This window comes from Lolium rigidum, chromosome 1 (genome assembly GCF_022539505.1).
Source record: "Lolium rigidum isolate FL_2022 chromosome 1, APGP_CSIRO_Lrig_0.1, whole genome shotgun sequence".
In the NCBI taxonomy this organism is placed as follows: domain Eukaryota; kingdom Viridiplantae; phylum Streptophyta; class Magnoliopsida; order Poales; family Poaceae; genus Lolium; species Lolium rigidum.
Window position 1 is genome coordinate 227,231,947 of NC_061508.1, and position 72,089 is coordinate 227,304,035.

The following is a 72,089-nucleotide window of genomic DNA, read 5'->3' on the forward strand; positions in this document are numbered from 1 at the left end:
TCCTCGTGATGGAGAGAGTATTTCTCAAGCATGGGGGAGATTGAAGTCACTAATGCTCAAATGTCCCATTCATGAGCTCCCCCGTAATGTTATTGTTAACAATTTTTATGCGAGGCTTTCGGGACAACACAAGGACTATCCGGATGCCCGTTCAGAGGGATCTTTCACAAGCAAGGAGGTTGAAGCTAGGTGGGATCTTCTTGATCGGATTGAGGAGAATGCTGAAGGATGGGAGAACAACAAAGGTGAAGAGTCAGGTATAAATTATGATTATGAATGCATTGAAGCTTTTATGGATACCGATAAATTTCGAGATATGAGTGCTACTTATGGTCTTGACTCTCAAGTTGCTGCAAATCTTTATAAAACCTTTTCTTCTCATTTTGAATTGCCTAAAAAGAATTTTGATAAGTATCATGAACCTTTTAAAGCGGCTTGCATGAAGGATGAAATTGTTGTTAATGATTGGAATAAGCATGCTCAAACTCCTAAGAATGCTATTTCCTATAAGCATGTTAATTTTTGTGGAATGCATAGACCTTGTGGAATTAATCAAATCAAAGATGAATATTGTATCCATCATATTAATGAAAAAACTAGAAAGTGGGCTAGGGCTCTAGATGATCTTGGTAAAAAGGTTTGTGCCCTCTATCCTTTTATTTGTGAAGTTTGCCATGAAGTGGGTCATTTTAATTTTCAATGCTCCACCAATGATAATTTGAACCCAATGAGTGCTGCAAATTTGTATTGTAATGATGAAATTACTCCTAATCAGCATGATGAACTCACTTTATTTTTGTGGTGTGAAGAGTTATCAAGGAAAATTTCTTTGTTAGATATTAATGATCTTGATATTGATGATGTCCTGCATGGGTGTTTTTCTTATTGCATTGATAATAGCCATACAAATACTTACATACAAAATATTTTAGAAGATGACACCTTGCCAAAATATGATAGGACCGCTGTGTGTTTTGAACTAATTAATGAAAAGGAGGAATCCTCCCAAGTTTTTTCTATTGTTTCTGAAAGTAAATCAGGTTATGCGGACAAGCCACCCTTCAAGCCTCTTCCTCCTAAAGAAGGGAACGAGGAGAAGGAGGAGGAGAAGAAGAAGAAGAAGAAGAAGAAGAAGAAGAAGAAGAAGAAGAAGAAGAAGAAGAAGAAGAAGAAGAAGAAGAAGAAGAAGAAGAAGAAGAAGGGAACGAAGAAGAAGAAGAAGAAGAAAAGAAGAAGAAGAAGAAGAAGGAGAATAAAGAGAAGGAGGTAACGGCATATCCCCGCGTGAATGAGATAACGCTAGGTAACCGTAAGTATGTTGCTCATAATGATTATTATGATAATGAATCTGAATACAATGATCTTCCTATGCCCTTTACATGCATTAGTGATCATGATTTGAATGAGCACACTACTTTTGATATTGCAAATCTCTGGGAAACTAATTCTGAAAATGATGATGATAATAATTGCCATAGTATCAGTGCTATCCATGCTTCCTCCCATAATGATATAGAAAGCTCTAAGCTTGGGGAAGAGGTGTTTGAAAATCCTTTTGCTACTGATCATTATGTGTTTGATACATCTCCTTCTAATAACAATGATGGTATGGCCACAGATAAACCGACTGTGAAAGATAAATATTCTATTTCTTATGATGACACTGTGCCTCCGACCTTTAATGATTATTATAAAGAATGCTATGATATAGGTTATAACTATCCTTATGAAACTTGTCATAGTTATGATTGGATTGCTAAAAACAATTCCCTTAATATGCAACTTGTTTACCATGTTCAAATTCTTGATAATAATCTTGCTCCAACTGCTATTAATGAGAAGAACTCTTCTTACGCCGATATTAATGATACCTTTATGCATATGAACCATGATAAGAATGTTTTAAGTGATGGTTATATTGTGGATTTCATCAATGATGCTACTGAAAGTTATTACGAGAGAGGGAAACATGGTTATAGGCATCTTAATAATATTAAGTTTCCCCTCTTTATGTTGAGAATCCTGAAGCTACTCGTGTTTTATCCACTTATGCTTGTCACTTTGTTCTTTATGAATTCATTTGTGTACAAGATTCCTCTTCATAGGAAGAATGTTAGGCTTAAATTTGTTTTGAATTTGCCTCTTGATGCTCTCTTTTGCTTCAAATACTATTTCTTGCGATTGAATCATTAAAACTCCTGAGCCCATCTTAATGGCTATAAAGAAAGAACTTCTTGGGAGATAACCCATGTGTTTATTTTGCTACAGTACTATTATTTTGTATTTGAGTCTTGTAAGTTGTTACTACTGTAGCAACCTCTCCTTATCTTAATTTTGTTGCATTGTTGTGCCAAGTAAAGTCTTTGATAGTAAGGTTCATACTAGATTTGGATTACTGCGCAGAAACATATTTCTTGCTGTCACTAATCTGGGTCTAATTCTCTGTAGGTAACTCAGAAAATTATGCCAATTTACGTGAGTGATCCTCAGATACGTACGCAACTTTCATTCAATTTGAGCATTTTCATTTTAGCAAGTCTGGTGTCTCTTTAAAATTCGTCTTTACGGACTGTTCTGTTTTGACAGATTCTGCCTTTTATTTCGCATTGCTTCTTTCGCTGTGTTGGGTGGATTTCTTTGTTCCATTACCTTCCAGTAGCTTTGAGCAATGTCCAGAAGTGTTAAGAATGATTGTGTCACCTCTGAACATGTGAGTTTTTGATTATGCACTAACCCTCTAATGAGTTTGTTTTGAGTTTGGTGTGGAGGAAGTTTTCAAGGGTCAAGAGAGGAGGATGATATACTATGATCAAGAAGAGTGAAGAGTCTAAACTTGGGGATGCCCCCATGGTTAATTCCCTGCATATTTCAAGAAGACTCAAGCATCTAAGCTTGGGGATGCCCAAGGCATCCCCTTCTTCATCGACAAATTATCAGGTTCCTTCTCTTGAAACTATATTTTTATTCGGTCACATCTTATGTACTTTACTTGGAGCGTCTGTGTGCTTTTGTTTGTGTTTTTGTTTGAATAAATGCTTGTGTGGGAGAGAGACACGCTCCACTGGTTCGTATGAACACATGTGTTCTTAGCTTTTAATGTTCATGGCGAAGGTTGAAACTGCTTCGTTAATTGTTATATGGTTGGAAACGGAAAATGCTACATGTAGTAATTGGTAAAATGTCTTGAATAATGTGATACTTGGCAATTGTTGTGCTCATGTTTAAGCTCTTGCATCATATACTTTGCACCCATTAATGAAGAAATACATAGAGCTTGCTAAAATTTGGTTTGCATAATTGGTCTCTCTAAAGTCTAGATAATTTCTAGTATTGAGTTTTGAACAACAAGGAAGGCGGTGTAGAGTCTTATAATGTTTACAATATGTCTTTTATGTGAGTTTTGCTGCACCGGTTCATCCTTGTGTTTGTTTCAAATAACCTTGCTAGCCTAAACCGTGTATCGAGAGGGAATACTTCTCATGCATCCAAAATCCTTGAGCCAACCACTATGCCATTTGTGTCCACCATACCTACCTACTACATGGTATTTCTCCGCCATTCCAAAGTAAATTGCTTGAGTGCTACCTTTAAAATTTCTATCCTTTACCTTTGCAATATATAGCTCATGGGACAAATAGCTTAAAAACTATTGTGGTATTGAATATGTACTTATGCACTTTATCTCTTACTAGGAAAATGCCCGCGCGTTGCAGCGGAACCTCCAATCCAATCTAAATAGTCGCCGGCAGGGGCGCCGACATTGCCGTATGGGGGGCGCCAGCAGACCATCCTCTATTTGGGGATGTTGTTCCCATACGGACGCCCCCATACGGCAGTCCCAATAGAAATTTAAATTTGAAATGACATTAAAAATCAAATTTCATACGATATTTATACAAAAGTTACTCAGAATTTAAACCTAAATAAAACTTAAACTTGACCCTAATCTACTGGCCATCGATTAGGGCGCGCGATGGCTTTGCCTCATCGTCGTTCTTCCCGCATTTACGGTAGCGTAGGCGTGTGGGGGAGGCGGGTAGACACCGCCCTCGTCGCCGCCTCGGTTTTCATGCGGGATACCATTAAACGCCAACGACCAACATTCCCGCGTCGCTTCCGATGCGAACCGTCGCGACCTCTCGCTGACAAGGCACCCCCACCCACAAAAACCGTCGTGCCGCGAGGCGCCGGCACGCCCAATTCGCGTCCTTCGCGAAGGGGTCGGCACGGGATTGTTGGCGCTTCTATTGGGCTCAAAAAAGCATCGGTGCTTTTTGGGGCGCGCCGGTGCGAGCCCATTTTCGATGCCGGCTCTAAAACTCTATCGCGACCGCTATTGGCACCGCCGGTGGAGATGCTCTAATATCTCTCGTGATTTGATCGAATTTCTAAGTAAACATGCCAGTGCCTTACAATACAGGATAAATAAAACTACGCTATAGAGACATAAAAAAAAGTAAGCTCTTATTGGTACAGTTGAGTTATGTCGCAAAACCATCTCAATCATTCTATGATCCTCTCTAACACATGCAACACCAAGGCGAATTTCCAACTATGTACACATGCATAAACATCGACACTTCACCTCTTATTAATGAATACACTAAATACACAAGCATGCATCTTTTTTTTGTGAATACATAAGCATGCATCTTAACTACTATAATGTCCTAAATTAGTTATCTTAATTTCGGAAATTCAATTCGGCTCCCGGGTGCGTATGCTCCCTCCACAAAAAAATATATTTTGAAATGTCAAAAAATTTGGATAAAAAATTCTACATGTACATCTCCATAATGTATGTGCATTCGCTAAGTTTCACGAAAAACCAATATTTTGTGTGGTCTATGTAAAAAGGAGAAACTTTATCTTGTGAAAAGCATTATTTTTAGCACTGAATTTTATCTTTTTTACACACGTCACATGATAAGTCGATTTTTTATGAAACGACTTTGTGTACGTACAAATTTTTTGTTTCAATTTTTTTTAAAATTTAAAATATACATAAGATGCATTTCAAAATATAGGGATCATATGCACCCATGTTCCAAAACACCACTCCCAACTCTTAATTTTGTTTATATTGCATATGTGTAGATACATTTTAGTGTGTAAATACTTGCGAATCTAGACAGTGGTACAGCTAGAGAACTAAAAGACAAAAAAGCGTCAACTTCTCATTAGAACAAAACCAAGCATCAACCACCAGGACGTAGCAGCACGAGTATTTGCGATGATTCCGGGGAGAAGGACCAAATAAAGCCAACATTGTGAGGAGCAGTCCGTCCAACACTTGGGCATCACGATTGAAGAGCCCCACCGATCCAGTTCACCAAGAAGCGCGAACAAAACCAGGCAGTAGGTGGCAGCAGATCTACGTGCAAACAAAAAGGCCATTGTTTGCCTTCTTTCTTAATTCATGTGAATCCAAGGGTCTTCGTGCAAAACGGCCAAACAGATACTGTAAGATAATTCAGGTCCATTGACCTTCTCCCGTGCGGTTCCTGGTTGGAGGATTTCCCATATCGAGCGTTGCCGTGAGCGCTGCCCAAGGGACCGCAACCAGCACAGCCGCGAGGGGCCGTGCAAGTGGGCGCTTGCCAGCACAGTCAACCCGCATTGGATTCTGCCGGGCGAGGCCACACATGTCGTCGGGCACTGCCGCGGGAGCTCCAGGTCGCGCGCCGTGGAGGCCACTCTCGCAGGGTACCCGCGCTGTTGGTTGCGAGCCAAGGGCCGCGCGCGTGCCGGGCTCTTGCTAGCCTGGGACCTGGGTAGTTGTGAGCTCCGTCAGGGACGGCAGAGCAAAGAGATGCGAAGGAGAAGAGGAAAAAGGTGAGCGAACCGGTACATGACTTGGCGGTGGCAGTCCCTGTAATTTAAACGAAAATTAGGGATAAATAAAACGGACGAACAAGAAACCTTATTTTCTTTATCATTAGGTATAGACTAGGAAAAGTACCCGTGCGTTGCATCGGAGTGGAACAACAAACTTTTCGTCGAAAAACATCAACATTATCAAAATTTCTCCCCAAAGTCCAAATTCACATCGAACATAACTACAACATAAAACAATACTTCTACTTTTTTTCTTCACTACACAACATAACTACTACCTCCGATCAAATTTAATCGACGCGGAGTGTAGCGATTGGAGTACTGGTTTGGATATCCACATAGAATTAGTCTAAAGAGACAAATGCAGTTTCATTTAGTATTTTTTTTAAATATGAATATAATTTTGATAGATAAGTGCGTAAATCAGAAAAAGATGTTCAACACTAAATTAAATCATTTTGTGAATAATAAAATACATAAAAACAATTAAGTGCATGTGTACTGAAATCATGCATGCTCCAGCAAAAAATCGGCTAGAGTTTCGAATTACATAATGAACACCGTTGTAGGCCACCATGTTGGGTTCTTCTTGCCCATTAATTCACATTCTCTCATTTGGTTTTCCTCCACCCCTGTATAGAGGAACCAAAACTCAAGTGACGGGACATCCGATAAAACTCAAGTGACGGTTGATGTAATACACCAAATGAGCTCTAGGCAGATCCATAAGTAAAAGAAAATCTCAAAAAAAAAAAATCACAAGAAAAAGTAAATGAGAGATCAGAAGAAGCGCGTGTATGACACAGAAGCGTGCATCTTGCACGCTGATTTTGATGCTTGTTTAAGTAGGTGTTAGCTTGGCTGAACGAATCAGAATTTTAGAACCTGACAATGCTAGCCCTTGAGATCTGGTATGAATCCTCACGAACACCGGCTTGACATCGTGCGCCTAGCAGCGCCAGTCCAAGAACCAGCAGCAAGTCAGCAACAGACCTTCCAGAATGAAAAGCACGGGGAGCATCGAAGAGGAAAAGCAACGGGAGCGTTGGTGACACCGAAGAGTTCCTCCGTACTGGCCATGAAACGGAGGAGAAAGCAGCCCAGCACTCTGCCGCGGATGTTTGCTCAACGGCGAAGTTGACAGTCGGGCTTCTCTCCAGTGCAGCGAAGGTGTAGGTCCGGCAGAGAAACTGCTTCGCGGGCAGCAGATCCGTGGTCGTGGAAAACCTCATCCGTATGCTTATCTTGGGTCAGCTCGAAGGGCTTTCCAAAGGGATAAGGTTTTCCTGTGTCTCATCCGTACGGTTCAGATCGAGAACTTCGTCCAGTCCATGCCGTAGCTGGGGTGAGGGAATGCGCAAGCCAAGGTGCGTTGGCGCTCGAGGTCTGCTTGCTTTCGAGCAAGAGTATGGCCGCGCGGTGCGCTGTTGGCGCTGGATCTATGCTCGTGCGCGCGCCGGTCGATGAAGCCGCGCAGTGCGCTGATGGTGCTGGAGCTCTGCCCGCGTGCACTCTGTGGCGGAGGTGCTCGGCAGCAGAAGTATTTGACGGGTAGGCTCAGCCGGCGTGGAGGCTTCATCGCGGGGAGGGGTGCCGGAGTGAAAGGGGATTGGTGGGCGCTAGGCGGCATAGGGATTGATAGGGTGGCAGGCGGCCTATATTTTTTTCTCGATCGGAACTAAAACGAATAGTTATTTTGGTTTTCACTTGCCGGTGGCAATGATGTAATTTTAAGTGAAAGCTAGGGGTAACAAAAAACGGACCAACAAGAAGCTCTTTTGCCTTTATTATTAGGTATAGATTAAGTTGCTTGTTGAGCGGTAACCATGTTTCCTGGGGACGCCATCAACTACTCTTTGTTGAATATCATGTGAGTTGCTATGCATGTCCGTCTTGTCTGAAGTAAGGGAGATTTACCACTCATTTAATGGTTAGAGCATGCATAATGTTAGAGAAGAACATTGGGCCGCTAACTAAAGCCATGATCCATGGTGGAAGTTTCAGTTTTGGACATATATCCTCAATCTCATATGAGAAAATTAATTGTTGCTACATGCTTATGCATTCAAGAGGAGTCCATTATCTCGTTGTCTATGTTGTCCCGGTATGGATGTCTAAGTTGAGAATAATCAAAAGCGAGAAATCCAATGCGAACTTTCTCCTTAGACCTTTGTACAGGCGGCATAGAGGTACCCCTTTGTGACACTTGGTTAAAACATGTGTATTGCGATGATAATCCGTGTAATCCAAGTTAATTAGGACAAGGTGCGGGCACTATTAGTATACTATGCATGAGGCTTGCAACTTGTAAGATATAATTTACATGATACATATGCTTTATTACTACCGTTGACAAAATTGTTTCATGTTTTCAAAACCAAAGCTCTAGCACAAATATAGCAATCGATGCTTTCCTCTTTGAAGGACCATTCTTTTACTTTTATGTTGAGTCAGTTCACCTATTTCTCTCCACCTCAAGAAGCAAACACTTGTGTGAACTGTGCATTGATTCCTACATACTTGCATATTGCACTTGTTATATTACTTTACATTGACAATATCCATGAGATATACATGTTATAAGTTGAAAGCAACCGCTGAAACTTAATCTTCCTTTCTGTTGCTTCAATACCTTTACTTTGATTTATTGCTTTATGAGTTAACTCTTATGTAAGACTTATTGATGCTTGTCTTGAAGTACTATTCATGAAAAGTCTTTGCTTTATGATTCAGCTTGTTTACTCATGTCATTACCATTGTTTTGATCGCTGCATTCATTACATATGCTTACAATAGTATGATCAAGGTTATGATGGCATGTCACTCCAGAAATTATCTTTGTTTTCGTTTACTGCTCGGGACGAGCGGAACTAAGCTTGGGGATGCTGATACGTCTCCGACGTATCGATAATTTCTTATGTTCCATGCCACATTATTGATGATACTTATATGTTTTATACACACTTTACATCGTTTTGATGCGTTTTCTGGAACTAACCTATTGACGAGATGCCGAAAGGCCAGTTGCTGTTTTCTGCTGTTTTTGTTTTCAGAAATCCTAGTAAGGAAATATTCTCGGAATCGGACGAAATCAACGCCCAACATCCTATTTTTTCCGGAAGCTTCCAAAGCACCGAAGAAGGGCCAGAGGGGAGCCAGGGGGCCCCACCCCACAGGGCGGCGCGGCCAAGGGGGGGCGCCCCCTAGTGTGTGGGCCCCCCGTGGCCCCTCCGACTCCGCCTCTTCGCCTATTTAGTCGTCCCTGACCTAAATCCTCGAGCCAGTTCGACGAAACCAGAGAAAACCATCCAGAGCCGCCGCCATCGCGAAACTCCAATTCGGGGACAGAAGTCTCGTTCCGGCACCCTGCCGGGACGGGGAATTGCCCCGGAGTCATCTCCACCGCCGTCTCCACCGCCATCTTCACCGCCATCGCTGTCTCCATGATGAGGAGGGAGTAATTCACCCCCGGGCTGAGGGCTCCGTTGTAGCTATGTGGTTCATCTCTCTCTTTATGTGATCTAGTTGAATATCATCTATGTGCTACTCTAGTGATGTTATTAAAGTAGTTTATTCCTCCTGCACGGTGTAATGGTGACAGTGTGTGCATCGTGTAGTACTTGGCGTGGGCTATGATTGTGATCTCTTGTAGATTATGAAGTTAACTATTGCTATGATAGTTTTGATGTGATCTATGCCTCCTTCATAGTGTGATGGTGATAGTGTGCATGCTATGTTAGTTCTTGGTGTAATTGTGTTGATCTATCTTGCACTCTAAGGTTATTTAAACATGAATATCGAATACTGTGGAGCTTGTTAACTCCGGCATTGAGGGTTCGTGTAATCCTACACAATTAGTGGTGTTCATCATCCAACAAGAGGGTGTAGAGTGGTTCTATTATGTGATCATTGTTGAGAGTGTCCACTAGTGAAAGCAGGATCCCTGGGCCTTGCTTCCAAGCATCGAATCTCCGTTTGTTTACTTGTTTTGTTGCATGTTTACTCGCTGCCATATTTTATTCAGATTGCTATTACCACTCATACTCATCCATATTACTTGCATCTCACTATCTCTTCGCCGAACTAGTGCACCTATTAGGTGTGTTGGGGACACAAGAGACTTCTTGCATTGTGATCGCGAGGGTTGCTTGAGAGGGATATCTTTGACCTCTTCCTCCCGAGTTCGATAAACCTTGGGTGATCCACTTAAGGGAAACTTGCTGCTGTTCTACAAACCTCTGCTCTTGGAGGCCCAACACTGTCTACAAGAATAGAAGCTCCCGTAGACATCAATTACTATCTCTACCATGTATGTAGACATATTTTATTCCTATTTCTCTTCCTTACCTCCCATGATTGACTCATCATGGTCTATACTACCTCATATAACTCATAGTTATCACTTACTATCAATTGTTTCACATGTCTAGATAATTTTACTTACTCATTACTTATCTTGGTCTACATCTTCTATTAGGATATCTTAATTACCTTCATCTTTTGATATTACTCCAATTACAGGTCTGGATATATCTTACTTGACCATAACATGTGTTGGTACACATCTTCCAATAGGATATCTTCCTTATGGTTGTATCCTCTCTTTGGACTACCATGTATTGTATACCAACTTGTGTATACTCCTCTATTGTTTAAGGACTTCATGGTGTACTACATGTTTGGGATTAGCTAACTAACTTTATTTTATCTTGGTAAGCTAGATAAGAAATGTTGACTCAAATGTGTCAGGATTATTCTCAAATGAATATCCATCTCAAGTCATAAAAAGTATTTGGTTTACCTAGGACACTTCCTATAGACACTACCAATCCTATAGGTCTCCTTTAAAGGGTTTTAATCCTAGGGTCAAAGCATTGGCTCTGATACCAACGGTGGTGACCCGGCATACCACTGCATGGTGTAGTATGCAAGTCTGATATAACACCAATGAAACACCGTTCCACTAGTATTATATCGCTCAGAGTGGTACAACAGAAACATATGCGGGTCCAAGGTATGTCTATAGAATTACAACATTGACTCTATTACATAAGATCATCACAGACCTCCTACTTTACAATGAGGTAAAACTGCAGATAACTCCGGAAGAACGACTCGTAGTCTAGTCTTATCACGAACTCTATTTGTAGAGTATTTCACTAACTACGAGAGGCTAAGAATAGACTCTAGCTAAATAGGAGCTAGGTTTAGGAAGCTAGTTCCCTTCTATGGCTAAACTAGGTTTTCTCCTTGTTGGATGTGGTATACGGCTCCTCCGACGGGGTCCTGTCTCGTGAAGTAGTTGTTGACTCCTCGGCCTTCGAGTTGCACTTGTAGATCCTCCTTCGATGCCTCCATATCTAAGCGAGGGATTTAAGAGTGGGATGAGTACGAGCGTACTCAACAAGTTCATTATAGGAAAGAGGTGTTTAATGCACTAGCTACAACATTAGACCAGAAAGTCTAATACCAATGCAAGTTTTCATAACCATTTCTTCAAAAGGTTGCTTTTATTCGGAAGAACTATGTCCGTCGGCCTTCACCGGTTTACTAGAACTTCATGGAGCTCCTTTCCGGCCGCGTTCGCGAGTTCCATATCCCGGAACAGGGAGTGACGGAGTCACGGTTCTTTACACTCTGTAGAGGTGTGTTGCTTTACCCATAAGAGATCTTAACCTTGGTGCCAACCGGGCATATTCCCGTCCACACTTCCTTTGGTGTGAGGCCCGGTATAAGGTCTAGCCAATCATGTTCCTCCGCTACCTCGAACACCCACCCTTTGTTGCATGCCCCGACCACTGGGTCCTCGCCGGTCCCATTATTCCCATAGATTTCGGGGTGGACCCCGACCACGACGACGATGCTGGGATCAAACCAAACTCCTTCGCCGGTAGGCTGCAACCCATCATAGACCGCAATACCGTGGGGACTTAAGGCTTCCCCAGCCTACCGCTTGTTCTTCGGGCGACAAGTGTACTACGGACATTGCCGTGGGGACTTAAGGCTTCCCCAGCCAACCGCTCGCCCCCGACAGATACAAGTGTCTACGGTAAAGCGCATTCGTTGATGAACGAGAGGTGGAAACACTTTTGGCTACTCCGTCCCACTCCGGATCTTATGGTTAACACGGGTATTACGGCACAAGAATCATCTGGACGACATTTGTTGTTTAATCCTAGATGGATATAAACCCTTGCAATGGAACCTCCACCATATCAACACAATCCATGGTTCCATTGCCAACCACATAGTCATATTCATAGTTATGAAAATAGTGGTTTTGGTTTTTTATGCAATAGTGGTAATCATAGTACTTTGCAAGTAATTTGATAAAGATACTCAAATGACATGAGCAAGTGATGAACTTGCCTTTCTTGACTGCAAGATTATGCAGGCAAGGTCTTCGATACGCAATAACTCCAAATTCTGAAATAGCATCATCGTCCGGTAAGGACGATGTTTAAAAGATTGGCAAGGATGCAATAATGCATAAGTATGATATGCAATCGCTCTAAGCGTGACCTAACCCCGATGATTTAGGATCAGTGAGTTGTAATGATTGGTTTAGGGTGTGTTGCACTTATAGAGAGATTCACAAACAAGGTTCTTATTCAGGTTTGTGTTGTTTTAGAATCATAAGCAAGTGGTAAAATGAATAGTAGCAATCATACACACCAAGGAATAGTAGTTGTATAATAAGTAAAGAACAATTATCAATTTTAAGTCCTATAGTGCATGGTTGATGATTACTTATTATATAAATCAAAAGAATAACTTTTGAAGAACATGTTCTATAATAAAGAACAAGTATGATATCTAGGTGTGTGGGGTTCTATGGTTTTCTATGGTTCTAATTGGTTTCTGGAGTAAGTAGTAGATGGATCACAACAATGTTGGATTCATCAATACCTAGGGCTGGTAAGGCTGAGTTAAGCCTAGGTATCCTAAGCAAGTATTTATACATGGTTGCTATCAAGGTTGATTTATCTGGCTTGTGATTGCTAGCTAGGGTTTGTAGGTTCTTATAAGCAGGGTTGATGATGATTCTTTATTTACTTCAAAAGAATAACTTTTGAAGAACATACTTCTTAAGTAATAAGAAGTATCTCAATTAGAGTTGAGGTTGACTAGGTTTTGCTATTGGATCCACTAATTAAAGAATGGTTGGTTCTTAAATGGGATGGTTACTAAGTGTCTCACACTAGTAGGGTTTAGTGAAGTATGGTATGTAATGCTCAATTTATGGGCATGGTTGCTATTATGGTTCATCACAGGGGTTTGATGCTAAATATGGATAATTATGGTTATTGCCTCTAAGGATAGGAACTATGGTTGGTTCTATTTGATCATCTAGGTTTGATTAAGATGAATACATGGGATACTAATTTAGTAATGATGGTTACTACATTTTATGTGATCAAGGTAAACATTTAGAAGCTACTATGGTTCTATGAATGAAATCAAAATATCATGATCACATGTTCTAACTTAGGTTTAGGTTTGGAAGCAATTTAGGGTTCACATGTAATAATGGAGCTAGGTGTCCCAATTGAATTAGGGTTTTAGGTTTCACATGAAATGATGGGTTGTAATACCATTCACTATGGAATTAGGGTTTGCTATTTACCATATAGTCTTATGGTTAATAACTTCAATTTAAAGTTGAAGTTATTAGTAACTTGTAAATAAAATAATATTGAATTTAGCATTTTATTCTTTTTAAACAATTAATAATTAGAGTAATTATTAATCAGGGTTTAATTCTCTTTAATAATGATTTACCAAATTAACAAAATAAAGAAAATTAGTTTTAATGTTTTCTTTATTTATTTACTGGTTATTATTTAATTTGGAAAGTTTTCCTAATTATGGAATTTTAATTGAATTTAGAATTAATAAATAAGGCTTAAATAACAAGTATTAAATAATTGAATTTTTATTAAAAATAAAAATTTCATTTTATATTTTTATTGGATAGAGTTTTCTTTTCTAAGAATTTTAGTATCTTATTTTAATTTTTCTGAGTTAATATGAATTTTGTATAAATTTGCAAAGTTGCAGTAATTATTGAATTGAATTTTTAAAACAGAAACATGACTAAGTGTACCCGGGTTGTAACTACCCCTAGCCACTATTTTCCCAGGTGGCTTGGAGGCCTACTGCCGGCGGGATGTCGGCGATGGCGCCGCCGCTCCCGGGCTCGCGCGGGCTAACTAGCTACCCTACTCGAATCAGCACAGCACCGTGAGCATTTTGGTACCAGCGCCGCCCGCTAATGACCACCGGAGCATGGCCGGCGATGAACTTGCTGCAGCGGCGGAGACGGTCACACGATGCGAAGACGATGCAGGGCACAATTAAGGGAGATAGGGGTATCGGGAGGACCACGAGCTCACCGGGAGCGCGTTGGTGTGGTCGGCGAGGCTCGGGAAGGTCTCGTCGGCGACGGCGAACGGCGTCGACAGGTGGTTACCGGCGGGGAATTGAGGTCGCAATTCGAGGACCTCGAGGCTTCCCGGCAAGCGTGCGTCGATGAGGAGGTTGCTGGAGACGAGGCAGAGCTCCAGGGCTTCACGGCGGTGCTCGGGAGGACTCCAAACGGCGGCGACAAGGATGACTGGTGCGTCCAGGGTTTTGGTGTGGGGAAAAAAACTGGAAAGGAGGAAGAAACTCGGGGACTAGGGTTCGTCCAGGGCTTTATACGGCTCAAGGAAGAGCCTCGTCACGCCGTCGATGAAGGAGGAGGCGCCAGCGCTGAGGAGAAAGGAGGCACGGCGTCGTGCTCGGCCTCCGACACTCGGAGAGGATGAGGACGAGCTCGTCCTCGGTTTTTAGACGAAGGGGTATGGGTTGGTACGTTGGGCTGGTGCTTGGGCTGCTACTGGGCCAGTGGTTGGCTAGAATGGTGGGCTGCTCGGCCAGGTAATGTCTTTCTCCTCATTTTCTTTTCTGTTTTTATTTTCTGTTTTATATTTTTAATTTGAATTCATAATTGAATCCAATACTGTTTGTAATTATTCCAATTATGTTGTCTTAATCAAGATTTAGTTTCCTGGCTACTATTTTCCCCAATTTCTGTTTGGACAAAACATTTTAGATGAGATATATTACATATTTATGAATTTACTCAAGATAACATTTAATCATGAATTTTATATGTTCCCTTTAATTCTCTTTTTACTATGCAATCAATTCTGTTTAGAATTATGAGAATGGATACTTTCATCTCAAAGTTTTTCGGAGATTGTTATTAGTTCTTGGTTTCTATTTGAGGAATTAATCACTTGCATAACATTTCATGTGAGCAACATTTTATTAAGGTTTTGTAGGTTTGATGATAACCCATATTAAAACTAACATTAGTGTTATGGTCTCATAATCCTTTGAAATACCTAGAGTAAATATTACTCTCCTCAAGGTTGGTCTTAATTATATGGATAAGTGGTTGATCATCACACCTGGATTTAATTGTGAGATTAAGCACTAGATGTTTCTTAGGTTTAATTAGTGAAACATATAATTTAGCTAATGAGCAATTCTAGGGTTCTAATTATATTCACCTAATGACATTTGGTTTGATTCTTATTTATAGTACGGGTTTATATTATGATCACCATAGTGATACACATTCTAGGTTTGAGATATGATTACAGGTTGTAGAGTTGAGATGACACCATTTTGCATGTGCTAGGGTTAATCTTCCCTAACCATGATAAGATGGTTACTTAATTAATATTTCATGTGCTTCTCTAATTACTAAGGATTTTAGAATTGGTTTTATCTTCCACCAATTAACTTCTATTATTAACCTCAATTTATCATTGAAGTAACTATATTGATTATAGTTCTTTTTATAGTTAACTTTGGTCATATGAATGGATGATTTCTCTCCATTTAAGTATGGAGTTTTACTCTAAGGTTTTGCTTATGTTTCTTAGATGAAGAATGAGTGGAATGTATATGTGGTAGAATTCTACTTGTGATCACCAAGTGGTTCACAAGATAAGGTTAGGATATAAGCCTATGGTTGCATACTAGTGATCTCCCCATGATTTCATGTGGTGAATGATATCTACTTATCCTATTAGGATTTATCTTATCCTCACATATCTCAAGAGCATGATCATGGTTAAACATGATCAACTTGTTTTTAATATCTCTACCTCAAATTCTTAGGGTTTATGATCATCACTTAATTTATAATGATCAAGGTTTGGCTTCCTAAGGATCTCTCATTAAATAGGTTTCTCACTTCCATGATCAAGCATTGTCTTGATCAACTAGGGTGTATTACTTCTAATTTACCTTCTTGAATGGGACTACTATGGTTGCCTCTAAAGTTTATATCCCAGGAGAATGCCTGAGATATTATGTTAGGGTACTACTTAATCAATGATGATTTAATCATCTGGGTATATAAATGGTTCTCTTCCCCAAGTCCAAGTGTTGCCTCATTAACTTGAGTGTAACACCATAGCTTGAGCTCTCTCTCTCATAGGAATAGTTATTCTAGGGTTTAGGGTGTATTCACAATATCTCAATAAGTATCTAGTCTAAAACTCCCCTTGGCTATCTTGGGTTGAATGAATCCCCTCCTTACTTTATCAATTCATGGATATGGTATTATTCCATGTGATATTAGGTTATCCCACCACTCTATATGGAAATGGTTTACAACCTAATACTTTGGTTCAATGGTTGTCCTTTATTCTTGAATATGTAAAGATCCAAATTGGTATCTATAGTTTCTCTCATTTGGAAGGACTTGAATAATACTCTAGGATTCCTCTTGAAAATGATGTTGTGATCATATGGATATTTATATCCAAGGTTTGTCATTGCTTCCCTCAATAAAACAGGACTCTTACCTCTTTAGGTTTGATGTATCATAACTTGGAATAGAGAAGAATTATATTACTTAGTTGAATTTCCTTGTCTTGTTTCCAAGGTTAAAGTAGAATGGATATCATAGGTTTATGATAAGGGCATGGATTAGTTTAAGACATGGAAAAGATAAGTTAGGAATCCAATTATTGTTACTTGATTTCCAACTAAATGGATGTTCATATGTTATGGCAAGGAATACCATGTTGTGATCTTTAGTAAGATCAAGTAGTTGATCCTTGATTCATATGTTCTTGTGTTGGTTTTAATTCCATTTGATCTAACCCCTTAGACCAAATCATCTCTTCCTAAAACAAGGTTTTAACAAAGTCACATTGAGGTTTGTAGCGCTTGACTTGATGAGCTACTTCAATTCCACCAAGGTCAAGTGAAACTTCGATTCTTGTGACTGTTTTACTTTAAAGCGCGAAAATTCCCCAGATTTTCTATGCATGAATGCAATGCACACATCTGTTTCCTCTATTTTTGTAACCCCAATACCTGGGATATTACACGCTCGTCCGTCGCGTGGCGGTGCAGGCCGACGGCGGGGAGGCGGTTGCTAGCGCGGTGGCCGTAGCGTCGGGGAGGCGGCGACGCAGGTTGGGGTCGTGGTAGATGTGCAACACGATAGCAGTTCGGGAGGGGGGGGGATGAGGGCCGAGGGCGGTTGACCCTTGTTGGTCTTGGCCCACGACCGAGGCGCGCGGGGGATTTTCGGGCGAGGTCAGCCCTGCCCAACTGCGAAGCTCGATTTCGGCTTCTCTACCGAGCAGGGCTGAGGGGTCTTTTTCGCACGAGGTGGGCAATGCCCACTTGGCCCGAGCCAACCTACCAAACAACGAAAACAGAAAAAAGTTGGGTTGAGATAAGAATCTCTAAGGTCAGCCAGGCTACCAAACACACCCTTAGATTCGGAATCTATATGCTTTTTAGAGACCAAACTCAGGATACAAGTATTCAATAGGCAGAGGTTCACACAAGCTACAATGGAACTAAGAACTTAAGTGCAACCAAGTGTCAATTTTGGCATTGACGGGTAGATTATTCTGTAAAGGCGGGAGAAACAGGCAAACGCCTTGGACACCCTTAAAACTTCTCTTGGCACTCAGAATTTCAGAAGAAAACCCATAGGAGATAAACCTGTAGTCCCTAATTGACCCCAACCATTCTCAGAATTCCCCAAAAGCACTAAAACTGGTGGACATCGTCGGTAAGAGATGCTCCAAACTTTTCATATTCAGAAAATTTTGGATCAGGAAGAAGAGAGAAACTAAAGCACAGCTTGCTGAATAGAACACAGCTTGCTCTATTCACCACAAAACTGCAAGGACTTCACATTATTCAGTCCAACACATGAGCAAAACAAAGATTTAGAATTAAAACAGGGTTACAGAAACTTGAATAGGCATACAAACAAACAAATGCGAGAGAGGATGTCCAACACTTTGATTCACCAGCAACAAACAAATGCGATAGAGGATGTGCAAACAAGCAAACTGTAACAGGAACTGTACGCACAAAAAGCACAAGATACTCAAAGCAGAATGACATTGTCATGGGGGACTCGCATGATTCCGTCCGGAAGCTTAAGCCACTATTCAGAACTAAGAAACAGCTGCAGAAATTAGAAATATGAGGATCAGGAGGTTCCTGGTTTGCTTGTCAAGATAGAGCAAACTATCAGAAGCGACATATCTAAACATATAACGAAAAGTCGAAAACCTGGGCACAGGCAAGTCCAAAGATCACTTACATACATAGTATCCAACTGTAGTATCAGTTCAGGCAAGTTTCAGAAGAAAAGCTAAGATTATTCTGTGAATGGACAGGAAAAAAGGCAAACACCTGGGGCGCTCTTAAAACTTCTCTTGACATTCAGGCTTTCAAAAGAAAAAAACATAAGAGATGACTCTATAGTGCCTAAATGGTCCATAAGAAAAACCATGCTCAAACTTCACCAAAAACAATAAAATTGGCAACATCCATAAGAGACGGTCCATGCTTTTCTTATTCAAAAAAATCCAGACCAGGGAGAAAAGAAAAACTGCAGCATAATTCTATGTTCTCCCCCTTATTCACCGGAAAACTGCAAGAAATTCACAGTAATTATGTTCCAAGACATACACAAAACTACAATTCAGAATTAAAACTGGGCTACTGAAATTAGAAATATGCATACATCCTGATTGACCAGCACTTGAACCAAACTAATGTGAGAAAGGAACGCAAACAAGCAATTGAGCACAGCCAAGTCTAAATGACAATTATTCATACGAACTGCCGTAGCAGGAACAATTTGCACGAAACACACCCACACAAATAATTCAGTCCAGCAACCATGATTCAAGACTAAAAGAGCCATAGAAATAAGTAATTTGCTGATCAATGAGGTTCCCTGTTTGTTTTGTTTATCCAGACAGAGCAGCAAATTATCAGAACAACATATCTTGACAGATTAAAAATGCCAACAGGTGAAATGTGGACAGGTAAGTAATATCGCCAGGAGAAAAGCAGCTACACGATTTAATCAAATGCCATGAGGGAATGAAAATAAGCAAACCAAGCACAGACAAGTCTAAAAATCACTTATTTCATACATATAAAGCGAAACTGCTGTAGCAGCAAACGGTTTACAGGAAAGCAAAAGCATCATGAGGATGCTACAATGAGATACAGTTCTTTCTGATCGAGATCCACATCGAAATCCTGCAACTTTTCCACACAAAAAAAACCCTTGGCATGTAGATCGCCGTGGCATGAACTAAGCTTTTTGTTTCCTCGCTGTCTTATAGCCTGCTTTGGTGGGCTTCCCCCAAGGTGAAACCGATGGCCTACCACCTTTCGTGCGACCCTCACCTCCACCATGAGGATGATCCACTGGATTCATTGCAACACCACGAACAACCGGACGCCAGCCTAACCACCTGCTGTGCCCTGCTTTCCTAAGCTCTTGCGCACCATGGGAGGGGTTGGAAACTATACCAATGGTAGCTCGGCATCGGGAATCTATAAGTTTCTCAGCACCTGATGGCAGCCGTACAAGACACTGGGAGGCTGACTCCTTGACCACCTTAGCGTAAGTTCCAGCAGCTCGAACCAGCTGTGCCCCTTGGCCAGGCCGACACTCGATGCTGTGTACCCACGTTCCCATGCGAATATCAGCTAACGGCATGCAGTTCCCTACCTTGGAATTGAGATCCAATAGGTCGGCAGGTGGGAGTGGTGCAGCAGTAATCGCAGCCTCTGCTTTATCAGTCCCCTCTGCATCTGCATGGGCTTGGCGAAAGAGCTCTTGGAACCGCAAGAAAGAATCAGCATTCTGGGCAGGTCGCAGAGAGCCGGTTGTAGAAGGTTTGGAGCAATCGCTGTTTACCACCATGCTGCCCACTTCCATTTGATGACTGGCTAGTATATAATTGACAGGTGCACGATCAGCCTTATATGATGCATCCTTCTGCCCTACCCCTTCGATCCATCGGACAAGAGCAATCTTAGAAGAGCGGTTAGGGTCATACTCAATCCTTTCCACAATACCAACAGACGAAGTGTCTCTCTTGAAGTCAATTTCTCTAAGCGATCTCTTGTGTCCACCACCTCGGTGAAATGAAGTGATTCGGCCAGAAGAGTTCCTCCCTGCGGTGACGGTCTTGCCGGTCAAGGCCTTGACCAAGGTCTTGGCAACCTTCATCTGCAGAGATAAGAATCGACAAAGAGAAGGTAAGCTTCAAGGGCTAGAGATCAAAAGGCAGGTAGTAGCACGTAAATAAACTTCCACGCATCAAGACGCAGAGGATGAACAAGCTAAGCACATTGAAACAGATAGTAGCAACATCCATTTCTATCTATCTCAGATGACAACATGGTGACCCATTAACCTACAAATCTCACTTTACTGATTTGAAGAAAAAAAATCATGACCGTGTTATTATATTCTGATCCAGCGCAACTGGTCAAACAATTTGGGTTCGAATCCACATCGAATACAAGCTATTCAATTATGATCCAAACCACTCAGATTGACAGCAACAATCACAATAGTCGTTCTAAACTTTCAGCTCTCTTATTTAGAAACATTCAGACTGGCAAGAAGAGAAATGCTACAATATAATTGCCACAGTTCACTACTTAAAACACATTTAAAGCCCCACACCAGAGTCCAGAGAATAGTCATCAATCATCAGTCTGAACGCAGAAGCTAAGGCACAATAAAGAAGTAAACTGGAAATATGCACGCACATCATGAGGTTCCCCCGTTTGCTTATCCAGATACTAGTACATATACTGATTCATACATAAAACTACATGCTGCTGTAGCAGCAACTGTAATGGAATAATAGGTTTAGAACTAGAAGCGCACTGCGCACCATGACTTGAACCCAAGACAAACAAATCTGGACCTACCCCGTTATCGAGATGCAGGCCACAGAAAGAAACGTACTTGTACTCCCATCGCATGCATGAATGATGGCGGAGCGCATCTAAAGAGCACAGAGCCGAGCAGATCGAGACGGGAAGATGGCGGAGCGGAGGAATCGTACCTTGACGCGGCGTTTGTAGGAGAACCCGACGAGCCTGACGACGATCTGATCGGAGGCCGGGCCAGAGCGCCGCCTACATCGGCCGTTTCCCGGAGGAAGAGGAGAGCAGAGGAGTGCCGGCGTGGAATGGAAGTGAGCCTAGAGGAGGAGGGTAGGGTTTGGGTCATGCAGGAGTGGGCTTTACGGGGCCGCTTACTGGGCTGTTCGGAATTTCGGCCCAGGTTTCATTAGATGTGCTTACCCTTTCCTTATTATTATTGGTAGCCTGTTCGAGTTCGACCGACGCAGCTCTCCCAACCCCAAACCCCCGATCCGAAGCCGTCAGCGTGACCCTCTTGTTCATGTTCACAAGAGAAAAGGGCAAAATCTGAGCACAACATATGTGTTCTAAAATAATATGTTGAATGAAATGCCATGCAACATCTCCCACAACAAAAGAGCTAAAAAATTGTTTAGCCATTTTCTAACCTAACTCATTTTTCTCAATGCCCTCGCCTAACATGGAAATTCAACCTTCTGTTGCATCTAAATAACCATGATTTAAGTGATCGCAATGTATGATTGCGATCAAAAAAGAGGGTTGAAAGATAGAACATCCCATTGGCATTGTGGTTTACATCCTAAACCAACCAACAATTGGATTTCGCTTCACATATTTGTTGAGTTTGACCGAGTCTTACCATGGCTATATCTACTTTAGTTGCTCATTATCATTGTGGTTTGAGTTTCTATATGTAATATTTCCTATAAATTGTAAGGCTTTGTTTGGCACTAGAGTATTGTGGAGATTAGTGGGGATCAGGACCTAAACAAAATACAAACAGTAGTAAACACGGATCTTCAAACAGAAACAACGTATGAGCACGTGACTGAGATATAAGCTACATCTCAGCTAGTTGAAACTTAGCAAATAGAAAAAACCGGCGAAATCCGACGTAACAGAATATACTGCAATTACCAGCTAACCCCGATGCTTTTATTGTTCCGTAGTAGAGCAGCCTGCACCCGTGCTGCTCGTTCACCGTAACGTACCTGTGCTAGCACGCGTTAGCATCATTAAACCGAGATTGAGCCTACAAACCACGCGATGAGGTTAGGGTGTGTTCGGTTTGAGTCATGGGGTGGAATGGGATGGGTCGGACCTGCATCTGGACCTAATTCTCGTGTTCGGTAGAAACTGGAACCGGAATCCACTCGTTCCCCAGAATAGCATATTCCCCTCAGATTCGGAATTTGCTCATTCCACCGAATCGAAGGAATTACCTGGTTCTGCTTCTCTCTCCACAAACTCGGTTGTCCTCTCGTCCCTCTCTCTCTCGCAGAAACCTGCCCTCTGTCTCGATCTAGACCGGCGGCCGGCGGGGCCGCCTAGCAGCAGGGCAACGACAGATAATCCGCGGCGGCGTGGAGAAGGTCGCAGACAGCCGCGGCATCGGCGTCTCCCTCCGAGCTTCCTACCCCGCCCCGGCCCGACGACCTTGCCCGCCTCCCAAGATTCCCCATTCCGCTTCGGCCACCATGTCCGCCGCCCCGAGCTCCACAGTCGAGGTCCTCCACCCCGTGTTCAGGACATCAGCACCACCTCGTGGACGGTGGACCCGCTGCAGTGGAACGGCGGCGGGCGAGCAGCTGGGCGCATGGCAGCGGAACGACGCTGAGCAGTCAATTTGCATGTCGATTGAGACATTTATTGCTAATCGTAGAAGTTAATGACAGATTTGGAGGTTGATTTGCATGCATATTTGTTATTAATTGCGAAACTGTACCAGATGGGAATTAAATTAGATTTTTTTTCTTGATTACTTCTCATTCTGCATCTCCAACCGAACGTACGCCTACCGAACATTGGAATGAAACCAACCCATTCTTTAAGAACGAGATCATGACATTCCATTCCATTTGGTTCTCAAACCGAACACACCCAGCTACCGGCGCGTGCGGACAGCCGTTGACAGCGAGCAGCTCGGCCGGCGGCACGACAATGCGGACCGACTGCTGAGCCGTTATCGGCAGCGCTTTGAAGGCAGGTCGGCGGCCGTGATGGATATGAACATTTGTTCATGTGTTGTGCAAACAGTAAACAAAGCTTTGCCAGGCTCGTCGTCCAAACAAAAAACATGCTTTTTTCTGTGAGATCAAACAGAAAACAAATTTGCAAGCAGTGTTTGCCATAAGAATCCATCCAAGCAAAAACAGACATTTCACAAAAGAATGAACTGAGCTCCAACTAGATGCCTACTGATAATTGGTCCATCTGTTTACCATTATACAAATAGAAAAACATGATTGAAAAGGCGTCAGTTATGACCACTTCACCACATTTGTTCAGTCTCTGAACTTAATGTTCCACTGAAGCCATAAAATATTCATCTAAGAAAAATCAATCATTTCATAAACAACGAACTGAGCTCCAATAGATGTGTCTGCTAACAATCCGTCACTCTTGTTTAGTAGAAACGAAAGAGACGGCACTCAGTTTTCAAGTCACAACTCACACGCACTGCATGGTACATAAGTTATTGAAAAGGGTGGCGCCAGAGTACAAGTCTTAGCTGCAACAACAAGACACGCTCCTAACTCATTCATAAGCTAACAAATTCATCATCACCAAGCGCGAGGAAGGCAAAAACTAGTAGGGGCGATAGCGCCGGCTTCCTTCACCGCCTCGGCCACCGCCATCACGTCGGTCATCACGTCGGTCCCCACGTCGAGGAGGGGGTGGAGGAGGCATTCCACCTGGTTGTTGCCTATCAACATTGCCAACATTATTGTCAGTAACTAAAAAATACGGGTTCATGCAACAACTGAAACTAGGAAGACAGCCTTACAAGACATAGCCAAGGCGGCCATCAGGGAGCACCATTGGTACCATCCTCATCCCTGCTGGCGCTGGCCCTCTGCCATAGATCATAGGCTGCAAAAACACAATGTAAGTAAGTCCAGAAAGAATACATAGTAAGCATGGCGCTCTATAAGAAGTTATTGTGCATTTACCTGGTTGAATCCAGGACCACCACCATAGGCACCATATGGATCTCCCATGTAGCCACCATAAGGAGGAAGAGGATAGTTAGGAGCTCCTCCGGCCTTGTACGAATGGTCAGGTTTCTTATCACCCAATGGTTTGGCCATGGAAACTTCGAGCACTTGCCCTGTTTTCCAGGTAAACAGACATTAACTGCTGACATGTTTTTTTTTCAGATGTAACAGTTTTGGTACTTAGTTGACTAATCAAGTGACCAATGACATATTTTATTTTCACTACTATATATATATTTCTCAAGATTTAAAACAAACAATGTACTCCCTCCATACCATAAAACATGTCTCAACTGTTTCTAAATTTGGATGTATCTAGACGCGATTTATTGTATAGATGCATCAAAATTTAGATGAAGTTGAGACATCTTTTGTAGGACGGAGGGAGTACTAGTTTCTTGTAAAACTGCAATTCGATAACAATGTAGTAATGATTCCCAGAAACTCCCACCAATTACCAAACAAATTTTAACACTCCATTGGATGATGATTATGGGAAAAGATTACTAAGAATGTAGTAATGATAATAGAAACTACCACCAATTACCAAAGAAAATTTGAAAACTACATCAATAAACTCCATTTGATGATGATTGTTGGGAAAAGATTGCTAACAATGCACTAATTATTGACCAGAACCCCCCCCCCCCCGATTACCAAAGAAATTTTTAACACTACAACAATAAACTACTTTTGATGGTGATTATAGAGAAAAGATTACCATCAATTTCAAATTTGTCACTTCCTTTAGCTGCCTTCAGTGCACTTGATCTTTCAGCAAAGTGAACAAACCCAAAATCCCTCTTATGTCCAGCCTTAGCAGGCGGTAAAACAACTTTTGTGACCTCTCCAAATTCTTCAAAGAGATCCTTTACCTTCTCTTTTGAAACATTCTCTGGTAGGTTCTTCACATATATAGTCTTCACCTGTGAATGAAAACAAGTGTAAAAGATTTACACCTACTTGAATGAACCACAGACAGTCATTTATAATTAACTTACAACTATGAAAAATATAAGAGCCTTAAAAAGATACTCCCTCCAATTCATATTACTTGTCGCTAGTATGGATGTATCTAGAACTAAAATGTGTATAGATACATCCATATTAGAGACAATTAATATGGGTCAGAGGGACTACAAAAATTTCATCATAACAGAATAGAGCTCACATGGGATGGGAACATGCAAATGAATAAATACATTGAATTCAAAGTCAGTCTAATGGAGTTTGAATGTTTTAGTACGATTCACGATGTCTTGCTTCTTTGATTTCTGGCATGTCATATAGAAGTCAAAATGCAGCTTTGAGAATAATTTTTTGTGAAACATACATTATGAAAAATTCGGATTAATTCCAGAATCCTTGAATAGCTAGCCATGCAGCGTAATCATACACTTTTCTAAGTTGTAAGATTCATGAGTCTCTGCCATGTTTCATTTGAACTAGTAAGCAAGTTCAAATGAATCACCAAATAAAGCATTCTTCTTTATTTCCTTTGCAAGAACTTGTGTTTCTTTCTAGCAGATTGCGGCACAAAAGAGCAATATGGTGCTTCTTCTACCAGCAAAGTTGGCAATATAACTATCAATTTCAAAATTATAAACATGTTTGAGTAGGTCTGCTAGTTGTAAACTGTAGGGATACATTATGTAGACATCAAATACATATGATAAGCAGGAGAGCTCAGTTTTCCATGCAACATTGTTTACCTGAGCAGCAGAAGAAGAATCGGATGATGATGATGATGTTGATCCCTTGGGTTCAGCCCAGCTAACAGTCAACTGACTTCCATCAACCTTAAAGTCTGGTGATGACAATTTCTGCCTGGAATAGTCTGCGCAAGCATGGTTATAGTACTCAACAAAGAGGAACCCACGGTTCCGGCTTGGGTCATGCAAATCCTGCAGGGCATAATCTCAATATTAGCAAATCTGGTACCTCCATAGCACAAAAAAACAAGCTCGATTTACAACCGCACCTTGAACATCTCAATGTTGACTACCCCTGGCCCCTTGCCTTTGATAATGCTTGTCAGCTCCGCCTCACTCAACCCTTTGGGTACATTGCCCACGAATAACCTGTGCTTTGCCTGAGACAAGGAGCATCGCAGTGTTCTCCCCTGCACGAAACCATCCAACGTTATTATGCACCATCATAGATTACAAATGATGTCCTACAGCCCCCATGATATCCTGCAACGAGAACCCACACATTACCTTGTGGTCCTTGTCGTGCAGTTCCTCGATAGCACGCTGCGCCACATCCTTGGCAGTGAAGGTGACAAAGGCAACTCCCTTGTTCTCCTTGGTCTCCTTGTCTTTCATCAGCCTCACCTATTATTATTATCCATCACGCAGCATTCACATCACACTCCATGTTACAAGGAAGGTATCAACTACTATGAAAAAGCTGCAAGCTTTCAGGCACCTCATAGATTTCGCCCAATGGCTCGCATAGGTCACGGAGGTCCTCCTCGGTTGTGTCGCGAGGGAGGCCGCCGAGGAACACCTCGGAGCCCTGCGGGGGCAGCGCGAGCAGCTCCTCCCACTTGCTCTTCTCCTCCTCGTCCTCAGGCCCATCAGCCTCAGCCTTGTCCATATCATCACCGCTTCCGGCGGCAGGTTCCTCAGTCGCAACCGCCATCCCGGCGTCGTCCTCCTGGCCATCCCCATCGGCATCCACCTCTTGCGGCTCCTCCTCCGGCTCGTCGGAGTCCTCGCCGCCGTGGTGGCGGCGGCGGCGGTAGCCTTCCTCGTCGTCCATGACGTCGTCGTCCCCCTCCAGGTCCACCTGCTCCTCCGGCTCTTCCGACGGCTGCCGATCCGACATCCCAAAGCCCTAACCCTAGAAAAAAAGGAAAAATCGGCGGAAAAACCATGAGAAATCGCTCGCGAAAATCCGCAGGAATTCAGAGTGGAAGATAGGAATCGCAGACGCGCGGTACGGATCTGACGGCGGGGGATCGAAAATCGGTACCTTTGACCCGGAAAAAAGCTAGGGAAATCGAAAAGCGCGGCATGATGCGATTTGAGAAACAGTATAAGATTGATTAGTGGGGGGTGAAGAGGATCCGATTTTGATATGTGAGTAGTAGTAGTAGTAGAAGAAGGAATTTAGTATTATTATTGGAGAAGATGAGGAGGAGGCGGAGCTTACTGGAGAGTGGAGTTGTGTGGGTTGGGGATTTGGCTGGCTGGCTGGGGGAAGCTCCTGCTGCCTCGCGCGGTGAACAGGGAGAGGACGGGGAATTTGGGGCAGAATTTATAGCTAGGGCTTCAGGGTTCGCACCGCAGAGTTGCTTGGAAGCACGACCCTTGGATCTTTTATCCGAGGGTGGTTGCTGGCTGTGAAGTTTTTCCCATCCTACGGGTGGCCGCTCATCCTTGGAGTTGGAGCATCCCCACTCGTCTCCCCGACGAGGTCCCCGAGCGACGTTTTTCCATCCGAACGGCGAAAGTCCAGTTGCGTCCTCGGTTCCTCGGTTTTGTCCGGATTTGGCCCTTCATCCATCCGGCGAGCCCACGCCATCCCCGGTCCCCAAGGGAGCTATCGGGGAGTCCGGACGAGTGAAACGCGGGGAAGGGCCCGATCTGTCGACGACTGGACACACGAACCCCACCACCACCTCGCTCAAAATCCCCCCCACCCCTCGTATCTCTCTCGCCGCCGGCACCACCCCGCCGGCTTGTTGCCCAGATTCCGCCGTCCCTCCTTCCCACCTGCTATATTCCGCCGTCTTTCGACGACGGCCTATCTGCCCTGCTCCTCCGCCCGCTTTGTTTTTCGACGACGGCCTACTCCTCGTCGTTCGCGTCTCGGCTAGCCTCGACCACGCCCGTCAGGTGTTCGTCCATTTGCCTCGCCGGCCATGGACTCGGACGAAGAGGAGGAGCAGATGTTCATCGAGCTTATGCGAGAAGAGATGGCAGCCGCCGCCCAAGACGAGGAGCACATGGTGATCTGTTGTGTGTGTGCTTACACAATATGATTATTGAAAATGAGCGAAAACATCCGGTTCCTCTGGCTGAGCAAGAAGCACCATATGAGAGAGAGGGTCCTCTTGCACAGCCTAATCACCAGGTGCCGATATCATGGGCCGCCTTTATTGTTATGCGCCAGGAGATTCGAGACTCTACAATGCATCAACGATCTGCAAGATGATCCGGTGGAGCACATATGGACGCTCCGAGGCAACGCCAACGGCGACGCCAACTAGTCTGTCTTTATTAATTTGTTTCAAAACTTGTGAAATTGTGTGCTTCATTTGTTTCAGCACTTGTTAAACATTGTACTGATTTTCGCCGAATTTGTTTCACTAATTTTCTGACTCTTGTTCGCCGAACTTGTTAAATTTTATGTCGAATGTGTTTGAAATATGTCAAATGGCCGAGGTTGGGGGTGTCCTGCCGGGGGGACGGCTGGAAGTTCGGCGCTCCCCAGGCCAAATTTTCCTCCAATCCGGAGGAAAATTTCGCCGGATTTGGGCGTGGGGAGCGCCAACGAGTGGGGATGCTCTTAGAGCACCTCCACCCATATGAGGCCCCACGGCGAAATCCGTACGAAACAAACGCTGGATTGGATGAAAATAGGGCGCGGCCGCGCGGGGGGCACCAGTTTTCCAGTTGCACCCCACCATTCGCCCAACATTGATGATAGTTTCAAAAAATTATCTTTCTGCTACACAAAAGCATCGTCCAATAGTTCGGCGATCGAAACGGAAACTAGATGATATCAGGCACATCGGCAGTCCCTTCCTGCACCTTGTATGCCGCGGATTCGGACGGCGAATCCTTTTCTTTTTTCCCTTTTTTTCTTTTCTAATCTCTTTTTTTTTTTGTGAAACCTTTTCTAAGCTCCAGTGAAGCATTCTCTGAGGATAGCTGGAACCCCCCATAAAATCACCTAGTAGACCACATACTAGTTGTATTTTTACCAAGAAAGAGCATAAGAAACATGTTAAAGACCATACCATTGCAAGACAAGTACATAACATAGCCTAAGAAACATAAGCATGCATGATCATATAGACAAAAGCATCACAAAAGTTCAATCTACCAGCCCGTGCCTAGGGTAGGTGTGGGGCCACCAGGCGCCCCACCGACCTAAATCTTCCGCCTATTTATACATCTTCTCGGGAAAACCCTGGATACCCGAGCCTCCATCCACGAAAAGTTCCGTCGCAACCGCCATCGCCGAACCCATCTCGGGGGGTTCTGAAGCTCTTCTCGGCACCAATCATCGCCGGATGCATCTACATCGCCATGCCCGCCTCCGAAGTGATGCGTGAGTAGTTCATCCCTGGACTATGGGTCCATAGAAGTAGCTATATGGTTGTCTTCTCCACTTTGTCTTCATATATCGACCTTGTGAGCTGCCCTACATGATCAAGATTATCTTTATGTAATCCTATATGTTTGGTTAGCTGGGATCCAATGAATGTTGAATACTATGTTTAGATTGATTAGATATTCATGTCATATGTTATTTGTGATCTTGCATGCTCTCCGTTGCTAGTAGAAACTCTGGCCAAGTGGACACTTGTGACTCTAAGAGGGGGTATTTATGCTCGATAGTAAGTTCATGCCTCTAATTTCCTGGGAGAGTGAATTTATAACTTCTAAGGTTGTAGATGTGTTGTTGCTACTAGGGAGAAAACAAAGATATTTTATCCAAGGGTAATTCTATTGTTTACTTTACACACATTGCTTAATGCGATAGTCTATTGCTTGCAACTTCATACTGGAAGGGGTGCGGACGCTAACCTGAAGGTGGATTATTAGTCATAGACGCAGTTGGATTACGGTGTATGTATTATATTGTAATGCCCAATACCAAATCTCATAGTAATCATCTTGTCATGTATGGTCGATATTCTATCAATTGTACAGTAGTAACTTGTTCACCCAATAAGCTATTTCTTTATGGAGAGACACCTCTAGTGACCTGTGGACCCCGGTCCTATTTCCTTTACTGATAAATTCAACTGCAATCATGTTCTGTTTACTTTTTGCAAACATCTCCTTCCATTCGATACGTCTAATCCTTTGTGTTCAACAAACCGGTGAGATTGACAACCTCATTGTAAGTTGGGGCAATGTACTTTGGTTGTGTTGTGTGCAGGTTCCACGTTGTTGCTGACGCCGGTAGTGCGCCCTGCCACTAGTCAGCCAGCAACACTTTCAGAAGACATGCCTTTCTCCTACTGGTCGATTAAACCTTGGTTTCGTACTGAGGGAAACTTGCTGTTGTGCTCATCATACCTTCCTCTTGGGGTTCCCCAACAGCGTGTGCGTACTACGAGCACACACCATTAGCAAGCAACCGTGCTGCCGGTTTAATTGGAAACCGGAAAAACTAATCCGGTACAAGTGATATGAGAACCTGGTGCGGCCCATCGGCTGGCACCGCTGGACCACACCAGCTTCGGGGACTATTGTCGGGGGGATGACCCCCGATAGGTCAAGAGTATGGCAAATATGCATAAGTAAAGTAGTTGTAAACCGGTTTATGAAGTAATCCGGATAAGCATGTTATTCAAAGGATAAGGGCGACCTGATTAAAGGTCGCCTGGCTTGTACGATCTGGTATACTAGAACAAGAGATACCGGTGTATATTAAGCCGGAAACGTCAACATGAAACCGAAGTCTCGGGAGGAACCAAAGATGAAGTTCTCGTTTATTCTGGATAAAACTATGATGGGTCCGGCATAGGACCAACGGTCTACTGCTGGTCAAAGATTCGGCCGCCTGCTACAGGACACTGGTGAGGTATGCGAGATCAGCTTTATGACGAAGCCCTGAGGCCAAAGCACCTCGTTGGCGAAGGAGCAGCCGTAGGCCGACCAACACGGGTTAGCAGACAAGGGGCGCATGCGAGGACATCACGGCCTGAGCCAAAGTTACTTTATAAAGGTGTCTTATGTAGGCATAGATTCCATCCCTAGTTCCTTCTCTTGTAAGTCTCCTCTCCACTATATAAGGAGAGGGGCAACTCCCTTGCACGAGAGGTTCCCATCCAGTTCATAGCTACATCTCTCTTAGGGTTTCTCCCTCTAGTTCATCTTCTATGTTTGGCCAAGTGTTGAAGAACACCATTGTAGCTCCCTGTTGATATCTCGTAGTACAGACATGTAGGAGTGATACGTCCCAAACGTATCTATAATTTCTTATGTTCCATGCTACTTTTATGATGATACTCACATGTTTTATACACATTATATGTCATATTTATGCGTTTTCCGGAACTAACCTATTGACGAGATGCCAGAAGGTCCGATTCTTGTTTTCGCTGTTTTTGGTTTCAGAAATCCTAGTAAGGAAATATTCTCGGAATCGGACGAAATCAACGCCCAGCATCTTAGAATTCCACGGAGCTTCCAGAACATCCGAGAGCAACCAGAGGGGGGCCACAGGGCCACCAGACGCTAGGGCGGCGCGGCCAGGGCCTGGGCCGTGCCCCCCTATTGTGTCACCACCTCGTCAGCCTTCCGACTCCGCCTCTTCGCCTATTTAAGCCTCCTCTGTAGGGATTCGTTGCATAGAAAAAAAAATTCCTACCGCGAACACACAATCCAAGCCAAGATGCAATCTAGAAGACGGTAGCAACGAGGGGATTATCGAGTCTCACCCTTGAAGAGATTCCAAAGCCTACAATATGAGGCTCTTGTTGCTGCAGTAGACGTTCACTTGCCGCTTGCAAAGCGCGTAGAAGATCTTGATCACGGCGCCACGAACGGGCGGCACCTCCGTACTTGGTCACACGTTCGGTTGTTGATGAAGACGGCGTCCACCTCCCCGTTCCGGCGGGCAGCGGAAGTAGTAGCTCCTCTTGAATCCGACGACACGACGGCGTGGTGTCGGTGGCGGTGGAGAACTCCGGCGGAGCTTCGCTAAAGCACGCGGGAGCTATGGAGGAGAGGGGCGGCTAGGGTTTGGGAGGGGGTGGCCGGCCACTTGGGGGTGCGGCCAGGTGGTGGTCTTGAGGTGGCCGGCCCCTCCCCTTGTCCCTCATTATATAGGTGGAAGCCTCAAGGGTTGGACTACAAGTCTCCGAATAAGACCCGAACCCAAAACCTTCCATATGATAGGGAAACCTACCCAAGCTAGGACTCCCACTAGAGGTGGGAGTTCCACCTTCCATGGAGGGGTTGGCCGGCCCCCTTTGGGGGAGTCCACTTGGGACTCCTCCCCCTCTAGGGTTGGCCGGCCATGGAGGTGGAGTCCCTCCGGGACTCCACCTTCCTTGGTGGTTTCTTCCGGACTTTCCTAGAACCTTCTAGAACCTTCCATAGAACCTTTCGCATCATTTTAAATCACATAAAATGACATCCTATATATGAATCTTATTCTCCGGACCATTCTGGAACTCCTCGTGATGTCCGGGATCTCATCCGGGACTCCGAACAAATATTCGAACTCCATTCCATATTCAAGTTCTACCATTTCAACATCCAACTTTAAGTGTGTCACCCTACGGTTCGCGAACTATGCGGACATGGTTGAGTACTCACTCCGACCAATAACTAATAGCGGGATCTGGACATCCATAATAGCTCCCACATATTCAACAATGACTTTAGTGATCGAATGAACCATTCACATACGATACCAATTCCCTTTGTCACGCGATATTTTACTTGTCCGAGGTTTGATCATCGGTATCACTCTATACCTTGTTCAACCTCGTCTCCGACAAGTACTCTTTACTCGTACCGTGGTATGTGGTCTCTTATGAACTTATTCATATGCTTGCAAGACATTAGACGACATTCCACCGAGAGGGCCCAGAGTATATCTATCCGTCATCGGGATGGACAAATCCCACTTGTTGATCCATATGCCTCAACTCATACTTTCCGGATACTTAATCCCACCTTTATAACCACCCATTTACGCAGTGGCGTTTGGTGTAATCAAAGTACCTTTCCGGTATAAGTGATTTACATGATCTCATGGTTATAAGGACTAGGTAACTATGTATCGAAAGCTTATAGCAAATAACTTTAATGACGAGATCTTATGCTACGCTTAATTGGGTGTGTCCATTACATCATTCATACAATGATATAACCTTGTTATTAATAACATCCAATGTTCATGATTATGAAACTAATCATCCATTAATCAACAAGCTAGTTAAGAGGCATACTAGGGACTCTTTGTTGTTTACATATCACACATGTACCAATGTTTCGGTTAATACAATTATAGCATGGTATATAAACATTTATCATAAACATAAAGATATATAATAACCACTTTTATTATTTCCTCTTGGGCATATCTCCAACAGTCTCCCACTTGCACTAGAGTCAATAATCTAGATTACATTGTAAGGAACCTAACACCCATGGCATTCTGGTATTGGTCATGCTTTGCCCTAGGGAGAGCTTTAGTCAACGGATCTGCTACATTCGGATCGGTGTGTACTTTGCAAATCTTTACTTCTCCATCTTCGATGTACTCGCGAATCGAGTGGTAACGCAGCTTGATATGCTTCGACCTCTTGTGTGACCTTGGTTCTTGTGCATTGGCGATGGCACCCATGTTGTCACAGTATATGACTAGTGGGTCCAATGCACTAGGAACCACACCGAGCTCTACAATGAACCTCTTCATCCATACCGCTTCTGATGAAGCCTCTGAAGCCGCTTGATACGTCTCCGACGTATCGATAATTTCTTATGTTCCATGCCATATTATTGATGATACCTACATGTTTTATGCACACTTTATGTCATATTCGTGCATTTTCTTGAACTAACCTATTAACAAGATGCCGAAGAGCCGATTCGTTGTTTTCTGCTGTTTTTGGTTTCAGAAATCCTAGTAACGAAATATTCTCGGAATTGGACGAAATCAACGCCCAGGGTCCTATTTTGCCACGAAGCTTCCGGAAGACCGAAGAGGAGTCGAAGTGGGGCCACGAGTCGCTGCCACCATAGGGCGGCGCGGCCCGGGCCCCGGCCGCGCCGACCTGTGGTGTGGGGCCCTCGTGTGGCCCCCCACGTTGCCCTTCCGCCTACTTAAAGCCTCCGTCGCGAAAACCCCGGTACGAAGAACCACGATACGGAAAACCTTCCGGAGACGCCGCCGCCGCCAATCCCATCTCGGGGGATTCCGGAGATCTCCTCCGGCACCCTGCCGGAGAGGGGATTCATCTCCTCGGAGGACTCTTCACCGCCATGGTCGCCTCCGGAGTGATGAGTGAGTAGTTCACCCCTGGACTATGGGTCCATAGCGGTAGCTAGATGGTTGTCTTCTCCTCATTGTGCTTCATTGTTGGATCTTGTGAGCTGCCTAACATGATCAAGATCATCTATCTGTAATGCTATATGTTGTGTTTGTCGGGATCCGATGGATAGAGAATACCATGTTATGTTAATTATCAAGTTATTACCTATGTGTTGTTTATGATCTTGCATGCTCTCCATTATTAGTAGAGGCTCGGCCAAGTTTTTGCTCTTAACTCCAAGAGGGAGTATTTATGCTCGATAGTGGGTTCATGCCTGCATTGATACCGGGACGAGTGACGGAAAGTTCTAAGGTTGTGTTGTGCTTGTTGCCACTAGGGATAAAACACCGATGCTATGTCTAAGGATGTAGTTGTTGATTACATTACGCACCATACTTAATGCAATTGTCTCGTTGCTTTGCAACTTAATACTGGAAGGGGTTCGGATGATAACCTCGAAGGTGGACTTTTTAGGCATAGATGCGGTTGGATGGCGGTCTATGTACTTTGTCGTAGTGCCCAATTAAATCTCACTTGTACTTATCATGACATGTATGTGCATTGTTATGCCCTCTCTATTTGTCAATTGCCCGACTGTAATTTGTTCACCCAACATGCTTTTATCTTATGGGAGAGACACCTCTAGTGAACTGTGGACCCCGGTCCATTCTTTTATACTCGAAATACAAATCTGCTGCAATACTTGTTTTATCGTTTTCTCCGCAAACAATCATCTTCCACACAATACGGTTAATTCCTTTGTTACAGCAAGCCGGTGAGATTGACAACCTCATCTGTTTCGTTGGGGCAAAGTACTTTGGTTGTGTTGTGCGGGTTCCACGTTGGCGCCGGAATCCCCGGTGTTGCACCGCACTACATCCCGCCGCCATCAACCTTCAACGTGCTTCTTGGCTCCTCCTGGTTCGATAAACCTTGGTTTCTTTCTGAGGGAAAACTTGCTGCTGTGCGCATCATACCTTCCTCTTGGGGTTCCCAACGAACGTGTGAGTTACACGCCATCACCGCTATGTACTCTGATTCTGTTGAAGACTTCGCCACCGTGCACTGCTTCGAGCTTGCCCAGCTTACTGCAGCACCATTCAATATAAACACGTACCCAGACTGTGACTTAGAGTCATCAGGATCATGTCTATGCTTGTGAATGATAGGACTAATGTTGATCTTAATAATGTTCCATTAGCTTCATTGGTTTCCCAAGAAGAACATGTTGATGTAAACTTCATTAAAAATAATAATTTCAACAACAATGCTTATCGAACAATTCTAGTAATAACTATAGGCCATATCCTTATAATAATGGTAACGGTTATGCTAATTCTTATGGGAATTCTTACAACAATAATAGGAATACACCCCTGGACTTGAAGCTATGCTTAAAGAATTTATTAGTACACAAACTGCCTTTAACAATTCTGTTGAGGAAAAGCTCAATAAAATTGATATTCTTGCTTCTAAGGTTGATAGTCTTGCCTCTGATGTTGATCTTTTGAAATCGAAAGTTATGCCTAATAGGGATATTTAAAATAAAATTGTTACTACAGAAAATGCCATCCAAGTTAGAATTAATGAGAATATAAGATTAATGGCTGAACTGCGTGCTAGGTGGGATAGAGAAGAAAATGAAAAACTAGCTAAAGAGAAAAATGTAGCTAAAGTTTGGACTATTACCACCACTAGCAATGCTAATGATTCACATGTTGCTGCACCTCCTACTATTAATGGTAAAATAATTGGTGTTGGCAATGTTTCTACTCCTAGTGCAAAGCGCGCAAAATTACCCGAAACTGCTAAAACTACTGAAACTGCCTGTGATAAAACTGCTGAAATTTTTTCCAACCTTGGGGATGATAATCCCATTGCTTTAGATTGTAATGATTTAGATTTTGATGATTGCCACATCTCTGAAGTTATAAAGTTCTTGCAAAAACTTGCTAAGAGTCCCAATGCTAGCGCTTGTAAACTTGGCTTTCACAAAACATATTACAAATGCTCTCATAAAAGCTAGAGAAGAGAAACTAAAACTTGAAACTTCTATTCCTAGAAAGCTAGAGGATGGTTGGGAGCCCATCATTAAAATGAGGGTCAAAGATTTTGATTGTAATGCTTTATGTGATCTTGGTGCAAGTATTTCGTTATGCCTAAGAAAGTCTATGATATGCTTGACTTGCCACCAATGAAAAACTGTTATCCGGATGTTAATCTCATCGATAATGCTAAAAAGAAACCTTTGGGGAGAGTTGATAATGTTCATATTATGGTTAACAATAACCTTGTCCCCGTTGATTTTGTTGTCTTGGATATTGAATGCAATGCATCTTGCCCCATTATATTGGGAAGACTTTTTTCTTCGAACCGTTGGTGCTACTATTGATATGAAGGAAGGTAATATTAAATATCAATTTCCTCTCAAGAAAGGTATGGAACACTTCCCTAGAAAGAGAATGAAGTTACCTTATGATTCTATTATTATAACAAATTATGATGTTGATGCTTCGTCTCTTGATGTTACTTGATATACACTTTCTGCGCCTAGCTGAAAGGCGTTAAAGAAAAGCGCTTATGGGAGACAACCCATGTTTTTACTACAGTATTTTTGTTTTATATTTGAGTCTTGGAAGTTGTTTACTACTGTAGCAACCTCTCCCTATCTTAGTTTTATGTTTTGTTGTGCCAAGTAAAGTCTTTGATAGTAAAGTAAATACTAGATTTGGATTATCGCGCGAAACATGATTTCTTTGTCTGTCACGAATCTGGGTCTAATTCTCTGTAGGTAACTCAGAAAATTAAGCCAATTTACGTGAGTGATCCTCAGATATGTACGCAACTTTCATTCAATTTGGGCATTTTCATTTGAGCAAGTCTGGTGCCCTAATAAAATCCATCTTTACGGACTGTTCTGTTTTGACAGATTCTGCCTTTTATTTCGCATTGCCTCTTTTGCTATGTTGGATGAATTTCTTTGATCCATTAATGTCCAAGTAGCTTCATGCAATGTCCAGAAGTGTTAAGAATGATTGTGTCACCTCTGAACATGTTAATTTTTATTGTGCACTAACCCTCTAATGAGTTGTTTCGAGTTTGGTGTGGAGGAAGTTTTCAAGGATCAAGAGAGGAGTATGATACAATATGATCAAGGAGAGTGAAAGCTCTAAGCTTGGGGATTCCCCGGTGGTTCACCCCTGCATATTCTAAGAAGACTCAAGCGTCTAAGCTTGGGGATGCCCAAGGCATCCCCTTCTTCATCGACAACATTATCAGAGTTCCTCCCCCGAAACTATATTTTTATTCCGTCACATCTTATGCACTTTGCTTGGAGCGTCGGTTTGTTTTTGTTTTTGTTTTGTTTGAATAAAATGGATCCTAGCATTCATTTTATGGGAGAGAGACACGCTCCGCTCGTAGCATATGGACAAGTATGTCCTTAGGCTCTACTCATAGTATTCATGGCGAAGTTTCTTCTTCGTTAAATTGTTATATGGTTGGAATTGGAAAATGCTACATGTAGTAACTCTAAAATGTCTTGGATAATTTGATACTTGGCAATTGTTGTGCTCATGTTTAAGCTCTTGCATCATATACTTTGCACCCATTAATGAAGAAACACTTAGAGCTTGCTAATTTGGTTTGCATATTTGGTTTCTCTAGAGTCTAGATAACATCTAGTATTGAGTTTTGAACAACAAGGAAGACGGTGTAGAGTCTTATAATGTTTACAATATGTCTTTTATGTGAGTTTTGCTGCACCGTTTATCCTTGTGCTTGTTTCAAATAACCTTGCTAGCCTAAACCTTGTATCGAGAGGGAATACTTCTCATGCATCCAAATACTTGAGCCAACCACTATGCCATTTGTGTCCACCATACCTACCTACTACATGGTATTTCTCCGCCATTCCAAAGTAAATTGCTTGAGTGCTACCTTTAAAATTCCATCATTCACCTTTGCAATATATAGCTCATGGGACAAATAGCTTATAAACTATTGTGGTATTGAATATGTACTTATGCACTTTATCTCTTATTAAGTTGCTTGTTGTGCGATAACCTTGCTTCTGGGGACGCCATCAACTATTCTTTGTTGAATATCATGTGAGTTGCTATGCATGTCCGTCTTGTCTGAAGTAAGAGAGATCTACCACCTCTATGGTTGGAGCATGCATATTGTTAGAGAAGAACATTGGGCCGCTAACTAAAGCCATGATTCATGGTGGAAGTTTCAGTTTTGGACATATATCCTCAATCTCATATGAGAATAATAATTGTTGCCACATGCTTATGCATTAAAGAGGAGTCCATTATCCGTTGTCCATGTTGTCCCGGTATGGATGTCTAAGTTGAGAATAATCAAAAGCGAGAAATCCAAAATGCGAGCTTTCTCCTTAGACCTTTGTACGAGCGGCATGGAGGTACCCCATTGTGACACTTGGTTAAAACATGTGTATTGCAATGATCCGGTAGTCCAAGCTAATTAGGACAAGGTGCGGGCACTATTAGTATACTATGCATGAGACTTGCAACTTGTAAGATATAATTTACATAACTCATATGCTTTATTACTACCGTTGACAAAATTGTTTCATGTTTTCAAAATAAAAGCTCTAGCACAAATATAGCAATCGATGCTTTCCTCTTTGAAGGACCATTCTTTTTACTTTTTGTTGAGTCAGTTCACCTATCTCTCTCCACCTCAAGAAGCAAACACTTGTGTGAACTGTGCATTGATTCCTACATACTTGCATATTGCACTTGTTATATTACTCTATGTTGACAATTATCCATGGGATATACATGTTACAAGTTGAAAGCAACCGCTGAAACTTAATCTTCCTTTGTGTTGCTTCAATACCTTTACTTTGATTTATTGCTTTATGAGTTAACTCTTATGCAAGACTTATTGATGCTTGTCTTGAAGTACTATTCATGAAAAGTCTTTGCTTTATGATTCACCTGTTTACTCATGTCATTACCATTGTTTTGATCGCTACATTCATTACATATGTTTACAAATAGTATGATCAAGGTTATGATGGCATGTCACTTCGAAATTATCTTTGTTATCGTTTTACCTGCTCGGGACGAGCAGAACTAAGCTTGGGGATGCTGATATGTCTCCGACGTCTCGATAATTTCTTATGTTCCATGCCATATTATTGATGATACCTACATATTTTATGCACACTTTATGTCATGTTCGTGCATTTTCTGGAACTAACCTATTAACAAGATGCCGAAGAGCCGATTCTTGTTTTCTGCTGTTTTTGGTTTCAGAAATCCTAGTAACGAAATATTCTCGGAATTGGACGAAATCAACGCCCAGGGTCCTATTTTGCCACGAAGCTTCCAGAAGACCGAAGAGGAGTCGAAGTGGGGCCATGATACGTCTCCGACGTATCGATAATTTCTTATGTTCTATGCCATATTATTGATGATACCTACATGTTTTATGCACACTTTATGTCATATTCGTGCATTTTCTGGAACTAACCTATTAACAAGATGCCGAAGTGCCGGTTCCCGTTTTCTCGCTGTTTTTGGTTTCGAAATCCTAGTAACGAAATATTCTCGGAATTGGACGAAACGAAGACCCAGGGGCCTATTTTGCCACGAACCTTCCGGAAGACCGAAGAGCATACGAAGTGGGGCCACGAGGTGGCGACACCACATGGCGGCGCGGCCAAGGGGGCCCGCGCCGCCCTATGGTGTGGGCCCCTCGTCGGGCCCCGACTCTGCCCTTCCGCCTACTTAAAGCCTCCGTCGCGAAACCCCCGATGCGAAAAACCACGATACGGAAAACCCATCGAGACGCCGCCGCCGCCGATCCCATCTCGGGGGATTCCGGAGATCTCCTCCGGCCCCCTGCCGGAGAGGGGATTCATCTCCCGGAGGACTCTACACCGCCATGGTCGCCTCCGGAGTGATGAGTGAGTAGTTCCCCCCTGGACTATGGGTCCATAGCAGTAGCTAGATGGTTGTCTTCTCCTCATTGTGCTTCATTGTTGGATCTTGTGAGCTGCCTAACATGATCAAGATCATCTATCCGTAATACTCTATGTTGTGTTTGTCGGGATCCGATGGATAGAGAATACCATGTTATGTTAATTATCAAGTTATTACATATGTGTTGTTTATGATCTTGCATGCTCTCCGTTACTAGTAGAGGCTCGGCCAAGTTTTTGCTCTTAACTCCAAGAGGGAGTATTTATGCTCGATAGTGGGTTCATGCCCGCATTGACACTCGGGACAAGTGATGAAAAGTTCTAAGGTTGTGTTGTGTCTGTTGCCACTAGGGATAAAACATTGGCGCTATGTCCGAGGATGTAGTTGTTGATTACATTACGCACCATACTTAATGCAATTGTCCGTTGCTTTGCAACTTAATACCGGAGGGGGTTCGGACGATAACCTCGAAGGTGGACTTTTTAGGCATAGATGCGGTTGGATGGCGGTCTATGTACTTTGTCGTAATGCCCAATTAAATCTCACTATACTTATCATATCATGTATGTGCATTGTTATGCCCTCTCTCGTTTGTCAATTGCCCGACCGTAATTTGTTCACCCAACATGCTTTTATCTTATGGGAGAGACACCTCTAGTGAACTGTGGACCCCGGTCCATTCTTTTAATACTCGAAATACAAATCTGCTCGCAATACTTGTTTTACTCGTTTTCTCTCGCAAACAATCATCTTCCACACAATACGGTTAACCCTTTGTTACGGCAAGCCGGTGAGATTGACAACCTCACTCGTTTCGTTGGGGCAAAGTACTTTGGTTGTGTTGTGCGGGTTCCACGTTGGCGCCGAATCTCCGGTGTTGCGCCGCACTACATCCCGCCGCCATCAACCTTCAACGTGCTTCTTGACTCCTACTGGTTCGATTAAACCTTGGTTTCTTACTGAGGGAAACTTGCCGCTGTGCGCATCACACCTTCCTCTTGGGGTTCCCAACGGACGTGTCAACTACACGCATCAGGCCACGAGGCACCGCCACCATAGGGCGGCGCGGCCCAGGCCCTGGCCGCGCCGACCTGTGGTGTGGGGCCCTCGTGTGGCCCCCCACGTTGCCCTTCCGCCTACTTAAAGCCTCCGTCGCGAAAACCCCAGTACGAAGAACCACGATACGGAAAACCTTCCGAGAGACGCCGCCGCCGCCAATCCCATCTCGGGGATTCCGGAGATCTCCTCCGGCACCTCGCCGGAGAGGGGATTCATCTCCTCGGAGGACTCTTCACCGCCATGGTCGCCTCCGGAGTGATGAGTGAGTAGTTCACCCCGGACTATGGGTCCATAGCAGTAGCTAGATGGTTGTCTTCTCCTCATTGTGCTTCATTGTTGGATCTTGTGAGCTGCCTAACATGATCAAGATCATCTATCCGTAATGCTATATGTTGTGTTTGTCGGGATCCGATGGATAGAGAATACCATGTTATGTTAATTATCAAGTTATTACCTATGTGTTGTTTATGATCTTGCATGCTCTCCGTTATTAGTAGAGGCTCTGGCCAAGTTTTTGCTCTTAACTCCAAGAGGGAGTATTTATGCTCGATAGTGGGTTCATGCCTGCATTGATACCGGGACGAGTGACAGTAAAGTTCTAAGGTTGTGTTGTGCTTGTTGCCACTAGGGATAAAACATTGATGCTATGTCTAAGGATGTAGTTGTTGATTACATTATGCACCATACTTAATGCAATTGTCCGTTGCTTTGCAACTTAATACCGGAAGAGGTTCGGATGATAACCTCGAAGGTGGACTTTTTAGGCATAGATGCGGTTGGATGGCGGTCTATGTACTTTTTCGTAATGCCCAATTAAATCTCACTCGTACTTATCATGACATGTATGTGCATTGTTATGCCCTCTCTATTTGTCAATTGCCCGACCGTAATTTGTTCACCCAACATGCTTTTATCTTATGGGAGAGACACCTCTAGTGAACTCGTGGACCCCGGTCCATTCTTTTATACTCGAAATACAAATCTGTTCGCAATACTTGTTTTACTATTTTCTCTCGCAAACAATCATCTTCCACACAATACGGTTAATCCTTTGTTACAACAAGCCGGTGAGATTGACAACCTCACTGTTTCGTTGGGGCAAAGTACTTTGGTTGTGTTGTGCGGGTTCCACGTTGGCGCCGGAATCCCTGGTGTTGCGCCGCACTACATCCCGCCGCCATCAACCTTCAACGTGCTTCTTGGCTCCTCCCGGTTCGATAAACCTTGGTTTCTTTCCGAGGGAAAACTTGCCGCCGTGCGCATCATACCTTCCTCTTGGGGTTCCCAACGAACGTGTGAGTTACACGCCATCACCGCTATGTACTCGATTCCGTTGAAGACTTCGCCACCGTGCACCGCTTCGAGCTTGCCCAGCTTCATCGCAAAGCACCATTCAATATAAACACGTACCCGGACCGTGACTTAGAGTCATCGGGATCGGTGTTCCAACTTGCATCGGTGTAACTTGTTACAACGAGCTCTTGGTCACCTCCATAACAAAGAAACATATCCTTAGTTCTTTTCAAGTACTTCAGGATATTCTTGACCGCCGTCCAGTGTTTCATTCCTGGATCACTTTGATATCTGCTAGTCAAACTAACAGCATGCGCTATATCCGGTCTTGTACATAGCATGACATACATAATAGAGCCTATCGCCGAAGCATAGGGGATCCGACTCATCCTTTCTCTTTCTTCCGTCAGTAGCCGGTCCTTGAGTCTTACTCAAGACCTTGCCCGGTAACATAGGTAAAAACCCTTTCTTACTTTCGTCCATTCTAAACTTCTTTAGAATCTTGTCCGAGTATGTACTCGTGATAGCCCTATTAGGCGTCTTGATCTATCTCTATAAATCTTGATGCCTAATATATACGATGCTTCACCAAGGTCTTTCATTGAAAAACTCGTTATTCAAATAACCTTTTACATCGCTTAATAGTTCTATATCATTCCCAATCAATAATATGTCATCTACATATAATATCGGGAATGTTACGGAGCTCCCACTCACTTTCTTGTAAATACGAGCCTCTCCACTGGCACTCGTATAAACCCGAAGTCTTTGATTACCTTATCAAATCGTCGGTTCCAACTTCTTGATGCTTGCTTCGGTCCATAGATTGAACGCTGAAGTTTGCATACTTTGTCGGCATTTTTAGGATCGACAAAACCTTTGGGTTGTACCATATACAACTCTTCCTCAATGTCTCCATTAAGGAACGCCGTTTTGACATCCATCCGCCAAATCTCATAATCGAAAAATGCAGCTATTGCTAACAAAATCCTCACAGATTTTAGCTTCGCTACGAGTGAGAAAGTCTCATCGTAGTCAACACCTTGAATTTGTCGGAAACCCTTTGCGACAAGTCGAGCTTTATAGACAGTAATATTACCATCGAGCATCTCGTTTTTCTCTTGAAGATCCATTTATTCTCGACGGCCTTGCGGCTATCAGGTAAGTCTACCAAAGTCCATACTTTGTTATCATACATGGATCCCATTTCGGATTTCATGGCTTCTTGCCATTTGTTGGAATCTGGGCTCATCATCGCTTCTTCATACGTCGCAAGGTCCTCATCATTGTTATCCACAATCATGACATTTAGACAAGGATCATACCAATCGAGGAGTGGCTCGTTCCCTTGTCGATCCGCAAGGTTCGATAGTTTCCTCGTTCGAAGTTTCATGATCATTATCATTAGCTTCCTCTCGTTACCGATGTAGGCGGTACAGGTACAAATTCGGTCATTGCGCTACTCGATCAACGAGTATAGATTCATCAATCTCATCGAGTTCTACTTTTCTTCCAGATCACTTCTTTAGTGAGAAATTCTTTCTCAAGAAAGGTTCCGTTCTTAGCAACAAAGATTTTGCCTTCGGATCCGTGATAGAAAGTGTACCCTATAGTTTCCTTAGGGTATCCTATGAAGACGCATTTCTCCGCTTTGGGTTCTAGCTTGTCCGGTTGTAACTTTTTACATAGGCTTCGCAACCCCAAACTTTAAGGAACGACAGCTTAGATTTCTTATTAAACCATAATTCATACGGTGTCGTTTCTACGGATTTTGATGGTGCTCTATTTAAAGTGAATGCGGCTGTCTCTAATGCATAACTCCAAAATGATAACGGCAAATCAGTAAGAGACATCATAGAACGAACCATATCTAAGAGAGTTCGATTACGACGTTCGGACACACCGTTTCGTTGTGGTGTTCCCGGCGGTGTCAATTGTGAAAGTATTCCGCATTTCTTTAAATGCATGCCAAACTCATAACTCAGATATTCACCTCCGCGATCAGATCGTAGAAATTTAATCTTCTTGTTACGTTGATTTTCTACTTCACTTTGAAATTCCTTAAACTTCTCGAAAGTTTCGGATTTATGTTTCATGAAATAGATATACCCATATCTACTCGGATCATCTCAGTGAAGGTTAGAACATAACGATAACCACCGCGCGATGCTACACTCATTGGTCCGCACACATCGGTATGTATGATTTCCAATAAGTCGTAGCTCGTTCCATCGTACCGTAAAATGGAGTCTTAGTCATTTTTCCCATTAGACATGCTTCGCATCTATCAAGTGACTCAAAGTCAAGTGATTCAAGTAATCCATCAGTATGGAGTTTCTTCATGCGTTTCACTCCAATATGACCAAGACGACGATTGCCACATTTAAGTAGAATTATCATTCAATTTAATTCGCTTAGCATCAATGTTATGTATATGCGTATCACTACTATCGAGATCTAACGAAATAAGCCATTCTTTTCGGGTGCTCGACCATAAAAGATATTATTCATAAAAATAGAACAACCATTATTCTCAGACTTGAATGAATAACCGTCTTGCATTAAACAAGATCCAGATATAATGTTCATGCTCAACGCGGGTACAAAATAACAATTATTTAGGCTTAAAACTAATCCCGAAGGTAGATGTAGAGGAAGTGTGCCGACAACGATCACATCGACTTTGGATCCGTTTCCAACACGCATCGTCACTTCATCTTTCAGTAGTCTTCGTTTATTCTTTAGTTCCCGTTTCGAGTTACAAATATGAGCAACCGAACCAGTATCAAATACCCGTGTACTAGAACGAGAACCGAGTGAGATAAACATCTATAACATGTATATCGGATATACCTTCTTTCTTCTTCTTGACAAGGCCGCTCTTCGGATCAGCCGGATACTTGGAGCAATTACGCTTCCGAGTGTCCCTTCTCCTTGCAGTAATAGCACTCAACATCGGGCTTAGGGCCGTTCTTAGGTTTCATAGGAGGCGTGGCAGCTTTCTTGCCACCCTTCTTGAATTTTCCCTTAGACTTGCCCCGTTTCTTGAAACTCGGTGGTCTTGCTGACCATCAACACTTGGTGCTCTTTCTTGATCTCAATCTCAGCAGCTTTTAGCATGCCAAAGAGTTCGAGTAACTCCTTGTTCATGTTCTGCATATTGTAGTTCATCACAAAGTTCTTGTAACTTGGTGGCAGTGATTGAAGGACACGATTAATCCCCGATCCGTTAGGAATCACTATTCCCAAGTCACCGAGTTTCTTCGCATGCCCGGTCATGGCGAGCATGTGCTCACTAATGGAGCTGCCTTCTTCCATCATACAGTCGAAGAAATGTTTCGATGCTTCATAGCATTCCACGGCCGCATGAGTCTCAAATATAGCTTTCAGCTCATTCATCAACTCATGAGGATCGTGGTGCTCAAAACGTTTTTGAAGATCGGATTCCAGCATCGCACAGGATGGCACACCGAACTTGAGAGTACCGAGTTTTCCGAGTCTCGTAAACAGCTTTTACTTCATCGGTTTCAGTTTCTGCAGGAGGGTCACCTAGCGGTGCATCAAGCACATATTGCAGATTTCCGCCACAGAGGAAGATCCTCACATGACGGAACCAGTCGGTGAAGTTGCTACCGTTGCTCTTAAGCTTTTCTTTCTCTAGGAACTGGTTAAAATTGATTGGGGACGCCATCTCTACAACATATATTTGCAATAGTTTAGACTAAGTTTATGACAAATTGAGTTCAAATTTTAATTCAACATAATTAAAAATCTAGGTGAACTCCCACTCAAAACAATATCCCTCGCATTGTCTTAGTGATCACACGAACCAAATCCACCACACCTAAGTCCGATCATCACGAGACAAGGTGTAATTTTAATGGCGAACACTCAAAGTGTTCATCATATCAATCATATGATTCATGCTCTACCTTTCGGTATCACGTGTTCCGAGACCATGTCTGTACATGCTAGGCTCGTCAAGGCCACCTTAGTATCCGCATGTGCAAAAACCGGCTTGCACCCGTTGTATGCACTTGTTGATTCTATCACACCCGATCATCACGAGATGCTTCGAAACGACAAGTCTTGGCAACGGTGCTACTAAGGATGAACACTTTATTATCTTGAGATTTTAGTGAGGGATCATCTTATAATGCTACCATCGCGATCTAAGCAAAATAAGATGCATAAAAGGATTAACATCACATGCAGTTCATATGTGATATGATATGGCCCTTTTGTCTTTGCGCCTTTGATCTTCATCTCCAAAGCACGGACATGATCTCCATCATCTTCGGGCATGATCTCCATCATCGTCGGCGTAGCGTCAAGGTCAATGGCGCCGTCTTCATGATTGTCCTCCATGTAGCAACTATTACAACTACTTTGAAATACTACTCAACATGAAATTTAAAGACAACCATAAGGCTCCCGCCGGTTGCCACAATACAATAATGATCATCTCATACATATTCATCATCACATTATGGCCATATCACATCACCAAACCCTGCAAAAATAAGTTAGACGTCTCTAATTTGGTTTGCATATTTTACGTGGTTTAGGGTTTTCGAGAGAGATCTAATCTACCTACGAACATGAACCACAACGTTGATACTAATGTTGTCAATAGAAGAGTAAATTGAATCTTTACTATAGTAGGAGAGACAGACACATGCAAAGCCTCTTATGCAATACAAGTTGCATGTCGAACGAGGAACAAGTCTCATGAACGCGGTCATGTAAAGTTAGTCCGAGCCACTTCATCCCACTATGCCATAAAGATGCAAAGTACTCAACTAAAGATAACAAGAGCATCAACGCCCACAAAACCATTGTGTTCTACTCGTGCAACCATCTATGCATAGACACGGCTCTATACCACTTGTAGGGATTCGTTGCATAGAAAACAAAAATTTTCCTACCGCGAACACACAATCCAAGCCAAGATGCAATCTAGAAGACGGTAGCAACGAGGGGATTATCGAGTCTCACCCTTGAAGAGATTCCAAAGCCTAAAAGATGAGGCTCTTGTTGCTGCGGTAGACGTTCACTTGCCGCTTGCAAAAGCGCGTAGAAGATCTTGATCACGGCGCCACGAACGGGCAGCACCTCCGTACTCGGTCACACGTTCGGTTGTTGATGAAGACGACGTCCACCTCCCTGTTCCAGTGGGCAGCAGAAGTAGTAGCTCCTCTTGAATCCGACAGCATGACGGCGTGGTGTCGGTGGTGGTGGAGAACTCCGGCGGAGCTTCGCTAAAGCACGCGGGAGCTATGGAGGAGAGGGGGCGGCTAGGGTTTGGGAGGGGGTGGCCGGCCACTTGGGGGGTGCGGCCAGGTGGTGGTCTTGAGGTGGCCGGCCCCCTCCCCTTGTCCCTCATTATATATGTGGAAGCCTCAAGGGTTGGACTACAAGTCTCCGAATAAGACCCGGACCCAAAACCTTCCATATGATAGGGAAACCTACCCAAGCTAGGACTCCCACTAGAGGTGGGAGTTCCACCTTCCATGGAGGGGGTGGCCGACCCCCTTTGGGGGAGTCCACTTGGGACTCCTCCCCCTCTAGGGTTGGCCGGCCATGGAGGTGGAGTCCCTCCGGGACTCCACCTTCCTTGGTGGTTTCTTCCGGACTTTTCTAGAACCTTCTAGAACCTTCCATAGAACCTTCCGCATCATTTGAAATCACATAAAATGACATCCTATATATGAATCTTATTCTCCGGACCATTCCGGAACTCCTCGTGATGTCCGGGATCTCATCCGGGACTCTGAACAAATATTCGAACTCCATTCCTGATGAGGATTGTTTTTCCCGATCTTTCACGATGCACCTTGATGATCCATAGGACCGATAGATCTCGAACTCCCTTGATAGATTCAAGGATACTCAAGCACATATGATTACTCTTGACAGACTCAAGAACTCACACATCTTTATTGGATAACTAGACGAACGTACGAGACGCCGTCATAGGGCCAACCCCGCAGGGATGGTGATACTGGAGAAACCCAAGGTTCTACATAACTTGAATCAAAACTAGACTACCCTAAACCCTAGCCGTGCCATCTCCTTATATGAGAGGGAGAGGTGGTCGGCCGGCCCCCTTATTGGGCCTAACCTAGTTCGACTTGGACAGGCCCAAGTCAAACGGACTCTATTAAAACCCTAGATGGCCCACAACATGACCTGGCTACATTATTATTTCCTAATAACAAGATTATAATAAACTACTGGTACAACCTTAGACCCAAATATCATATCAATGGCTGTCCTAGAGTACCAGGCCCGGATATCCATATCATCTCTCCCCTTCTTCAAGAAGCGTTGTCCCCAACGCGTGAGGGTCTGCTAGAAAAAGGGTAGCGTCAGATAAGAACATCACCGAACTTCATCCTCAAGCCTCGCCAGTCTTCCACACCACATCCTCCCTCTCGACTAGCTTGTCTTGACCTTGGCGCCCCTTTGGTCTTCGACGCCATCAACCAGATTGAAGACACAGGCATCCTCCAAATACAACTGAAAGTGCACCATGCATATCACCCAAAACAAACAGAACAAATTCCTGTCCGCCTTAGATCCAAATAAGCTGAAACACCTGAGTATGCATCTTTCTGAAAACCAGTATCTTCCTCCTTCAAGAACAATTTTTCTACAGCAGTTTTTTTTTCTCATTTCCTTTATTTCTATCCGTGCACAAAAGCAGCAAAAGTCAGACTGGACAGATGTTGTCACGTAGTCAGCAACAACAATCTGCACATAAACGTGTTTTGTTTTCTCCTCCTTTATTTTTTTTTCTTTCCTTTGCAATTCACGTCCAGCCAAGCAATCTGTACCAAATCTACACTTCCCTTTGCTGGCTCGTTTTTTTTCTTGATGATTGAAAATCCCTTCTAAACTGCACGTACGTACCAAACTTTCCTTTGTAGTTTTCTGTTCTAGCTCGTGCAACCCAAGAACTCCACGACCAGTTCGATTCAGACCAGAACGGCATGCACGAACGGTAATTGAGATCTTGCTCCACTACCAGAACCAATCTGATATTCTAATCGATACGAGTCCCGGCAGTCCTCCTCCTCCACGCGTAACTCCGTAGCGATACCCGTCACTCCCGGACGTACGCGCGTCGCGCGAGCGGCCGAGCGGCCCACGTCGCTCTCGGGCGCACGCGCCCTCAATAGAATTCCAGCGCTGGATCGCTCCTTCTTTCCACCTGATCGCCGCTTCAAAAAAATTCTGGCCACGTCGTACTCAGCGGTAGCACCAAAAATTCGATCGCGTTTTCCTCATGATCTGCTCACGCGCCGCCATAGAACGGATCTGGAGCAGACGTCCTTTACTTCCGCCTAAAGAAAGTCGTCCTCGAACTTGACTCTGCCGCCCACTTCCTCCTCCTTGATCTTCACCAACAGTATGGCGGCGACGTACCCAATGGTAGCCACGACAACCGAGCAGAAACAACCGAGCAACAAAGCAATCTGCACCGTGATCAACCTAGCAATCTGATACCACATGATGAGGATTGTTTTTCCCGATCTTTCACGATGCACCTTGATGATCCATAGGACCGATAGATCTCGAACTCCCTTGACAGATTCAAGGATACTCAAGCACATATGATTACTCTTGACAGACTCAAGAACTCACACATCTTTATTGGATAACTAGACGAACGTCCGAGACGCCGTCATAGGGCCAACCCCGCAGGGATGGTGATCATCGGAGGAACCCAAGGTTCTACATAACTTGAATCAAAACTAGACTACCCTAAACCCTAGCCGTGCCATCTCCTTATATGAGAGGGAGAGGTGGTCGGCCGGCCCCCTTATTGGGCCTAACCTAGTTCGACTTGGACAGGCCCAAGTCAAACGGACTCTATTAAAACCCTAGATGGCCCATAACATGACCTGGCTACATTATTATTTCCTAATAACAAGATTAAAATAAACTACTGGTACAACCTTAGACCCAAATATCATATCAATGGCTGTCCTAGAGTACCAGGCCCGGATATCCATATCATCTTTTTTTTGGAGTCCGTTTGACTTGGGCCTGTCCGGCCGACCCCCTTATTGGGCATAACCTAGTTCGACTTGGACAGGCCCAAGTCAAACGGACTCTATTAAAACCCTAGATGGCCCACAACATGACCTGGCTACATTATTATTTCCTAATAACAAGATTATAATAAACTACTGGTACAACCTTAGACCCAAATATCATATCAATGGCTGTCCTAGAGTACCAGGCCCGGATATCCCACTGTTGATCCATATGCCTCAACTCATACTTTCCGGATACTTAATCCCACCTTTATAACTACCCATTTACGCAGTGGCGTTTGGTGTAATCAAAGTACCTTTCCGGTATAAGTGATTTACATGATCTCATGGTTATAAGGACTAGGTAACTATGTATCGAAAGCTTATAGCAAATAACTTTAATGACGAGATCTTATGCTACACTTAATTGGGTGTGTCCATTACATCATTCATACAATGATATAACCTTGTTATTAATAACATCCAATGTTCATGATTATGAAACTAATCATCCATTAATCAACAAGCTAGTTAAGAGGCATACTAGGGACTCTTTGTTGTTTACATATCACACATGTACCAATGTTTCGGTTAATACAATTATAGCATGGTATATAAACATTTATCATAAACATAAAGATATATAATAACCACTTTTATTATTTCCTCTTGGGCATATCTCCAACATCCTCGACCTAAAACCTCGAGACGAAAAAGACACGGTACGAGAAAACTTCCAGAGCCGCCGCCATCGCGAAGCCAAGATCTGGGGGACAGGAGTCTCTGTTTTGGCACGCCGCCGGGACGGGGAAGTGCCCCCGGAAGGCTCCTCCATCGACACCACCGCCATCTCCATCAACGCTGCTGTCTCCCATGAGGAGGGAGTAGTTCTCCATCGAGGCTAAGGGCTATACCGGTAGCTATGTGGTTCATCTCTCTCCTATGTACTTCAATACAATAATCTCATGAGCTGCCTTACATGATTGAGATTCATATGATGATGCTTGTAATCTAGATGTCATTGTGCTAGTCAAGTGGGTTTTACTTATGTGATCTCCGGAGACTCCTTGTCCCACGTGTGTAAAGGTGACAGTGTGTGCACCGTGTGAGTCTCTTAGGCTATATTTCAAAGAATACTTATTCACTGTTATGAATGGCATAGTGAAGTGCTTATTTATATCCCTTTATGATTGCAATGTGTTTTGTATCACAATTTATCTGTGTGCTACTCTAGTGATGTTATTAAAGTAGTCTATTCCTCCTGCACGGTGTAATGGTGACAGTGTATGCATCATGTAGTACTTGGCGTAGGTTATGATTGTGATCTCTTGTAGATTATGAAGTTAACTATTGCTATGATAGTATTGATGTGATCTATGCCTCCTTCATAGTGTGATGGTGACAAGTGTGCATGCTATGTTAGTACTTGGTGTAGTTGTGTTGATCTGTCATGCACTCTAAGGTTATTTAAACATGAATATCGAATATTGTGGAGCTTGTTAACTCCGGCATTGAGGGTTCGTGTAATCGTACACAATTAGTGGTGTTCATCATCCAACAAGAGAGTGTAGAGTATAGCATTTATCTATTTATTCTGTTATGTGATCAATGTTGAGAGTGTCCACTAGTGAAAGTATAATCCCTAGGCCTTGTTCCCAAATACTGCTATCGCTGCTTGTTTACTGTTTTACTGCATCTGTTCTACCTGCAATATTACCACCATCAACCATACGCCAGTTGTAGCATGAAGCTATTTTCTGGTGCCGTTACTACTGCTCATATTCATTCATACCACTTGTATTTCACTATCTCTTCGCCGAACTAGTGCACCTATTAGGTGTGTTGGGGACACAAGAGACTTCTTGCTTTGTGGTTGCAGGGTTGCTTGAGAGGGATATCTTTGACCTCTTCCTCCCCGAGTTCGATAAACCTTGGGTGATCCACTTAAGGGAAACTTGCTGCTGTTCTACAAACCTCTGCTCTTGGAGGCCCAACACTGTCTACAAGAATAGAAGCACCCGTAGACATCAAGCACTTTTCTGGCGCCGTTGCCGGGGAGGAAAGGTAAAAGGCATTCATACTCCGGTCCCAGGTAAAAGTACTTTTCTGTTGCCGTCGTGTGTGTGCTCGAAGCTATTTCCTTTAGATCCTGCAATTGCATCTTTTTGTTTCTTGTTTACACTAGTTAGGCATAATGGACAACAATGAGCTTCTTATTCTATTTCCTGAGTTAAGACATGGATTGTTTGATGCGAAAACTAAAAAACCTATGGAACCTTATTTGCATGCTGGTAGTAATATTAGTATGAACGCTTTGAACACCATTGTTGATAATGATATAGAAAGTTCTAAGCTTGGGGAAGCTGGTTTTCATGATATTTTTAGTCCCCCAAGCATTGAGGAGAAAATTTTCTTTGATGATACTTTGCCTCCTATTTATGATGATTATAATGATAGTGGTCTTTTGGTGCCGCCTACTATGGAGAGTAAATTTTATTGTGATTATACTATGCCTCCTATATTTGATGATGAGAATAATAATGATAGCTACTTTGTTAAATTTGCTCCCACTACAACAAATAAAATTGATTATGCTTATGTTGGGAGTAGTAATAATTTTATGCATGAGACTCATGATAAGAATGTTTCATTTGATAGTTACATTATTGAGTTTGCTCATGATACTACTGAAAGTTATTATGAGAGAGGAAAATATGGTTGTAGAAATTTTCATGTTACTAAAACACCTCTCTATATGCTGAAATTTTTGAAGTTACACTTGTTTTATCTTTCTATGCTTGTTGCATTATGCTTCATGAATTTGTTTATTTACAAGATTCCTATGCATAGGAAGCATGTTAGGCTTAAATTTGTTTCATATTTGCTTTTTGATGCTCTCTTTTGCTTCAACTACTATTTCTTGAGAGTGCATCATTAAAACTGCTGAGCCCATCTTAATGGCTATAAAGAAAGCACTTCTTGGGAGATAACCCATGTGTTTATTTTGCTACAGTAACTTTGTTTTATATTTGAGTCTTGGAAGTTGTTACTACTGTAGCAACCTCTCCTTATCTTAGTTTTGTTGCATTGTTGTGCCAAGTAAAGTCTTTGATAGTAAGGTTCATACCATATTTGAAACAGAGTTCTTGCTGTCACAAATCTGAGCCTAATTCTCTGTAGGTAACTCAGAAAATTATGCCAATTTACGTGAGTGATCCTCAGATATGTACGCAACTTTCATTCAATTTTAGCATTTTCATTTGAGCAAGTCTGGTGCCTATTTAAAATTCGTCTTTACGGACTGTTCTGTTTTGACAGATTCTGTCTTTTATTTCGCATTGCCTCTTTCGCTGTGTGGGATGGATTTCTTTGTTCCATTACCTTCCAGTAGCTTTGAGCAATGTCCAGAAGTGTTAGGAATGATTGTGTCACCTCTGAACATGTGAATTTTTAATTATGCACTAACCCTCTAATGAGTTTGTTTCGAGTTTGGTGTGGAGGAAGTTTTCAAGGGTCAAGAGAGGAGGATGATACAATATGATCAAGAAGAGTGAAAAGTCTAAGCTTGGGGATGCCCCTATGGTTCATCCCTGCATATTTCAAGAAGACTCAAGCATCTAAGCTTGGGGATGCCCAAGGCATCCCCTTCTTCATCGACAAATTATCAGGTTTCTTCTCTTGAAACTATATTTTTATTCGGTCACATCTTATGTACTTTACTTGGAGCATCTGTTTGTTTTTGTTTTTGTTTTTGTTTGAATAAATCGGATCCTAGCATTCTTTGTTCGGGAGAGAGACACGCTCCGCTGTTTCGTATGAACACATGTGTTCTTAGCTTCATCTTTAATGTTCATTGCGAAAGTTGAACTACTTCATTCATTGCTATATGGTTGGAAACGGAAAATGCCGCATGTGGTAAAATGGTCTAATGTCTTGAATAATGTGATACTTGGCAGTTGTTGTGCTCATATAGATCTTGTCTAAGCTCTTGCATCATGTACCTTGTACTCATTAATGAAGAACTACATAGAGCTTGTTAAATTTTGGTTTGCATGATTAGTTTCTCTAGAGTCTAGATATTTTCTGGTTAAGGTGTTTGAACAACAAGGAGACGATGTAAAGTCTCATAATGCTTGCAATATGTTCATATGTGAGCTTTGCTGCACCTTTTATACTTGAGTTTGCTTCAAACAACCTTGCTAGCCTAGCCTTGTATTGAGAGGAATTCTTCTCGTGCATCCAAATCCTTGAGCCAATAACCATGCCATTTGTGTCCACCATACCTACCCACCACATGGTATTTCTCCGCCATTCCAAAGTACATTACTTGAGTGCTACCTTTAAAATTTCTATTCTTTGCCTTTGCAATATATAGCTCATGGGATAAAATAGCTTAAAAACTATCGTGGTGAAGAATATGTACTTATGTGTCTTATTTCTTAGTAAGTTGCTTGTTGAGCGGTAACCATGTTTTCTGGGGACGCCATAAACTCTTTTACCTTTGTTGAATATCATGTGAGTTGCTATACATGTTCGTCTTGTCTGAAGTAAGGGCGGTTTTCACAATCAAATGGTTTGAGTATGCATACTATTAGAGAAGAACATTGGGCCGCTAACTAAAGCCATGATTCATGGTGGAAGTTTCAGTGTGGACAGACTAATCCTCAATCTCTTATAAGAATAATAAGCTGTTGTTGAATGCTTATGCATTAAAGAGGAGTCCATTATCCGTTGTCTATGTTGTCCCGGTATGGATGTCTAAGTTGAGAATAATCAAAAGCGAGAAATCCAATGCGAGCTTTCTCCTTAGACCTTTGTACAGGCGGCATAGAGGTACCCCATTGTGACACTTGGTTGAAACATATGCTATGCAATGATAATCCGTGTTAACCCAAGCTAATTAGGACAAGGTGCGAGCACTATTAGTATACTATGCATGAGGCTTGCAACTTATAAGATGTCTTATACATAACTCATATGCTTTATTACTACCGTTGACAAAATTGTTTCTTGTTTTCAAAATGAAAAGCTCTAGCACAAATATAGTAATCAATGCTTCCCTCTGCGAAGGGCCTATCTTCTACTTTATTGTTGAGTCAGTTTGCCTATTCTTTCTATCTTAGAAGCAAACACTTGTATCAATTGTGTGCATTGATTCTTACATGTTTACTTATTGCACTTGTTATATTGCTTTATGTTGACAACTATCCATGAGATATACATGTTACAAGTTGAAAGCAATTGCTGAAACTTAATCATCCTTTGTGTTGCTTCAATGCCTTTACTAAGAATTTATTGCTTTATGAGTAACTCTTATGCAAGTCTTATTGATGCTTGTCTTGAAAGTATTATTCATGAAAAGTCTTTGCTATATGATTCATTAGTTTACTCATTATCTTCATCATTGCTTCGAATCGCTGCATTCATCTCATATGCTTTACAATAGTATGATCAAGATTGTGATAGCATGTCACTTCAGAAATTATCTTTGTTATCGTTTACCTACTCGAGGGCGAGTAGGAACTAAGCTTGGGGATGCTTGATACGTCTCAAACGTATCTATAATTTCTTATGTTCCATGCTACTTTTATGATGATACTCACATGTTTTATACACATTATATGTCATATTTATGCGTTTTCCGGAACTAACCTATTGACGAGATGCCGAAGGGCCAGTTCTGTCGTTTTCTGCTGTTTTTGGTTTCAGAAATCCTAGTAAGGAAATATTCTCGGAATCGGACGAAATCAACGCCCAGCATCTTAGAATTCCACGGAGCTTCCAGAACATCCGAGAGCAACCAGAGGGGGGCCACAGGGCCACCAGACGCTAGGGCGGCGCGGCCAGGGCCTGGGCCACGCCCCCTATTGTGTCACTACCTCGTCAGCCTTCCGACTCCGCCTCTTCGCCTATTTAAGCCTCCTCGACCTAAAACCTCGAGACGAAAAAGACACGGTACGAGAAACCTTCCAGAGCCGCCGCCATCGCGAAGCCAAGATCTGGGGGACATGAGTCTCTGTTCCGGCACGCCGCCGGGACGGGGAGTGCCCCGGAAGGCTCCTCCATCGACACCACCGCCATCTCCATCAACGCTGTTGTCTCCCATGAGGAGGGAGTAGTTCTCCATCGAGGCTAAGGGCTATAACGGTAGCTATGTGGTTCATCTCTCTCCTATGTACTTCAATACAATAATCTCATGAGCTGCCTTACATGATTGAGATTCATATGATGATGCTTGTAATCTAGATGTCATTGTGCTAGTCAAGTGGGTTTTACTTATGTGATCTCCGGAGACTCCTTGTCCCACGTGTGTAAAGGTGACGAGTGTGTGCACCGTGTGGGTCTCTTAGGCTATATTTCACGGAATACTTATTCACTCGTTATGAATGGCATAGTGAAGTGCTTATTTATATCCCTTTATGATTGCAATGTGTTTTGTATCACAATTTATCCGTGTGCTACTCTAGTGATGTTATTAAAGTAGTCTATTCCTCCTGCACGGTGTAATGGTGACAGTGTGTGCATCGTGTAGTACTTGGCGTAGGTTATGATTGTGATCTCTTGTAGATTATGAAGTTAACTATTGCTATGATATTATTGATGTGATCTATGCCTCCTTCATAGTGTGATGGTGACAGTGTGCATGCTATGTTAGTACTTGGTGTAGTTGTGTTGATCTGTCGTGCACTCTAAGGTTATTTAAACATGAATATCGAATATTGTGGAGCTTGTTAACTCCGGCATTGAGGGTTCGTGTAATCCTACACAATTAGTGGTGTTCATCATCCAACAAGAGAGTGTAGAGTATAGCATTTATCTATTTATTCTGTTATGTGATCAATGTTGAGAGTGTCCACTAGTGAAAGTATAATCCCTAGGCCTTGTTCCCAAATATCGCTATCGCTGCTTGTTTACTTGTTTTACTGCATCTGTTCTGCCTGCAATATTACCACCATCAACCATACGCCAATTGTAGCATCAAGCTATTTTCTGGTGCCGTTACTACTGCTCATATTCATTCATACCACTTGTATTTCACTATCTCTTCGCCGAACTAGTGCACCTATTAGGTGTGTTGGGGACACAAGAGACTTCTTGCTTTGTGGTTGCAGGGTTGCTTGAGAGGGATATCTTTGACCTCTTCCTCCCTGAGTTCGATAAACCTTGGGTGATCCACTTAAGGGAAACTTGCTGCTGTTCTACAAACCTCTGCTCTTGGAGGCCCAACACTGTCTACAAGAATAGAAGCACCCGTAGACATCAAGGAGTAGGGGGTTTTACCTCCTCACGAGGGCCCTGAACCTGGGTAGACCGTGTCTGTTGTGTGTGTGTTTGAGTGTGTTCCATCTTCATCCTTCCCTCCTCCGGATCCATCGGCGTACACTGGCCCCATCTTAATCCTACCCATGGCATCTGTCGATTCACCACGACGACAATGGCTAAGGAAAAACAACAGTATATATCAAGAATGCACAACCGTTAGTATCGAAAATCAAAAAGACATTGTTTCTTAACTTCTTTTCCTCTTTTCCAAGGATATCATGAAAACTCTTTATTAAAAACAAAACGAAACAATCAAATAAAACTAAACATTAAACTTGAACAAGAACTAGATAGAAAAATTTATTGAACATGGGTTGCCTCCCATGAAGCGCTTCTAGTTAAGGTCAATTAGCTTGACCAAGATGGTGATCACTTAAGAGTTGGAAGTGGAAGACCCACTCCAAAATAGTTAGCTTTCAAAGTAATGATCCCATCATCACCATTTTTGGCCTTCTTCTTTCTAGGGAAGTGTACTACAAATGGGTCTTTGGATGGTAGTCCAATCCTCATATTCCCTTCATGCAAATTGATCAGGGCTTTTATAGTTCTAAGAAATGACCTCCCTAAGATTATAGGAGCTATAGGATCTCCGGGCATGTCTACAATAATAAGATCAATAAGAGCAGGACATCCTTTAATCTCTACTACAGCATTATTTTTTATGCCTACAGCTTGTCTATATGTTGAATTAGCTAAGTGTACTCTTAGCTTAGTTGTTCTAAATGGCCCCACTCCTAACTTATCAAATAAGTTTTTTGGAATTGTGGAGACACTTGCACCAAGATCACAAAATGCGGCCACCTCGTTTGTTCCAAAATGGATTTTAATAGTGGGCTCAAATATATCATCAAGCTTAGCTGGGAGTTTTTCAGCTAGCTTCTTATATTGTTGTTCTAAATCACGAACTTTGCATGCTACTTCATGTATAAATTGTCGATACATTTCACCATTACCTTCATCAACTCCGGGGTGTCTTACTGTGACTGTCTTTATGAGATCTTCTACTCAATACTCAGGTGTTGGAGCATTGCTATATTCCACTTCTTCAAGTGCTTCACTTCTTCCAGTCCTCATCATCTTGAGGTTTTCAATGGGGTTCGGTTCTGATTTACCTACAAATCTTGCAAGTATAATAGTTTGTCTTTCAGCTATCTTCCCCAGTTGTGTCTCAACGGTCTTCGTCCTTTCCTGTAGAACTTGAACATCATTCTTAAGAGAAATGGTTTGGTTAGATAAATTCCCTAACATAGTGCTACGATTTTCAATGAGCTTTGTAAGGGTACTATTTTGTTCAGCTTGAGCATGCATAATTTTTTTGAAAGTACTTTCAATTGAAGTATTACCATTGTTTGCTCCATTACCGTTGGTGAAGTTATTATTAGTAACTCCTGGATTATTATGATATTGTCTAGGAAATGGAGCCATAGTTTTGACTCTTCCATGCAAGGTTATAAGGATTTCTTGCTATGAAGTCTATTTCCTCAACTTTAGCATTGGTGATAGCATTAACTTGGGTAGTTTCTTTACCCTTCAGAATATTTAAAAGCTCATCTACCTTCGAAGTAAGTTCTTCATTGTTACCTTCGGTGATTGCATTCACCTTTCTTGAGGAGGATCTGTCTACATGCCATTGGGCATGGTTGCTTTGCATATCATCTGGAAGCCTCCTTTCCAGCTCAACTGGCTTGCTCATGAATGTTCCTCCTTCTGCAGTATCAAGCATAGACTTTGACATTGGATTAAGAGAATTATAAAATAAATGTAGGATTAACCAATCCTCCATTCCATGACTTGGACATTTCATGGTGGCTTCCTTCATTCTTTCCCATGCAAGCGCTAGCGGCTCGCGGTCTTCTTGTCTAAAACCTGTAATATTAGAACGCACCTGCATAGTCTTTGTTGGTGGGAAAAACTTAGTCATAAATATATTAGTGCATTCATCCCATGAAGTTATAATGCCCTTAGGCAAAGCTAGCAACCAGTCCTTTGCTTTTCCTCTTAATGAAAAGGGAAACAAGCGTAATTTAATAGCATTTCGATAAACATCTTTAATGCGCATCATGTCACCTATTTCAGTGAATGTGTTTAAGTGCATACCTGAATCCTCAGCGGCTGAGCCTCCAAATTGGTTCCGCTGAACCAAACTTAAAAGGTTAGGCTTAAGTTCATAGTTCTCTGCTTCAACAACGGGCCGAGTTATGGGTGCACGAATAAAATCATTATTGAGATAGCATATTCCCCAAGCTTCTTTTCTGCCATAGTGATTATCTTTTTGGGTTTTCTTTCTATGATTGAAAAAGAACAAGTAACTAATTTTTTGGGTTTACAAGTAAAAGTAAACAGTAAACTAATAACAGTAAATAAAAACTTAAAACTAAAAATAATATAACTAACAAGGTCTCTAGTAACCTTACCGGAATAGCGAAATTGCTTCCCCGGCAACGACGCCCGAAAAACGGTTGATACCTTCGATCCGGATTATGGATTGTAGTATGGTAAGCTTTTTCCCTAGAAGACCCAGGTTTAATCGAACCTTGGGAAGCACTGCTAAATGGTTATGAAGGAAACATCTACAAGAATTGCTAGTGTATTTTATCTTCAGTTTACCGGACCTATCTAGTTTACTTTTAAGGGCGATGTGTTCAATAATGGAAATATGCCAGGGTTAAGGTTTCACCTGCAGCTATGCATACATATAAATAAAGCTCATATGTGTAACAAATAAAATAGAGATAAGAGATTTGTGAGTAGCACATCCGTAAATACCCTTGCCCCTAAAGCCAGAGGTGACAAGAGCCTAATGGTCCAACCATTGTCCTCACATCCGCAAGCAACAACAGTTTTTAAGTAAATACAAACCAAAGCCTTAAGCTAGATGATTTTGCTATGATCCTGAATGAATCACTAAACATGTACACATACTTTCCCCTTTCTGTCACTGAGGTTTCGCGGTAGCACGCCGCTCTCCACTCATCCCACCTCTTCCCTTGACCGACTCGGATGATATGAGTACCTGTAGATCATCAAGACGAGGCAAAGAGACAAGGATACAAGATCACAAAACTTCTATTCAATCCTTACACATAACATAAGATTAGATGCACATGAACTCTGCGAGGATTCACCACAACCCTCAGCCCGTGAGGACTACTCACACATAATATCAAGATCAAACAGAAAGATAGAAATCATTGTGCAAAATACTTAGATTGAAATCACAATATTCTTGCAATGGTGTAAATTCTCAAGGAGATCTCTATTACAATGATGATGGCTATGGCTATAGAGGAGATGGGAGATGGAATGGATGAACTATGGTGATGGATCTCCTTCGGTGTGTTCCAGATGGATATGGTAGATGGCGACTCTATTTTGCGAAGAATGACTCTCTTTTTAGCATCGGTCCCTTCACGACTTTTATAGTGTTTGACCTCGGAACGTAGCCACTGGGCGGTACGGGCGGGGCTTGCCCTTACTGATGCCCGGTAAAGCCATGGAACCGTCTTTCCGAGCATAGTCAACTTTGCCATGCTCCTGACGTGATTTTCTTCAGTAATTGCAGGTCCATTTGTCATTATGACGTGATATCATGCACAACATTCAAAATAGAAGATATTGCACATCTTTGCATTGATTAGTGTCAAGTTGAGAGGTAAACTTAGTCAATTTCTTGACTTAGCTAAGGGTTTAAACGCGAGAAAATATGGCGTATTTCACAGCCATCATCCACCATTAATATTTCTAATCATACTAGATGTATTCAGAGTAGCAAAACCAAGAAGGCGAGGTCCTTCCAATGCTTGTAAATTACTTACATCGATGTGAAGTGCTCGTGCTAGAATGGTGACGACTCCCCCCTCCACATATGGGGCCCCGAGCTTCAAGCGCTTGGTGCTTCAAATACATCACGAGAAGAATGCCCAAATGTGTCTTGATGTTGCAGTTTGGGAAAACATCATTTGCGAGGACCATCATGTCATGTTCATTGACTCTTATGAAATCACCACATGCCTACAAGATGTTAGCAATAACATAGTAAAAAGCGAATAGCAGGACACTCAATATTATTCTCTTGAGGGAGTGCATCAGGTACTTTCATCCTACTAAAATAATTTAGAGGAGCGGGATTCAAAGTGAAACAAGTATTGCGGTTGGCGGTGGTGCTATTTTCAAAACAAAACTGGTCGCACCACTCATCCAGAGTCAAGTCATACTCATGGTTCATCAAACGGAAGGATATCTGAGCCACTCCTGGTTGTTCTTCCTCCGGAGCGTGGAACCGTCCCACTGTGTGCGTCAAGGTGCTAAGGAACTTGAGTGTCAAGCGGTGATAGGTGGAAGCCTCCTGAAAAACAAAGTGAAGCAAACCAACATTATTGCAAATATTATTGAAATCATGGCGTAGGCCTAGTTGGTTTAAGATATGGGGGCACACCCATTTGGTAGACTTGATCTCACGGTTCTTGAGGCGGTTCAAACAGTTGAGTTGGTATGGCTCATCGAACTCGATGCCAAATGCCGCAGGGGTGTTCTCAACCTGTGGTGCGGCTTGTGCAGCCATGGCACATGAATGGCTCCTCGTGTTCATCTAAAAATCAATCACTAATTAAGTACCTTTAATAATTAAAAACTTGAACTAAACAAAAATTGATCCGAGAGAAATAAGCATGTATTGATCCTTAACACATACTACAAAAGAATCTCCTCAAATTCCGAAGTCTAACTTGCCCATTAAGATGATCAAGTTCATAATAAGACTTAAGTCTAGATTGATAATGGCAAAAGCAAGGACATGGATTTGCTGAAAATAAGTTGGGGATCGGAGGAGAAACGTAACTTGGATCGGTGGAGTGCGAGGAATCGAATAAAAAATGAACATATTTGAAGATCCAATGGGTTGGTTTTGTGTTGGGAGGAAGAAGAGAGAGAATATGAATGTATTAGGTTTAGGTTTGCCTCTTCCCTAGGGATATAATCTGAACCGACCGCCAGTACGGGCGGACGGTATGGACACATCCCGCCCGTACTGAGCACTTACGCTATAGGATCGAGGTCGATCTATGGTTGTGCACTCGGTACGGGCGTAGCCCCCCATACGGGCGGTATCTATTCCGTATGTAACAATTCCAAAAAATTGCAACTTTTGTCAAAGCTGGTACGGGCGGTCGGTACGGGCGGGTTCCCCCGTATGGGTGGTCGCCATCTTTTTTGTACTCTTCGACAGGAATTTTCTTATTTCCATCTTTTAGTCGTGAAGTGGTACGGGCGCGTCCCACCGTACAAGTGGTCGCTACTTTCTCTGTAACCTCCAAAACTGATATTTATTTGCATCTTTGCACACGCCTTTGCACATCAACATTACCTCGAAAATGACTAAGGAAAAATAACAATATATAAAATTGTAAAATGCCCATATATTAGTATATCAACTCGAAAGGTATAGACTCCTATTTCTTCTCCTCTTTTCCAAAGTATCTCATGACCACTCTTTATTAAAAAAACTTAAACAAAAATGAGTAAAGGAAAACTTTATTAAGCATGGGTTGCCTCCCATGAAACACTTCTAGTTCAGGCCAATTATCTTGGACCAAATGGTGTTCATTTTGGTTTTAGAAGTGGAACACCCACTCCAAAGTAATGAGCTTTTAAGGTGATGATCCCATCGTGACCATGCTTGGCCCTTTTCTTTCTAGGGAAGTGAACTACAAATGGTTCTTTGGATGGTATTCCAATTCTCACATTCCATTCATGCAAACTGATTAGATCTTTAATAGTTCTAAGAAATGGCTTTCCTAAGAGTACAAGAGCTATAGGATCTTCAGCCATGTCCACTATAACAAGATCAATAAGAGGGACATCCTTGAATGCCTACCAAAATATTTTCTTTAATTCCTACAGCTTGTTTATAAGTTGAATCCGCTAAGTGAAGTCTTAGCTCAGTTGTTTCAAATGGCCCTTTCATTTTATCAAATAGGCTCTTTGGAATACTTGAAACGCTTGCACCAATATCACAAAGTGCAACAACCTCATTTACTCCAATATGAATTTAGTAGTGGGCTCAAATATATCATCAAGCTTAGTTAGGAGTTTTTCAGCAAGCTTCTTATATTGTCGTTCTAACTCACATACTTTGCACGCTACTTCATGGATAAATTGTTGGTAATAGTACTGCTACCTTGTTCAATTCCGGGATTCTTGATGGTTATCATCTTCACAAACTCTTCCACAGAATTGTCCGTTGATGGAGCATTGCTATAGTTCAGCTCTTCAGGCACTCCGTCTTCTTGCTTGATTCTCATCATCTTGAGGTCTTCAACGGGATTTGGTTCGGGCTTCCCTGCAAATATTGCAAGTATAATAGTTTGACTCTCAGATATTTTTCCCAATTATGCCTCAACGGTCTTTGTCCTTTCCTAGAGAGATTGAACATCATTCTTAAGAGCAACAATTTGGTTACAAAAATTCCCTAGTATAGTGCTATGATTCTATGTGAGTTTCGTAAGGGTATGGTTTTGTTCAGTTTGAGCATGCATAAAATTCTTGAAAGTAATTTCAATGGAAACATTATTATTTCTTGCTCCACTACCGTTATTGTAGTAATTATTTGGAACTCATGCAGGGCTAGTATATTGGTTTGAAATTTCGAGCCAAAGTTTTGACTCTTTCATGCAGGGTTATAAGGATCTCGAGCTATGAAATATATTTCCTCAACATTAGATTTGGTGATGGCGTTAACTTGGGTATTTTCATTACCCTTTAAAATATTTAAAAGCTCATCTACCTTCAAAGTAAGCTCTTCATTATTACCTTTGGTGACCGAGTTCACCTTTCTTGAGGAGGATCTATCTACTTGCCATTGGGCATGTTTGATTTGCATGTCATCGAGAAGTCTTCTAGCGACATCCACTTACTTGCTCATAAATGTACCTCCGGCTGCATTATCGAGCATAGACTTTAATATTGGGTTAAGGGAATTATAAAATAGGTGGGATAATTAACTATTCCTCCATGTCATGGCTTGGAAAGCTCATGATGGCTTCCTTCATCCTTTCCCATGCAAATATTTGGATTGAAATCACAATATTCTTAAAATGGTCGCCAATTCTCAAGGAGATCTCTATTACAATGGTGATGGCTATGGCTATGGAGGAGATTGGAGAGAGAATGTGTGAACAGTGGTGGTGGATCTCCTTCGGTGTATTGCAGATGGATATGATGGATAGCGACTCTGTTCAGCGACAAATGGCTCTTTTTTTTGACTGGCTCCCTTCACAAAACTTATAGGGTTTGACCTCGAGAATGCTCTGGCGCCTAGTACGGGTGGACGGTATGGGCAGGCTTGCCCGTGACGGTGTCCGCTATGCGCTCTGGAACCGATTTTGATCCCCTAGTTGACTTTGCTGCACTTGTGATGAGGAAAAATGGCGTATTTCACAGCCATCAGAGAGCTCGAATGGGGGAAATGGAGACGAGATTTGGGGCAGTGAGCTGTGCAGTGATATAAGGGGTTCAAATTGGCGGGAGGTCACGAAATTTCCCCCGCTATATTTCCGTGGCCGTGCACATGCTCGCGCCATCTCTGAGCTTGCACGAGCGGGGCAAATGTTTTCCTCCTTTTCGGCTATGTCGAGCTTGGCTCGCTGGAAACGGTGGAATGAGTGTTCCTCCGCATGCAGGGAAAATGGTGCTTTGAGGAGCGTGCGGGCCAAAGTTTTGAGACGGGCCGACCTACCAATCAACCTTTTTTGGCCCGCTGGAAGCGAAAAAATGGATTGTGACCAACCAATCACGCCAGTAACGCCTCCACCTCAACCTTCTCCATAGACTGACTTTCCCTCTTTCTGTGTCAGGAGAAGTAAAAACACGACATTTGCATAATTTTTTTAATAATAATAAAATCTAATCACATATCTCTCTGATGCAGCGGCATGTGTGGTGTGCTTTTCCCAACAGAAAGGATTACATGCATGCAAGTAGAAATCTCACACCTCACTGTATTAATTAATTTTAATTGTTGAATCCAAAATTTTAAAATAATTGATCTCCCTATCCCTTATCTGATTAGTGATTTTTTTCACTGCTTAGTCTGTATCGGCGAGGCTTTCAAAACTTGATCCCATGTTGTTATGTTACAACCAAAAAATCGCCGTTGTATTTGCCAACGTTACCATGTCAGATTAGTACCAAATAGTTGCAATAATAATTTGATATGATCTCCTTGCAATAATGTGGTGCCCATTAGTTTCCGTGAAAGTCAACCTTGACTTACTTCGACTAAGTTTATTATATATATCTACATTGCCCATCGTATACCATATTAAAATATACTTTATGTGAATCTGATGGCATTTTTTTGAGATGATAAATGTTGATATTTTCTATTTAAACTTGGTCACAATTTAGATGATGTTTGACTTAGTTTTAGAAATCAAAATGATCTGCATAATTAGAGAGAGAATCTTGAAATGTGTCCAACAGCTAATAGATGATATTGTGGCGATATAGGATTTAGTTTCAAAGATCTTGTCGTGAGAAATCTAACCATGAAAACGAATCATCAATCGGATTCACAGATTGGGAGATGAAACTTTAAAAATTCCATAATCAAAAGATTCTTGGTGTGGTGCACATGCAAGAGAGAGGTCCATGCATATTTATGGCACCCCTATGGAGCACAAATCTTTAGTAAACTAGGAGGATCCCTGGCGCCTCTCTGCCCACCGAGGGTCTTCGACGGGCTCCGCTCCTTGGACGCCCTGGGAAAAGGAGCGCACCTTCCTCGGGGCTTCCACCATGGCGGATATCGTCGGGAGTAGAGAAGAACAAGTTCGAAGGATTCAAAGGGTCAGCTAGAGCATCAGACGAGCGTGATCCTACCGTGTTATGGCGCCAAGAGAACTTCCTGAAGGGATTCGGTGGCGCCCTCGTGGACTTCGGGGGTGGTGGATAAAACAGACCCTTTGACGGGCAAGCAACCGCGGGAGCCCGGATCACCCTCGCTGCAGGTAAAGGAGATCGTCAAGGCAACAACAAGAATTGGAAAGTAAAGAAAACATGCGATCCTCACCTGCAAGTTCCCTTGAAGTCCTACCTGCTTTTGTTCCAGGAAAGGGGGGGTTGAGGGGATGATCGGAGGATCTGTCTGAAAGGTACTAGGGGCGCTTGCACTGGGTTAAGGATGGATCGCCCAGATGCGTGAGCTCCTAGGGCTGCTTGGCAGGAGGCAAGTGGAGGTCGACCTAGGAAGTGGTGGGGGAAACTACACCACCAATGCCCCCGCCTATACCTCCCGCGACCTCAGGTCGAGGGTCCAGGTGTGATTGGAAGAAGCCTTCAATGACATCATCCCTGGGTCCAACCTCTGCTCAGAGCAGAGAACCTTCGCATGAAGACGTCCTGTCCTCCTTCGCGGGAAGTTTCTTTCTCGAAGGCTTAACCTAGGAGCTATTGTTTTCTCATTTGTTGTAATTCTTTACCATGGGGTTAGTGGTTGTTAGTTGGCATTTCTGCCGCGAGGCATTCTGCCTAAGGTATATTTTTTCCTAGTCGAACACGATTAGCTACTGGATTTAGAATCTATCTATCTATTATATACTAAAAGCAAAATAAGAATGTTTAATAGAGGTACCACGTTAAGCCACACGACTTAAATTATTTTAACAGTTAGATCTAAAATTAGTGGCTATGATTTAATAAAAATCTATCTATTCTATTCTATCTATTCTATACTAAAAGCAAAATAAGGATGTTTAATAGAGGCACCACGTTAAGCCACACGACTTAAATTATTTTAACAGTTAGATCTAAAATTAGTGGCTATGATTTAATAAAAAATATCAATTACGTAACTGTGTAGGTCCAGTTGACACTTTATATAGACCTACCATGGAACCTGACTCTAAAACGATCGGTGATTAAAAAATATGTGCAAAGCTGATGCCTGATTATAACCTTGGTCGCGTTTGGCTCTCCCGCGAGAAAAAAAGAGAAATATTTAAATGGAAAGCCATGAGTCCTGCTAAAACAAAACACACACACGGACTTGGCATGGCCCATGAGGAAATAGATACGAAGCACACCACGTTCCCATGAGATGTACATACATGATACACTAGCCCATTTAAGAAATATTTACGTTTGGATACAACATGCATGAATTTTACTGGGCCCCTAAAAGTAGTACCTAAAAAATAATGGTTGCTAGGACACATCGTAGATATTTTAAATATGATTTCTATTTATCTAGAATCTAAGTTAATGATAAAAAAGATGAACATATTTTTTAATGAACATATATCAATATTTGTGTAGCGACGTGTATAACTGCCCCTCCGTCCATAAATAAGTGTACGTTTAGCTTTGTGTTAGATTAAATTTATTAGCTTTGATCGGGTGCCGCGGGATATGACGATCGTACAACATGGAGTCGGATGGGAAGCAGCTATGCAGTTTGATGCATGAGCAGTTGTGTGACCCCATCGTACATGGACCGTATGAAAAAGATCATACATATAGTAGGTCTAGAAAATAAATACACAAGTTCTCAAAAAATAAATATAGCTTTTCATTCAATCTAATTACATTGATTAATAGTAGAACAATACATAGACACGGCGTGATCAGGACGACCATCGTGGAGTCCTCCCGAGAAGGGTTATATGCATGTGGAAGTGTCTAGGAAGTCACCGGCGTGGGCACATCAAGTTGTTGTCGAGCGCTGGGTACCTGAGACAAGTTCGAGAATAACATGAAGTTTCTCAGAGCCGAAGGTGCTCGATCGGAGGTATTTCTTCCAGATGGAGAACACGGTGGCTTGGCATAGCCGACAATGCGGTGATGTGTGACAAACCAGTCACACGTTAGCATCCTTGAGAGGTCTTTGCCAAGGGCTTCAGCGACAAGATGCATGTCTTCTCCTTCAGCGACGACGACTTTGTCAAGACCTATGACAGCGTCAATGGCGCCGCGTAAGATCGACAACTTCTCTAATTTAATGAAATTTCAGCATTTTTTGCAACAAAATCCTATAGTCCCTTTCGTACATGTAAGACTTTCCAATTGATTTAGAAACGGAATATGGATTATGTGCCTCGAAATAAAGAGTCATACTCTATTTAATCTTTTTTGACACAGTTTATCTGATCTTTGTACGACAAGAAGATCCATCCATTTGTCGGCGGGAGCTAAGTGCAGAGTACTACCAGATGTTGCATCATACATGGGTCATACCAGAGGATGTTGTACGTGGAGTACTTACGCAAAAAAGATATCATTTGAAACTTCCTTCTAATATAAATCAACAAATATTATTTTTTTATAACATGGATTATTGTTCGAGCAAATCTTGGTCAAAGATTATTATTGAAAAGTATGCACAATTTATTTTCCGGAACATAGGAGTATTATTTTGTATATCAAGCCATATGCATCGCTGCAATTAATATGTTATATCACACATTGATGTCTAAAACGAGCAAACAATTAATAGAAAAATATGCAAGGAAACTCAATGGTGTTTCATCCAGAGGCACATTTTGCCAAATGTTTTCATCGATTGTTCGAATGATACATCAATACATTCTGCAGATAATAAAAGCGAATAACCTTCGGCGGATAGGGGACACACTGGTATAGAAAGCAATATTGTATGCAACATCATAACTACCAAGCTATGAAAAGTGCGAGCATTAGAGAGTGTATATTTTAACAAATAAACCCAGATAAATTATATTAGCAGCAAAAATCACGGTGAGGTCTAAAGTACAAAACTAAAGACAACTGTATCTTGAAAAACGGGTATAATTAGACGTTCAGCTGATGGACATATTTTGCCTAAACTTGAAATCATAAAGAAAATGTTAATAATACTTTTAATAATACTTTTACCATGACATGTCGGATTTAGAAATTGTGAAGTTGTATTGGATACATATCCACACATCGGTTCCTGGAAAGATGTCGATATGTGAACAACATAGACATACACAACAGGACTTCCTGACGTCCCGAAGACGACAGAGAGGTGATAGATATAGATATTAGAATTGATGGGGATATATATAAAGAAAACTCTATTTCAAAATAAACCCCATGCAAATAGGAAGCAGTTTGTCGGACAAACAAAAGCACTTAGTTAATAATGCCAATTAGAAGTTACACTTGCTTCAGGATTATTGTTTTAGAAAGTCAATGTATACCACAACAACTGGCACAATAACATTTCAACATAAATATTTCATAAAATACCTCCAAATCTAGACGTGCAACGCTGAACACTACCACATATGTCATATTTTTACCTAACATATTATTTGTGGTAGATATGTGTCTGCTATACATTAATTACACCACTAAATTATCTCATGAGTAGATTTTGACAAGCTAAAGTTGATGCTCTTGCATCTGCGAGGGCCACCTTGCTAGTTCTAAATAAAACACATGTGTACATAGCTGATGACTGATGTAGAGGAGGGTCTCCATTGCCCTTTTCAAGAAAAAAACACAGGTCATTTATTTACCTACGCATGGATGGAAGACCGTCTAAGAAGAGAGAGGTCTAAGAGCATCTCCGCTCGGCTCCCCAGCACCTCCTCCCCAGACCGAAAGTTATCGCCAGATGGGCATAAATTTTGCAGCCGCGGCCCCAGGAGCCCAAAATTCATCGGATTGGGCCGTTTTTTCATCTGGTGATCCTAGGCCGAACCCAACTACCCGGGGAGTGCATGCGAGCGCCAGATGTAGACAAAACAACGTGAAGAGCCGAGAAGACACGTGAAGAATCCCGCCCTGCCAGTGGCACGTTCAGTCGGTGACACACGGCGATCATTGTCATCTCCTCGCTTATGCGCGCCATTACTGGCCAGAGCGGCATGCCAGTGGACACGCGGCGGAGTTAATGGCGAGCCAGGTGCCAGCGGAAACTCGGCCTACAACCGCCTATATATCCCCCTATTTTCCCCTTCTTCTTCCTCCACGCGCCGCTGCCAGACTGCCGAAAACTCTAGCACCTCCAAACTCCCTTTTCCAGAGCACGAAGCAATGGCCGAACGCTACCCCCGGCGATGGTGTGGCGGCCAACGGGTTCGGCCGCCGGTCCCCCCACGACTAGGAGGCGCAGCTCCTCTACAAGGCCAACTATCTGGCGCCACCCGATTTCCATGGGCCACCATCCTGGCGGCTTAGCGTCGGCGGTGTCTAAGTCCCTCCGCCGCTGGTGGCCACCGATATGGAAGAAGAAATCCAGGCCACCCTCGCCGTAATGTCGGACGAGGAGCGGGCCCGGCCGAAGCACTTCCCCCACAACTACGGCGCATGGGCCACTTACTTCCGCGAGCGTCCTGTAGATGCCGCCGAGGACTCCGTCGTTCTCCTGGCGTCGGGGGAATTCGTGGGTTCCACGACGGATGGCATCCACGTCATCGTCTTCGGGGTCAGCGTCTCTCTACTCTGGATCTGCGCCGACAGCCACGCTGAGGAGCCAGCTCCGCGCTGTCAAGCCGGAGCCTGTCTCCCCGTCACGCAACCAAGGCTGCGGTGACGGGATAGACACCCGCAAGAGGCGGGACCCTTCACCTCTGCGTGGCCACGGCCGCTTGGTCCGCGTCAAGCGCGAGCCGGGCACCGACAAGATCTTGCGCAAGACGAAGAAGGAGGTCACGCCGGTGACCTCCCCCGATGCTGAGGACAACATGATCTTCGAGGCGGTCATGACGCCTTCACTGAACGACGTCGTCCCCGTCGACCTCCAGATGTCGATGGACGCGGCGCTCGCCTGGTCCAAGACGGAGTGGGAGATGGAGGAGGCGGAGCGCTAGCAGCGGCTGCTCGAGGAGGCTGCGCAGCTCCGCGCCCGCTACATCATCGTCCTTGGTGA

General features: G+C 42.8%; 2 protein-coding genes across 2 annotated transcripts; both read right to left on the minus strand.

Moving 5' to 3' along the window:
* Window positions 1-19,297: 19,297 nt before the first annotated feature.
* Window positions 19,298-21,394, minus strand: LOC124683253 (60S ribosomal protein L2, mitochondrial-like). The gene is made up of 2 exons (XM_047217812.1): window positions 21,264-21,394; window positions 19,298-20,413 (listed from the first exon to the last, which is right to left on the minus strand). Exon 2 carries the CDS (start codon window positions 20,411-20,413, stop codon window positions 19,487-19,489), a length of 927 nt encoding a protein of 308 aa, XP_047073768.1. The 5' UTR covers window positions 21,264-21,394; the 3' UTR covers window positions 19,298-19,486.
* A 2,086-nt stretch (window positions 21,395-23,480) lies between these two features.
* On the minus strand, window positions 23,481-27,514 carry LOC124690891 (heterogeneous nuclear ribonucleoprotein Q-like). The gene is made up of 9 exons (XM_047224220.1): window positions 27,282-27,514; window positions 26,733-27,149; window positions 26,522-26,638; window positions 26,284-26,424; window positions 26,015-26,206; window positions 25,024-25,228; window positions 24,258-24,415; window positions 24,092-24,177; window positions 23,481-24,010 (listed from the first exon to the last, which is right to left on the minus strand). Exons 2-9 carry the CDS (start codon window positions 27,132-27,134, stop codon window positions 23,893-23,895), a joined length of 1,419 nt encoding a protein of 472 aa, XP_047080176.1. The 5' UTR covers window positions 27,135-27,149; window positions 27,282-27,514; the 3' UTR covers window positions 23,481-23,892.
* Between the last annotated feature and the right edge of the window lie 44,575 nt (window positions 27,515-72,089).

Coding starts and splice junctions, on each gene's coding strand:
- LOC124690891 (XM_047224220.1), bottom strand. CDS start 27,134: ATGTCGGATCGGCAGCCGTCGGAAGAGCCGGAGGAGCAGGTGGACCTG. Junction 26,207..26,283: donor TCAACATTGAGATGTTCAAG/GTGCGGTTGTAA, acceptor TATGCCCTGCAG/GATTTGCATGACCCAAGCCG. Junction 25,229..26,014: donor ATTCTTCTTCTGCTGCTCAG/GTAAACAATGTT, acceptor TTTCATTCACAG/GTGAAGACTATATATGTGAA.
- LOC124683253 (XM_047217812.1), bottom strand. CDS start 20,413: ATGAAGGTTGCCAAGACCTTGGTCAAGGCCTTGACCGGCAAGACCGTC.